At 34.0% G+C, this 72,089-nt stretch overlaps 4 protein-coding genes across 15 annotated transcripts in view; 3 read left to right on the plus strand and 1 right to left on the minus strand.

Annotated features, from left to right (window-relative positions):
* The first annotated feature begins 15,248 nt into the window (after positions 1-15,248).
* LOC108192412 (uncharacterized) lies at positions 15,249-41,302 on the plus strand. 6 transcript variants are annotated; one of them, XM_064079218.1, is made up of 25 exons: positions 15,249-15,603; positions 15,689-15,856; positions 16,757-16,831; positions 18,309-18,387; positions 19,990-20,054; positions 20,410-20,499; positions 22,195-22,284; positions 22,408-22,494; positions 22,676-22,759; positions 23,721-23,840; positions 24,710-24,741; positions 24,823-24,955; positions 25,298-25,864; positions 26,109-26,644; positions 26,717-26,780; positions 27,137-27,239; positions 27,407-27,585; positions 29,081-29,206; positions 29,573-29,643; positions 30,355-30,417; positions 39,382-39,454; positions 40,459-40,578; positions 40,663-40,740; positions 40,844-40,894; positions 40,977-41,302. In XM_064079218.1, exons 1-25 carry the CDS (start codon positions 15,403-15,405, stop codon positions 41,088-41,090), a joined length of 3,369 nt encoding a protein of 1,122 aa, XP_063935288.1. In that variant the 5' UTR covers positions 15,249-15,402; the 3' UTR covers positions 41,091-41,302. The 6 variants fall into 6 exon arrangements, with proteins under 6 accessions (XP_063935288.1, XP_017227754.1, XP_017227755.1 ...); XM_017372265.2 differs by having other exon boundaries at positions 15,256-15,603; positions 24,817-24,955; positions 25,292-25,864; XM_017372266.2 differs by having other exon boundaries at positions 15,256-15,603; positions 24,817-24,955.
* Positions 41,303-47,226: 5,924 nt separating this feature from the next.
* LOC108192346 (serine carboxypeptidase-like 51) lies at positions 47,227-51,487 on the plus strand. Of its 3 annotated transcripts, XM_064079861.1 has the most exons (14): positions 47,248-47,264; positions 47,332-47,542; positions 47,673-47,767; positions 47,848-47,955; positions 48,048-48,288; positions 48,569-48,612; positions 48,691-48,758; positions 48,857-48,962; positions 49,048-49,250; positions 49,342-49,411; positions 49,784-49,834; positions 50,430-50,482; positions 50,574-50,706; positions 51,069-51,487. In XM_064079861.1, exons 2-14 carry the CDS (start codon positions 47,428-47,430, stop codon positions 51,141-51,143), a joined length of 1,362 nt encoding a protein of 453 aa, XP_063935931.1. In that variant the 5' UTR covers positions 47,248-47,264; positions 47,332-47,427; the 3' UTR covers positions 51,144-51,487. The 3 variants fall into 3 exon arrangements, with proteins under 3 accessions (XP_063935932.1, XP_063935931.1, XP_017227746.1); XM_017372257.2 differs by lacking the exon at positions 47,248-47,264 and having other exon boundaries at positions 47,426-47,566; XM_064079862.1 differs by lacking the exons at positions 50,574-50,706; positions 51,069-51,487 and having other exon boundaries at positions 47,227-47,542; positions 49,784-49,907; positions 50,330-50,471.
* A 14,754-nt stretch (positions 51,488-66,241) lies between these two features.
* Positions 66,242-70,453, plus strand: LOC108225914 (protein FAR1-RELATED SEQUENCE 5-like). The gene is made up of 5 exons (XM_064079279.1): positions 66,242-66,724; positions 67,258-68,101; positions 68,445-68,721; positions 68,810-69,373; positions 69,728-70,453. Exons 1-5 carry the CDS (start codon positions 66,685-66,687, stop codon positions 70,334-70,336), a joined length of 2,334 nt encoding a protein of 777 aa, XP_063935349.1. The 5' UTR covers positions 66,242-66,684; the 3' UTR covers positions 70,337-70,453.
* Positions 70,454-70,737: 284 nt separating this feature from the next.
* The window catches only part of LOC108225913 (uncharacterized), a 9,306-nt gene continuing 7,954 nt past the window's right edge, over positions 70,738-72,089 (minus strand). For all 5 annotated transcript variants that reach the window (XM_064078994.1, XM_064078992.1, XM_064078995.1 and 2 more), the window contains 4 exons: positions 71,963-72,076; positions 71,738-71,875; positions 71,443-71,643; positions 70,738-71,163 (listed from right to left, as the gene is read on the minus strand). In XM_064078994.1, the coding sequence (XP_063935064.1) occupies positions 70,885-71,163; positions 71,443-71,643; positions 71,738-71,875; positions 71,963-72,076 (732 nt within the window). In that variant the 3' untranslated portion in view covers positions 70,738-70,884. The remainder of the gene's footprint in view (positions 71,164-71,442; positions 71,644-71,737; positions 71,876-71,962; positions 72,077-72,089) is intronic.

Genomic DNA, 72,089 nt, shown 5'->3' on the forward strand with positions numbered 1-72,089 from the left:
GGTCTTGCCTTTGTGAGATGCTTACTTTGCTTTTCCCTTCTGACAAGCTTCACAGAGATCTTCAGTTGAGAATTCCAGGGAAGGCAAACCTCTCACTAGATCTCTCTTGACTAGAGAGTTCATGGTTTTGAAGTTGAGGTGTGAGAGTTTCTTATGCCATAACCAACTATCTTCAGCAGACGCTTTGGCGTAGAAATGGTGAACTTCGTTTCCTGGTCCTGAAGACAAATCAGCTACGTATATGTTGCCTTTCCTTACGCCACATAGTGAAGGACGCTTATCCTTGATATGTTTGATGATACATATCTCCTTTTCAAAGTGAACATAATATCCCTTGTCACAAAACTGACTGACACTCAGGAGATTATGTTGTAGTCCTTCAACTAAAGCAACATCCTCTATGATGATCCTTCCAATTTTGTACTTGCCATATCCCACAGTACGACCTTTGCTATTATCAGCAAAACTGACTGTTGGGCCAGCTCCTTCTCTTATGTCTTCTAGCAGGGATCTATTGCCAGTCATGTGCATTGACGCTCCACTGTCAAGCACCCAGGTAACACGAACAATTCCACTGGCACCCTGAAAGCTTCCAGCAGGAGGAGGTGAAGATGATCCAGCATTAGCCATGAGAGCAACATTCCCTATCTGCTCTTCTTCATAACTGTCTGTATCATCCCAGCTTTTCCCTTCTGCCAGATAAGACTTGCTTTTGAAACTTTGATTTCCAGAAGCACCCTGATGCTTTCTCACTAGTTTATCATACTTCTGCTTCAGCTCGTCATACGAATCCTTTCTCTTTCCTTGAACCTTGGGCTATTTGCATTCAGTTGCAAAGTGTCCCGGTTCACCACAATTGAAACATTTAAACTTGCTTCTATCCACCATCCCAGTCTTGTTTCCTCCTTTGCTTGTAGAAGATGAGTAACCTCCTTTTTGAAACCTATTAGCAGTAGGCTTGTACTTGTAGGAGGGGTTCTTTTTGAATCTCATGTTTCCAAATTTCTTGGCAAACAGTGATAGAGATTGATCTTCTAACTGTTCTAACTCTTCCATTGTATAGAACTCTTCATCACCACTGGAAGAAGCAGTCTGACCCATCTCAGGTACAACAAATTCCTGAGTGGTCTTAGAAGGAACAACAACATCCTTCTTTTCTTCTGGTACAGGTGACTCCACAACTAGAGCTCTCGAATGGTTCAGTGTTTTGCCCCAGCCATATCTCTGCTTACTTTGAACTTGCTCGAGTTCATAAGTTTTCAAAACTCCGTAGAGTCTTTCCAGAGAAATCTCATTCAGATCTCTACTTTCCCTGATGGCAGTGATTCTGTGTTCCAGATGTTCGGGAAGGGTTAAGAGAAACTTCATGTTGACCTCTTTCTTGTCATAGTATTTCCCATTCAGATTCAAGTTATTAATCAGATTATTGAGTCTGATAAATACTTCTGAAATCCCTTCTCCGGGATTGGAACCAAACTGTTCATACTGAGCCATCAGTATCTCTTTCTTTTTTTCCCTAACTTCTTCTGAGCCTTCATTTATAATCTCTAGTGTATCCCAGATTTGCTTTGCGTTCGTACAATTTACAACAGCATTGTACATGACTGGATCTAGAGATTCAACCAAAATCAGTTGAAGAGCGTCATCTAAGTTCATCTGTTCATTCTCTTCATCTGTGTACTCAGAAAGTTCTTTCGGAATAGTCTGATGAGGTATTAACACACCATCTTCTTCGTGTGCTAATATGACGTTCATCGGAGTAGAAACACCCTTGTTTAAAATCCCGATATATTTTCTGTTGGCGGTGCGAAGGAACAACAACATATGCCTCTTCCATAGGCCAAAGTGTTCTTTGCTGAACGGTGGGATTTTAATGCTACTAATCTTTTGGGTACTCATGTTTAAGGATTTAAAGTGAATAGTGTTTGGATGAGAAATGGATTTTTGAAAGAAAAATATTTTAAATCAAAATTAATTTTTTTGTTAAAAAATTAATTCGAATTAAAAATATTTAAATTTGAATTGAATAGTGTTTGGAAGAGATTTGGATTTTTGAAAGAAAAATATTTTTAATCAAAATTAATTTTTGGAATAAAATTAATTCGAATAAAAAATATTTGGACGTTACAGAGTGTGTATAGGATCTGATACGGTAAAATGGTATCAACAGCTCTGACACCAATTGTTAGGTCCAGAAACGATTGTAGAAGGGGGGGGTTGAATACAATCGTCACTTAAAAATAATCGCGGCAGAATAATCTGATTGAATATAAAATTGTTAATCAGATTTTAATTAATTAATATAACAATGTTTTAAGTCGTTATATAATTAATATGGTTCGTTTTAATGTCCACTAGTTCGTAGAATAAATTTGACAGAAAGTATTCTAACTCATCGGAACAAAACAACCGAATGATCAAAGCACAGTAAACTGCGGATTTAACGAATAGCAAGTTTAGCACAACTTGAAAGCTTTACAATACTTTGAACTAGAATAAATGAAGGGGGGAGAGCCATATTTATAGGCAAAACCCTTGAACTAGTAAGACAATGGTGGCAAAGACAATCCCTAGCTTGCTAAGACAATTTGGCACTTTGTCTTGCTATTTTAGACCTTGTAAGACAATTAAATTAATTGTCTACAACTAGTAAGACAATGAAATCCGTGGGCAAGACAATCTAGGGGTCGGTAAGACAATTGAGAAGTGCGGTAGATTGTCTTGCTGTTCTACAATCGGCAAGACAATCATAAAGATTGTCTTGCAAGCTACCATGGCAAGACAAACACAACAGGCGGTAAGACAATCTGAGAGATTGTCTTGCCGTGTAAAGGAAGAGGGGAAAAGCGGTAAGACAATCTTAAAAACAGCAAGACAATCCATTGGATTGTCTTACCTTGCTTGTTTTAGCAAGACAATGCCTTGGATTGTCTTTCCTTCTTGTTTTTCAACTAGACAATCAAATAGATTGTCTTTCCTTGTGTATTTCAAGTAGACAATCCATTTTCCCTTTAATTAATTAACCAATTAATATTCACTTAATTATTTTAAATGCATAAATTCATAAATTAAATTAATTCGAGATAGAATTAATTTAATAAATAAATTGCACATCCAATATAATTATTTTAAGAAGTGAAATAATTAATTAGATAATTAATTATCCTTTTTCTTTCTTCAGCAGAGTCTTCAGTCTTCTTTAAACAATTAGGATATTCGACTTGATTGAACGACCACCTTCTCTTGACTCTGAATATTTAACCGGATGAGCTGATACACAAATGTACTGTCTGGTTCATCTGTAACTAGCTGAATTAAATATTCCTTGTCAATTAAACAATTAGGTGGTGGCTTGTTCGTCGATTCTTCGTCTTCTTAGTTCTTCTTCATTTGTTGACACAATATGGAATCTTCTGAATAAATAAAGTATTTAAACTTGGGAATTTATCAAATATACTACTTTTTAGGATCTTATTTGCAAAAATACCATCTTCCTAAATTAATTGCATATTTACTAAACTAAGTTTCTAAATTGCAAAAATACTACCCCTCCTCCTCCAACTAAATGCAACCTCATATGCAACTGAATGCCTGATTTCAAGTTCCACTTTTCAAATGTCATTTTCGACCTCATCCTTGGAATCCATATATATATATATATATATATATATATATATATATATATATATATATATATATATATATATATATATGCTGAAAATCTGGTCGAAAATGACATTTGGAGACTGGAACTTGAAATCAGGCATTTAGTTGCATTCAGTGGCATTTGGTTGCATTCAGTTGATTCTATTTTGATCTAATGGCCCCGCCAGGGGCACCCATACATCAGTTGTAATTTACAGTTTTCAGTTGCATTTAGTTGCTTATGAGATTGCATATTCAGTTGAATATTGCCCCTGCGGGGCCTGCAACCCAAATCCACCACAATATCACCCCACCCTAAAAAAATTCAGTTGCTTATGAGGTTGCATTCAGTTGATTCTATTCTGATCTAATGGTCCCGCCAGGAGCACCCATACATCAATTGTAACTTACAGTTTTCAGTTGCATATGAGATTGCATTCGACCATATGCAACTGAATGCAACCTCATATGCAACTGAATGCCTGATTTCAGGTTTTAGTTCTCAAATGTCATTTTCAACCTCATCCTTGGAATCCATATATATATATATATATATATATGGATTTCAAGGATGAGGTCGAAAATGAAATTTGAGAACTGGAACCTGAAATCAGGAGTTGCAGTTGCATGTGGTTGCATTCAGTTGCAGAAGGGAGGGGTAGTATTTTTGCAATTTAGAAACTTAGTGTAGTAAAACTGCAAATAGCTATTCTTGAGAAAAGTAAATTTGCAAAAATTTACTTTTTCTCATATATTTATGAAAAAACCCCTTTAAACTTTATACCTTCTGATCTTCTGGACGTGCTACAAAAGATTATTTGTACACTGAGGCTTGATCATATTAATGAACTTCTTCCAGTGGTTTGCAGCAGCATCTTGAAATTCTTCTGACATAAAATCTTCAATAAATCATTTGACGTTCTTCGTACGGATTCCGGATAACAGTACTTGCTATTTACTTGCTTTCTTATCAGAGTTGAGTTGATTCCTCTTAAATACAAATAGGCTTAACATATGCCTTTCCGTAAGTAAGACATCGATGACGACGTTTCAAGATGATCGGGACTTTTCATGACATCAAGGTGGGCTGGGTTATCCAGACAATCGACGATATGCTGCGTGTTTTTGCTATTGACTTCACAAACAACTGGGATGAAGTGGAGGCCAAGACTTATTACGAACGATAACGTCTAGAATGAATTTTACAAGGCTGCTACGAATGAACGTCAATCGACTATCGAGAACGTTGAAAAGATGACATAAATTGAATAACGATTTCGTGAAGCAGAGTGGGAATTTGAGAAGACCTTGGCAATACCTCTCTTTAACTAAAGATTCTTTTTATTGTTGTCCTCATCAGTGAGATATTATTATGGTATCTTTTCTTCAAAAGTTTCGATAAATGAGATCTTCAATTTCTCAAATTTTAAGATGACATTGATATTGATTATTGGTGTGAGTTGGTAACGATTCTAAGTTTGAGATAAAGGTTTGTTGTGAAGAGACAGTGATGTTCCTGGATATTGTTTGATATTTATTGACATTCCTTGATATTCTTTCATTTTCTTGATGTTCTTTGATATTCCTGATATTCCTTGACATTCTTTGATATTCCTTGATGTTCCTTAACATCTTTTCAATCTGATTGGGATGAACAACCCTATTTATAGGGGACACAAGGTATACCTGTCTGTGTGATAGGAGTTGGATGGGACGCCGTCACTTGTGTGTGTTGTGATTACAAGAAGGTTAATAACCTTTAGTAGTGTCTAATATGGACACGCAACACCAAGTTCGTTTGATCTTAGTGATCTCCCAGTCACTCTTTATTTCAGATGTGACCTATTTTGAAAACATCTTGTTCCATTCTAAATTCGCAGAAATTGATCTTGTGAAGTGAATTCTGCATTGTGAAAGTCTTGATACTCTTATTTCTTTAAAGTTGAAGGTATGCCAGGATCGATCAAAGGTGGAGGGTACGATAAGTACGAAGCGTGTAGTACGATTTTATGAATGATACGTTTTAGTTTTCTTCGTGGATTCCGAGGACGAAATCCTTATAAGGGGGTAGAATGTAATATTCCAGATTTTTATTTAGTTTGTGATTATTATAAAGCTAATTTGTTCAAATATTATTGTTGGCTTTAGTTGAAAAATGAATTGATTATGTGAATAGCTTTATATGATTATACTTGTTTTGTGAGTTAATATGGATTTCATAGATTATGCGTTTTCCCTCTTTCTCGGATTCCGAGGACGGAATCCCTATAAGGAGGGTAGATTGTAATGACCCGGATTTAAAAATAATAATTTTTATAAGTATTATAAGTGATTTTTTTAAAAAGAAGGAATAAGATTTATATTTTATTCCAGTTTAATGATTTTTCAAAATTTTATATTAAAACCCGAGTTACTGTGTTATTGTATTTTCAAAAGTGAATTTCTTATATTATTTTTGGAAATTCGATATGAATATTATGGGAATAGATGTGGTATGTGATTAAGTGGTACTTGTGGTATTGTTCTTTTGATTAGTTATGATTATTTGTGAATATTATATGAATTTTTGTGAATTATGTGTTAACTGGTTAGTTAATTGAATGCTCATATGTGTTCGTATTTTCGAGGTTTCAATTTTCATATGCTCGGGATAAAATATAGTTTATTTGGGTAGTCTCATATTAATTTATGTGATGTTATATGATTTTATAATCGATTTGCAGATTTAATTATGTATATTTATATTTAATTTTTAATTATTTGATTATTCGAAAACCGTCCACTCGTAGCGGTTTAATGTTTTTACTTCCCGGAAGTTTCGAGAAAACTCAGCTTTAGCCTAATTTGAATATTCCGGACATTTTTCGTGTTTTGACCCGCAGACCAATGATTGAGTTAAAAAGCCCCGTTTTGATAATAATCTCGAAAACCGGTACCGATTGGACCCCGCTTTATCAATATAAAGCTAGTAAATATCGTATTTTTATGTCATAAACGATCCAAAGGGGTACCAATTTTCGTAAATATAAATAGACCTTTCTATAGCTTATTTTCACCCGTAAAAATCATTTCATCAGTTTCTTTTCACGAATTTCGAGAGAAAACGAACGGTGTTCTTCGTGTTCTTCGTAATCAAACGAGGATTTGAAGGCGTTATTGGAATCCGATGGAGGCGTATGAATAGTCGAATTGAAGCTCTTGACGAGTACAACGTAATCGTATAATCAAACCAAGTGCAGGTAGAATAGATTATTTGTTTGAATTTTTCGAATTTAATATGATTTAAACTATGAATTTTTGTAAACATGATTGTTTGATTGATTTGATGATTCTATGATGTAGAGCGTGTTTTTCTCGTCATTTTGGTATATTATATGTTGTATTTGGAGTCCGAAAACATATAGAAAAGGGTGTTTGATTCTCGAAAGGATGTTCTTGGTGTTCTTGAGCTTTTTGCCGGAAAAGCTTGATTTTTCGCCGGGGTTTTAGTTACAGAGTACCTGGGTGAAAACTGAGTGTACCAACAGTTAGAGGATGTGATGGGGGATCGGTTGCTGGGCTTTAGAAGGACGGTGGGTGAGCGATAGGCCGGCATCGGCGACGGGAGGCCGACGGTTTCGGCCTGATTTTCAGGCGAACCCGGTTGGTTCCCGACAATATTAATCACATAAATGGATTTATGGGTGTGTATAGGATGTATCTGCACTTTTACAGCAAGTTCTGGTGTGCGTGTGTGCTTTTCCGACGAAACCAGTGGTGGCCGGCGGCAAATTGCGGTTTGGTCACCGAACTTGTGAAGATGGTGAAGTTATGGTACCGGGGTTTCTATTTTGAAAGATTAGCCCCCGTAACTTTTAAAAGTTACAGTTTTGACCTTGCGGCCAAGTTTTCAAAGTTTACACTTTAAACCTTTTGATTTTAATTTAAAAAAAAATAAAAAAATGTTTTAAATTATTTATTTTAATTTCAAAAATAGTTTTAATTATTTCTTTATTCAAAAATAAATCTAAATTAGTTTATTAATTAATTTTTTTTATCCGTTTTAATTCCGAAAAATGTTTAAAAATTACAGAAAATTCCCGAAAAATCATTTTAACCCGAGACTTGATTTGATATCAATTAGGGTGGGAAAACCTTATGTGCAATGTGTTGTCTGCTATTGGTTGGATGTGTAGTGTGTTGATAGGAGAGTAAGAAAACGGTTTTGATCATATCTTTTGATCCGTAGGGCGGAATCGAGTGAAACGAAAGAGAGATGAAAGCTCATGGAGTCTATTTTAATATTGCAAGATAATATGATCGAATCTAGAATGTGATTATATGTTATGTAATATGCAATATGTGTCAATATGTGACTTGTTTGTTGTGAATTGATGATTACGTGATATACGTGGTTACTCCTAATATGGTGCATATGTGATAAATGACTTATATGACATGGTGTCGTGAGTTGATTGATATTGGATAAGAATATATGGATTATAGTGATTGGATTTTGTTGGTTGATTGTTGATGGAGATAGGATAACAGGTGGATATAGTCTTATACATAGACTAGACGATGTCGGATTTTCGATAAGGATTTATATGATAATTGATTTGTGATAGGTTATGTGGAATATGATTGACTATATGTTAGAGTCAAAGCATGCTTATGTGTTACGTGGTATCTGATAGGTTTAAAGGGATATATAAGTGGGTATCGATATACGTGATATGTATATGCGATATGTTGTTTAGTGACTATAGTATTATCTTATTCTTGTAAAGGATTCGGACAAGACGTGTACGCTCGAAGACGTCAGAAAGTCGGAATGGTATTGCAAAGCGAATAAGGGATGAATCGAGTAAGCGAAGCGATGTGGCGAATAGAGTATGACTAGAGATGGTCTAGAAATTATGATATGGATAGATTGTGAAAATGGAAAGATGAGGTTGAGATATGAGATTGGAGTCAGATTTAAGGCAAGTATCCTATACCCTGCTTTTGGATATCTTGCAATTATTCTGATCCATTCTTTTCGTATGTGTTGCAAATATTCGTCCCTCTCTATTTCATATTTGAAAGTGCAAATATTTTATCCATCCTTTTCTAATCCTCAAAAATTCAGATAATTCCAGTTTTACAAATTAATTCGAAGTTCAGATTGTCATTGAAGCATGTGTTGCTCAGTGTTGGTTAGAACCTAGAATGACTTGGGATCTTCTTGATTATTCAACCCGCCATTGTCATGCTGGTTTAGCAGGCTAAATTCAGTTGCTTAGCCGATAATGGAGGATACTGAATAGTTAAGGATTTCCTGAACTATGATTTATGAACGGATGGATCGTGGCTTATGAAAAGATGAATTGAAAGTTGATTTGAAATTATTCGGTTATTGATGTTGATTGTGATACTGTTCTATTGATTTATTGACATGTTGAATTGAATTATAGAATTGGATTGTTGTTTTCATAAAAATATGTGGACCAAATGAGTGGTCATGGTAGGCCAATGAGTGCCTTGGATCCAGTGATAGAGCATGGCGGGGCCTGCTCGGGGTTAGGTATGACTGATCAGCATCTTAACCTTGGTTTTAATTAAAATGTGATAGTCCAATTCAATAATTCTTTTGGAAAGATTGAATTCCTCAGTATTCAATTGCTGCAAGGTATTGTGATCTTCTTATACAATACCTAAACTTGTGAACTCATGTTGAATCTTTTTATATTTTGAACTCGTGAATTTCTGTTGCATCATTTCAGAATTTCATTGTTATTATTACTTGCTGAGCATTGTTGCTCACACTTGCTATTCCTTTCTTAACCATTTCAGAATGACTTAAAGATGAATGGTTAGACTGTGATTGCGAATAAGGCTAATGCTAGGCGAGGAGTCAGGGTTGAGGATCCAGTGGTCGAGGAGTGTGCAGAAAGATTGATAAGGTTGGTGCTAGCTAGAGTTGAGCTATTGAGATTCAGATGTAAGTCATAGCTGGAATAGATTGGCAGTGATTCTTCTATTCGAAGATGATCTGATGTTGTAAGGTATTTATTGATAGTGGTTGATTCTAATTTTAATACTATAACCTAGATGCGATCCTGTTGTTTTTAGGGGGTTTAAAATGTTCTCTTTCGAATCTTTTATTATGGCTTTCAAGTTTTAAATATAAATAGACCTTTCTATAGCTTATTTTCACCCGTAAAAATCATTTCATCAGTTTCTTTTCACGAATTTCGAGAGAAAACGAACGGTGTTCTTCGTGTTCTTCGTAATCAAACGAGGATTTGAAGGCGTTATTGGAATCCGATGGAGGCGTATGAATAGTCGAATCGAAGCTCTTGACGAGTACAACGTAATCGTATAATCAAAACAAGTGCAGGTAGAATAGATTATTTGTTTGAATTTTTCGAATTTAATATGATTTAAACTATGAATTTTTGTAAACATGATTGTTTGATTGATTTGATGATTCTATGATGTAGAGCGTGTTTTTCTCGTCATTTTGGTATATTATATGTTGTATTTGGAGTCCGAAAACATATAGAAAAGGGTGTTTGATTCTCGAAAGGATGTTCTTGGTGTTCTTGAGCTTTTTGCCGGAAAAGCTTGATTTTTCGCCGGGGTTTTAGTTATAGAGTACCTGGGTGAAAACTGAGTGTACCAACAGTTAGAGGATGTGATGGGGGATCGGTTGCTGGGCTTTAGAAGGACGGTGGGTGAGCGATAGGCCGGCATCGGCGACGGGAGGCCGACGGTTTCGGCCTGATTTTCAGGCGAACCCGGTTGGTTCCCGACAATATTAATCACATAAATGGATTTATGGGTGTGTATAGGATGTATCTGCACTTTTACAGCAAGTTCTGGTGTGCGTGTGTGCTTTTCCGACGAAACCAGTGGTGGCCGGCGTCAAATTGCGGTTTGGTCACCGAACTTGTGAAGATGGTGAAGTTATGGTACCGGGGTTTCTATTTTGAAAGATTAGCCCCCGTAACTTTTAAAAGTTACAGTTTTGACCTTGCGGCCAAGTTTTCAAAGTTTACACTTTAAACCTTTTGATTTTAATTTAAAAAAAATAAAAAAATGTTTTAAATTATTTATTTTAATTTCAAAAATAGTTTTAATTATTTCTTTATTCAAAAATAAATCTAAATTAGTTTATTAATTAATTTTTTTTATCCGTTTTAATTCCGAAAAATGTTTAAAAATTACAGAAAATTCCCGAAAAATCATTTTAACCCGAGACTTGATTTGATATCAATTAGGGTGGGAAAACCTTATGTGCAATGTGTTGTCTGCTATTGGTTGGATGTGTAGTGTGTTGATAGGAGAGTAAGAAAACGGTTTTGATCATATCTTTTGATCCGTAGGGCGGAATCGAGTGAAACGAAAGAGAGATGAAAGCTCATGGAGTCTATTTTAATATTGCAAGATAATATGATCGAATCTAGAATGTGATTATATGTTATGTAATATGCAATATGTGTCAATATGTGACTTGTTTGTTGTGAATTGATGATTACGTGATATACGTGGTTACTCCTAATATGGTGCATATGTGATAAATGACTTATATGACATGGTGTCGTGAGTTGATTGATATTGGATAAGAATATATGGATTATAGTGATTGGATTTTGTTGGTTGATTGTTGATGGAGATAGGATAACAGGTGGATATAGTCTTATACATAGACTAGACGATGTCGGATTTTCGATAAGGATTTATATGATAATTGATTTGTGATAGGTTATGTGGAATATGATTGACTATATGTTAGAGTCAAAGCATGCTTATGTGTTACGTGGTATCTGATAGGTTTAAAGGGATATATAAGTGGGTATCGATATACGTGATATGTATATGCGATATGTTGTTTAGTGACTATAGTATTATCTTATTCTTGTAAAGGATTCGGACAAGACGTGTACGCTCGAAGACGTCAGAAAGTCGGAATGGTATTGCAAAGCGAATAAGGGATGAATCGAGTAAGCGAAGCGATGTGGCGAATAGAGTATGACTAGAGATGGTCTAGAAATTATGATATGGATAGATTGTGAAAATGGAAAGACGAGGTTGAGATATGAGATTGGAGTCAGATTTAAGGCAAGTATCCTATACCCTGCTTTTGGATATCTTGCAATTATTCTGATCCATTCTTTTCGTATGTGTTGCAAATATTCGTCCCTCTCTATTTCATATTTGAAAGTGCAAATATTTTATCCATCCTTTTCTAATCCTCAAAAATTCAGATAATTCCAGTTTTACAAATTAATTCGAAGTTCAGATTGTCATTGAAGCATGTGTTGCTCAGTGTTGGTTAGAACCTAGAATGACTTGGGATCTTCTTGATTATTCAACCCGCCATTGTCATGCTGGTTTAGCAGGCTAAATTCAGTTGCTTAGCCGATAATGGAGGATACTGAATAGTTAAGGATTTCCTGAACTATGATTTATGAACGGATGGATCGTGGCTTATGAAAAGATGAATTGAAAGTTGATTTGAAATTATTCGGTTATTGATGTTGATTGTGATACTGTTCTATTGATTTATTGACATGTTGAATTGAATTATAGAATTGGATTGTTGTTTTCATAAAAATATGTGGACCAAATGAGTGGTCATGGTAGGCCAATGAGTGCCTTGGATCCAGTGATAGAGCATGGCGGGGCCTGCTCGGGGTTAGGTATGACTGATCAGCATCTTAACCTTGGTTTTAATTAAAATGTGATAGTCCAATTCAATAATTCTTTTGGAAAGATTGAATTCCTCAGTATTCAATTGCTGCAAGGTATTGTGATCTTCTTATACAATACCTAAACTTGTGAACTCATGTTGAATCTTTTTATATTTTGAACTCGTGAATTTCTGTTGCATCATTTCAGAATTTCATTGTTATTATTACTTGCTGAGCATTGTTGCTCACACTTGCTATTCCTTTCTTAACCATTTCAGAATGACTTAAAGATGAATGGTTAGACTGTGATTGCGAATAAGGCTAATGCTAGGCGAGGAGTCAGGGTTGAGGATCCAGTGGTCGAGGAGTGTGCAGAAAGATTGATAAGGTTGGTGCTAGCTAGAGTTGAGCTATTGAGATTCAGATGTAAGTCATAGCTGGAATAGATTGGCAGTGATTCTTCTATTCGAAGATGATCTGATGTTGTAAGGTATTTATTGATAGTGGTTGATTCTAATTTTAATACTATAACCTAGATGCGATCCTGTTGTTTTTAGGGGGTTTAAAATGTTCTCTTTCGAATCTTTTATTATGGCTTTCAAGTTTTAAATTTCAAGTTTTAAATTCTTTGATTTTCATTATCTCAAAAAAAAAAATACAGGTTTTCAAAAGTGTTTTATAAATGGTTTTTATGTGGTGACGTCAGAATCCAGGCTCCCGGATTCATGGACCGTCACAAGGGACGAAGAAAATCAACTAGATATAGAAATGAGATGGATTTTTAAGGTTCAACTCGTGGAAAGCAAGTAGGCACTTCTTCGTCAAGAGATAGTTGATTTATAGACTATTATTGTTGTCGTATTTTAGGAAAAATTTTGTGATTTTTATTATTTGGCACGTATTTTATGAAGATTTAAGATATCTTGGCGATTGTAATTTTATAAGACGATTTTTATTTTGTTATTCGTTTGTTGACTAGGTTTCTATATTTTTTTGGTTTTTTAGCCGGTGGTGATTCATTTTTGCCGGTATTAGGCATTTTTGGTTTTTTAGTCTTTGGTAAATCATTTTTTTTTGTTAGTTGGGCACTTCTTTTTCTTCGGTCGTGGAAGTGAGCTACTCTGAGCTGTGGTTAAAATGAAACTTTTAACAAATTTTTAACAGTTAAAATGAAGGTTTATCTTGTATTTTTGGGACAAAGCCAAAGTTCCTATAACATTTTGGTTAAATAGCGTTACATCATTCAACATTACCAATATTTGGGGAATATTTACATTTAATATTTTGAACGAAACATCGTGTTGCGTTTTAAAGCAAAGCATTGCACATTGTTTTGTTTAACCTTAAACGAAGCATGATGCAGTGTTTGGGGAAATCTATACTATATTATAATAAGCCAACATGGATATAATTTGTAATCCAAAATTTAATTATATTTTTCGGCTTGGTACTCTCCTTTTGGTACTACAAGTCTACAAATGTGGAGTCTATTAGTATTATAAACAGTTTCAAATATTAAAAACATTCGTAACAATACATTATCATATAATATTTCATTAAAAATGTTATAATGATGCTATAATATAACTATTACATAACCCTTTCTAACTCTAATCTTAAAAGTTATTGTTGTCAAAAAAACCAAAATTACAAAATTACGTTGATATTTGATTGATTAGAGTACTGAATCTTTTAAAGGCATTACACGATCGCCTATGTTTGGAAAAGATTAGAATTTTCTGATTTTTTTTATTTTTAAATCTACGTGTACTAAATTCGGATTAAATGTACTAAATATATTAGGGTTTGTCCATTTTTAAGTAATCGGGAGAAAATATAGTCAGTTGAATAATATAATTTAATTAAAATTCAATCCATTAATATTAAAATACTAATAAAATGATGTTAAAATTTAAATTATAAATAATAAATTACGAAGTATATACCCAAAGCACGGGTTAAAGGCTAGTTTTAAAAAAAAAATCAAAACATCTGTGGGTTAATAGGCAAAAAAATCACCGAACTCATGACCAACTTGCAGTTGGGTCACTAAACTCAAAAAATTTGCAAACGGATCACATAATTAGATTTAACTTGCAGTCAACTCACTAAACTAATAAAAGGTTGCATTTAAGTCACTGTGCCGTTAAGTATCAGGTGACTTTAATGGAATCTGTTAAAAAATTAAAAAGAATAATAAAAACTTTGAAAATAATTAAAAAAATTTGATTTTTTAAAAAAAAAACTGAAAACTTAAAAATATTGAAAATTTGAAAAAGCTATTAAAAAATCCGATTTTTTATTAAAAAACTGAAAACTTAAAAAAATTTGAAAATTTTGAAAAAGCTATAAAAAAAATATGGAATTTTTTAAAAATATGAAAAAATGTAAAAACTTCGATTTTTTTTTTAAAACAATCGAAAAAATCTGGAATTCAAAAAATATACCTAAAATTTTCAAATTAAAAAGACTTTTTAAAAAAATCAATTTTTATATTTTTTTTCAAAGTTTTTTTTTATTTTTCTTGACGGATTCCGTTAAAGTCAACTGATATTTAACGGTGCAGTGACCTAAATGCAAGTTTTATTAGTTCAATGAGTTGACTGCAAGTTAAATCTAGTTCTGTGATCCGTTTGCAAACTTTTTGAGTTCAGTGACTAAACTGCAAGTTGGCCACGAGTTCAGTGATATTTTTGCCTATTAACCCAAACATCTGTAATGCTGAACAATGTTGTATTTTGTGCTATTTTTTAAATAAAATGTCTTAAATGATAGATATGATGCTTTACAAAATAATAAACGATTTGATGTTAATAAATGATACGCATGATTTTATTTGTGAAAGGTGCTATTTGGGACATTAATGCACAAAATTATGATATTTGAGATAATATCCGAGAGAGAAACACAATATAATTGACGTGTTTACTTTACTCTTAACCGGTCAATGGAGTGAGAAGCTCACAGCAACAAAACAACCGGAGCTATAATTTGACACAAGCTTTCTCCTCTCGGATCTACACACATATAATCTCTCCCTCTCTCTGATCACCAAAAGATGAAAAATCTAGGGTTCGATTCAAACAATTCCTAACCTGAAATGCTCCCTACCTCTCCACTACCATTCACATTCAATCCATTACTTTCACTCACTAACGAATCAACCGACGCTTTTGAATTTGAATTCTCCAAGTATTTTCCATTCAATTCATCTCTCTTCTCTCGCGGAATGGATCTTTCCAGATTCGGAGAGAAGATTTTGAGCTCTGTTCGCTCCGCTAGATCTCTCAATCGCCCGGAGGTTAACATTTACTTTCTGTTGTCTGTGTAAACATGAGTATGTTTTCATTGTCTTGTGTTTATATAGATTGATTGCCGTGCTGCAGGTTCCGGCCAGAGCGGTTGCTGCGGCAGCTATTGCGCGTGCTCTTGCTAGTTTACCTCCACACCAGAGGTATAATATTTCCTCCAGTTCCGAAGAGCTCACCTCGATTTATGGTAGTGCTACTCATGGCGAAGTTGTCGCGGAGCTCGAGGAAGAGTTTTATCAGGAAGTGAGTTTTTGTCTGTTTCGATATTTTGGTTTCTTCTGTTTAGTTAGTGATTGTAACACAACAGTAATGCTTCTGTTCTGATTATATGTATATACTTGGTGGAATATGATCTTTGTAATGCCTTGGTTTTGTACGGATTGCTGGATAGGACCATGTTATTCAGTTATCTCTTTGGAAATTTTATCCACTCATGTCATTCTAGGGTGTCTAAATTCATAATCAAGTTTGTTTAAATTTATTTGTCATATGGTATTTTACTAAAATATGCAGTATGGCTGTTGTTCTCAGCTGCCATAGGAGGGATTTCTAATTTCGTCATTCTGTATATTTGCTCAACTGAAATTTGTTATGCATGAGAGTTGCATAAATATTTGTTGGTTGAAATTTTACTTTTTATACATATTGTTATTATCTTTTTAGGTCTAGATAAGATTCTAAACAGCTGATGCATGACAGCATGGGATGATTTGGGAACAATCAGAAGCTTTGAAAATTAGTATCAGGATAGTATATTACGTTAGATGATTAGGACATAATTTGTAAAAGTTGTAGGTAGGTTTAGCCATTTGAATAGTGGTTCAAGATTTATAATACACATAAAATTATTATTGTTGTTTACAATGTTGTATGAAAATCTATTGCTGTAAAGATATGTTAGGATTGCCCAGGCCCCTGTCTCCCCCTTTGTTCCCCATCGAAGCAGTATCAGAGCTATTGCTCCAATAGTTCACCTTTGCTTTCGTACTTGTGATATTCAGATATTTTCTGCCTAATTTATATTTCACGCGAAGTATCATTTTTTTACCCAAGTCATAATGTTCAGATAGTTTTGCTTAATATTTTTTTCATGCGAAGTATACATTTTTTTTTTACTCAAGTCTGATCCAAGGTGTTTTGCAGGAATTTGATCCTGTGAGACATGTCCTGGAGAACATTCCATCTGAGGAAATTGAGGTGGCGTACTTTGAGGAAAAGGTATATATATTACTTAATTCCTGAATATAATATATATGTTTGTTAGCATTAATTTTTCTCTTTTAAAGTACTGTGAAGGCTCCAGTTATATCATTTATGGCCTCTCTTTTAAAGTACTGTGAAGGCTCCAATCATTTTATCATAAATAGTTCCTTAGATAAAAGAATTTGTGATATACCCTCTAGTTGATTTGTTTATTCTAGTAACATATTTAAATTCTAGAAAATAACTACCAGCAACTGTTTAGTTGGTGTGTGGTGGTGTTTAGGCTAGCTGCTACATAGATATGCCTTCTCCACCTGATAGAAATTCAGAATTTTTACTTCAACTAAATGAATTCCCATTCCCTATATAACTCATATTATTAAAACTGAATGTACTTGTAAATGGGTGTATTTGTAACACTTAAGTAATTTTGAGTTTGTCATTCAGAAGAGAGCTTGTATGTGCTCCTATAATGTGTTTTATAAATCAAATTAGATGCAATATTATATAACTAATAAAATGTGATGAATCTGTATTAAATGATAAACATATCATCACAATTATTCTTTGGCTGCGTCAGAACCAGCATAAAATTGTCACATTTGATGACATGAACCATATATTATATTTTAGAGCTGGGGAGTTGCATGACACTGCCACCTTCCGTGATATGCATGCGTGTTTTAAGTGAGTCTACCCGGAATTTTTTGGGGAAAGGCTTTGACTATTATGAACAAATTCCAAACAAATTTCTAAAACCATCATATACATCAAAAAGAATTGTAGTATAATTAATAGATCAGTTATTCATATATATGAGAATATACATATATGTGTCGTGATCAGTTATTATTATGGTTATTCATGGAAAAAGATTAGTACAATCTCCACTTGCTTAACTCATATATATGAGAATTGCGATATATGAAGTGGTACCCTTGTGTGATCATATATATCTTTTGTTCTTGGTTAATAGTATGAGAGTCAAATCTCAAAGTAGCATTAGAGATTCTGAAGATATCCTAAAATCTAGGGAACTTGGTTGATTCCTTTGCAGGCTCAGAAGTCACAGCAGTAAATGTTTTTGAGTGTGACAACAGTAAAAGGAGTACAATTTTTAACTGGACAAGGATTTTTTGGCCAAATATATCCCTTAACAGCCACAACCATAACTTGTATACTTGCCATCCAAAGACAAATAGATACGAATAAAATCACTCGGAGGTTTGTTAAAAATTTATCAAAAATATCCATATCTTTGACTAATAGTGAGATGAAATTTGGGAGGGGCTTTCAGAGCCATTCGAACGAAACATTAGTCTTTAATATTTGTTAGAGTTCATGCCTGCATAGATTTCTTTTCAATTGGCCTACAATAAGTTTTGGTAATTGAGTTCTTGACTCCGTGTGCATGAACTATTACTTTTTCATTAAAATCTTAGTATTTTATATCAATTATTTACAGATGCACCTGCATTCCGTTGTTTCATAGGCTGCACTTAGGTTGGCACAACTGGATAAAATATCAGAGCACTTGTCTCGCCATGTTATGGAGCACTATGAACAGATGGGTATGATTTTTGCTGAATACACATTTTTCTGATTGCTGAAAATATGCTAAAACTGTTTTAAATATTGGCGTGTATCTCTAAAAGCTAGCAGAAGTATTTCTAGTAACAATAATTTCACATTCATTACTTAAGTATGCTATCAGCATACTGCATAAGCTGGTTAACTGCGACCTTATGTAATTTAAAATTTGTTCAGTTCCTTGTGATAATGTGAATATGCTTGCTTTGTTAACTTGTTAATTTTTGATAGGCTAATGTAGAGTTGGCAATTATTTTGTAATTTATTTGAATTATCTTTCAGTATTATATATCCATTTCTCACTCTTTAGATATGATTATCATAAACCTCATGAACAGTTTTAATTTTCTGTGGTAACTACATATTATTTCCGTGGTATAAACGCGGCCTGTCGGGGTTATTAATGTAACCTATGTTAATCTAACTCGGGTATGAATTGTTGTACACGACACACATCCGAGTGTCGGACTCGAAATATTTGAAAATCGGGGAGGGGCACTGTCCTATTTTTGGACATGGGTTCGGGGACATGACATAATACATTAATAGACGAGCATGGTAGGTGTATACCTTAACAAAAAGTAACCATCAAATTCAGCTATAAAACAACTTTATATAGAATATTGTAAATTAAGGATCTTCTTTGCTGATTTTTTAATTTTGCTTCTTTCTTTTTGCTCATTTTTTTGGTTTGCTTTGTATATACTCAATTTATATATGGTCTTGAAGTTGGTCAAAGTGTCCACATTTTAGTCAAATGTTCTGACACATAACGTGTGTTGTGTTCGAGTGCCCAAGTGTTGGACATGGGTACGACTACCTAGACAGAAGAGGCATAGTAACATAGAGTGTAACTATATTTATATCAACATCCATGATATAACTAAATTTTCAGTTATATAATATTGTCGTTTTAATATTGTTTTATAAAATAATATAACAAAAACCTTGATATAAATTCGTATAATTTTATGAGTATAACTAATACAATAAAAAATATATAAATAAATATTCTGGATTTGTCATTTTTAATATGCGCTTGTAATTTATTATTTATATATAATAACATAATAGTTTATGTATATTTTAATCCAAGTCAGTTTCATATTTTTCTGAATAAACAATTAAAATAGAATGTAACTGGATGGGTTAACAGTAGAGCACTAGTATTACTTTAGGCGGAGGCATTAAAGAGCATTTTTAATGCTTACACAGCGTGATTACAGACGAATCATTTAATTAAGTGTTAATCAGTGTAAACAATATTAAAATTTGCAAAACATACTTTCTTAACTTGTGCCCATGGGCACACATTGGAAAAACCGTTTTAACTTTTACTATGGTTTTCCATATGAAATTTAGTGCTTTATATTGCTTCACTGATTAATTACTAAAAAGAAATAATGTGAAGAAAAAGTGAAAGAATGACTTCTTGCTATGCATGAGTTCTGTTCTACTTTCATAAAATACAGGGTACATTTGCTGGCCCGTTTGTTATAACTTTAAAGTTACAAATTCATACAGGGCCCTATATTTTTAACTATAGACTTACATGTAAATCTGATAAGGCATCATTTTTTCAGTGAATGGGATGCATTTAGTGAGGGAGTTGGAAAAAGATTTGAAGGTTGCAAATGTCATCTGCATGGTAAGTCTGGGTATTAAGCTCTCATGAAATGTGTTTAATGGCCTTTTTTGCAGCACACGAGTAGTACATCGATATCATAGTATAAATAATTTATTTATTAGGGGCCATCTAGTACTGTTGTTATACTTATTGTTTTTAATAACAAATCAGGATTGCCATCAAAAATAGTTATTGGTGGTGCCATTGATCATAAGATTTTTTTTATCAATTGGTGTGTGAACAATGTTTGAAGACCTGTGACTTTTTAATATTGACTTGCTGAGTTATCATTAACAAATTAGAATTATCATTCGACAAGATTATTTGGTGGAGCTGTAGATGATTAAAAAAAATAATTTTTATATGATGTGTTCAGAATGGTCGAAGACATTTAAACTCGTCGAGGACTGAAGTATCGAGGGATCTCATTGTCACCACGAATTCTAAAAGAAAACAAGCTCTTCTGGTAATACATCTTCTTTTCGAGTTCAGCAATATATTGTTTGTTATCAAATAAAAGAATGCTGCATACAGTTCTGTACCAAGCCAATTATTTGACATATTTCAAGCCTGCTATTATCCAGTTAGAATAAATGAGGGTGGGATTATTAGAATAGGATATATGTTAAGGTTGATGCATGTTGCATGATATCAATCTTTCACATGTTCTAATTAGCAAATTACAACCGAGCTTAATATTATCCAGTCTACTGTTGGATTCTCTTTTCTTCTCAACACAAATATCTGTTTGTTTAAATTATCATCTCTAATTAAATTATATATAATAAACTTATAAGTAGAAACTTAATTGTGTTATCAACATAATAGAAGATACCCTTTTATATAGGCATACACAGAGGTTGTTGATATTCTGATTTAATTCTAATATCTTAAAATTTGGTATTTTAATTCTGATTTCTAAGAATCTGGTATGTTAATTCTAATCCCTAAGAATCAGGTAGCATAATCTCTAGATTAGGAACACATTCCAGCTGTTGTTGCCTTACTCCACATATTTTCTACACTCCCCCTCAAGCCGGACTGAAGATATTCTTCATGAACAGCTTGCCAATTAAGTTTTCAAATTACTTTGGTGACATAATCTGCAATTAGGTTTTCAAATTACTTTGATAAATGATTAAGTAAAGAGGTATGAATAGTGATGTGGGTAAAATGATATATATTTGATTTATAGTGGCTTGAACGAGTCCCCGATGAGATGGGTGGGTCAAGTGAGATATTTTGACACAATCGGTGGCCAGTTTGATATAAAACCCTTTATTTTAGTGGCTGAGGTTGGTTGAGGGGCTGTGCGAACATCCGTTTGGCCTTACTGGTTTCAGAATTTATGGACCTTACTTAGAGGTGCTAAGAGGGTGACTTACCAAAGTCATATTATATTCTAACATCCCCACTCGAAAGCTTGTTGGGTCAAGAGTGGATCACTAGCACCCATCTTTGCAACATAAATTTGTCTTTCGTGTCCATAATATAATATTGGGGGGTCCCGGGGAGTCAAACCCGAGTCTCCCGCGAGACTAAGCTCTGATACCATATTTAGTGACTCCTAAAATCTCAAGGTGTTAGGAGGAGGACTTACAATAATCAAATTGTATTCTAACGATATACACTTTCATCTGCTGTCGTTGTCCTTTGTCATTATCTTTCACCCTTAATTTTGTCAGTGATCAGCTATGTAGGCTTAAATACAGCACATGTTATGTAGGTATATTTTGGTTTCTTTATTAATGATTATAAGTTTGTAATTGTAGTTTCTATAATTTAATCAAATAAATTTATTATTAGCTTTTGTATTGTTAATTTTGAGACTTTTATGAATAAGATTATTGGTACAGAGTTAAAATTGTTACCAATCAAAGATACAGTGTAATGAAAATAAGCAGAATCGGATTACGTATCGGAAAATAGTAAATGTATGTTGTTGAACGCTTAATTCATACCACGTTATAATCAAAGCAGTCTGGATGCCTTCAGGCCTAGGCTACGCCTTGACAGCAACGGACGTATTTCGAAGTACTTTTGGATTTTGATAGTGCTGTTCATGTGGTTCACTGACATAGTACAGAATTCCTTTGCCATACATTAAAGTTGTGTATTTGTGCACTACAATGGTTGTTTTATACTTTTTATATATTAACAGGATATGCTTCCCGTGTTAACTGAATTACGTTATGCACTTGACATACAAGTGGCACTTGAAACTCATGTGGAGCAAGGAAACTTTTGTAAGGTTGGATTTCACATACCAAGTTTTGCATCTATATAATGTGGTATTCGAATTCTGTGTGGCTTGTTGGTCTTGGTATAATCTTCAGTGCGCATTAGTCTAATTCTCAGCTCCTGATTTTTGCAGGCATTTCAAGTACTCTCTGAGTATCTGCAACTTTTGGACAGTTTCTCTGAGCTTTCAGCGGTACAAGAGATGAGCCGCGGAGTTGAGGTTTGTTTTGAAAACTGCTAAGAATGTATTCATGGATTACCTTTATATAAAAGCTGTGGAATATTTAATATTACTTATTCATGTTAGTTGTACATAGTGTTCATGTTTACTTGATCCATTCATCTTCTCGTTTTCCAGTTTGAACCTTTGTGACTATTCTGTCCTTGGAAATAAATTTCAGGTTTGGTTGGGTAAAACTCTTCAAAAGCTGGACTCACTTTTGCTAGGGGTGTGCAAAGATTTCAAAGAGGAGAGCTATATAACTGTTAGTGCATTAGCTTCTTGATATTAAACTCTGTTGTGCGGTTGATCATGAAACAAGAACAAAAATACAATACGTTGATCCTTAAGCCTTTTTCATGTGTACTATAACTTGGCATAGTGATCCAAAGTTGCGACTTATATGTGGCAATGCTTGGCAAGTGTTGACATATGAAGCGGTCCTAGTATTAAGGTTGTTTATAACTTATAATATGTTATTATGTGCTTGGTCAGGTGCTAATGTGTAATTGCTATCCATTGCCTTCTGACGGGTTCAAACTTGAAAACCTAAAAACAAACTTTTTATGAAAAAAAGGGAAGGCTGCTGACTTGGGATTTGGCACCTTACCCAGACCCTGCTTCTACAGGGGTCTTCTGCACCCGGTGCAATCTTATTTATAAAATATTAATTGCTATCAAATTCAGGACCTTTGATCAAGATCAGGAATTTGGAGATGATTACATAAAGATTACACATTATTATTTAGTGATTGATTCATGCACTAAACTATTTATGGTAGTACATAATTTTTTTAAATAAGAAGTATTTGTCTACTATTCAAGTTGATGCACATATATTGGACTATCTTTTGGGTCATGTGATACAGAGGCTGCAGTGTTCAATAGCAATTAGTGCATACCAATTTAAAACTTACAATGTCAATGGATTATATAGGAGACAATTAGAGCATTGACTTTGTAAATGAATGAGTACTGACAGCTAAAAAATTTTCCGCCCCATTTTTCACAAATCGGAATTGTGAGAATACTATGCAATGTTTAAAGGAGTATTAAGTATTTAAATGTGGTAGATTTGCTATCAATAGAGAATGTTAATGTCTTAAACATATAACACATGTGCAGACATATATGAAATCTCATTACTCTTTCAGCTCCCATAGGATCCATCTGAAACTTTCACTTCACAAGTAGAATTACCCACATTCTAAGGCAGTGCTTTACAGGTGGTTGATGCATATGCAATAATTGGGGATGTTTCTGGTCTTGCTGAGAAAGTGCAAAGCTTCTTTATGCAGGAGGTTCTTTCTGAGACCCACTCTGTTCTGAAAAACATCATAAGAGAGGTATGTTTGTAAAGTCATATCTTATTATTTTGTCTACTAATGTGGTCCACTGTGCTAAAATAAAGACAATGCACTGTCTTCTCTATGTCAATTCCTCATGTATGCCTTCATTATGATTCTTTGATTTTGTATCAAGTGAAAAGGCATATATTTTGCCTTGATTACCATCTCAGTCATAGGTTTTAATTGAACAGTAGTTATTTGGCATTGCACTGCTTTTATTTGAAGGTCATACTTGGTGTGATTGTTAAGCGTTTACTTGCTATCCGCTAGGTCATGGGCTCCAATCCGAGAAAGCAGCCTATAAGTTATTCAAAAGAGAGTCACACAGCTTTTTTGTTTTTTATTATTTTGTAATAAATTACTCTATTTTGTAAGTTTTCAATCTCCTCATTTCTTTCTGCCTCTTTAAAGATCAATCACTTAAGTTTGTATTGTGTTGACGTTGTTTATTTCTTTTCACATAACTTTCTTGCAATTTAAAGCCTGCCCTCATTGTTGCTAGAGAACACTATATGCTGTACATGCTCTATCTTGCTCCGAAATTAGCATAGTATATCAATACCCAGTGTTTATAGGTTTATCTTGTTCTAGATCTGTCAAAACGTGTAGGCTATTCATGGTCATAAAAGCATGTTCTGTCATCTGTGTCCTTTATAAAATGTTCCAGATTATGAATTGCTTATGTTATATGCAGAGGAACCACAGAGACCATGAGTTCTACTTGATCTCAATGTAAAAATTTGAATGATTTGATGTTAATGTTACAAATGTTAAGAGTGTAAATCTTCTGTAGCATTGAAGCATACTCTTCAAGTAAACCGTACATTCTTATTGATTTGATTCTTTATGCAATTGAGTTTTTGCAGGATGCAGAATCTCCTAACAGGATAAGTACAAGGTACTCATCGATCTTCAAATTTTTTTTACCTTACTGTTGTGTGTTCTATTGAACCTTATTGCTTATTGTTTTTAGTTGCAGACTTACGTACAGCGACCTATGCCTGCAAATTCCTGAATTAAAGTTTAGGCAGTGTTTGCTGGAAACTTTGGCTGTTCTTTTTGATTTGATGTGTTCATATTATGCTATAATGAGTTTTCAGCCAGAGAATCAGGTATTGAATAATGGTTAAACTGCTCCCCTCATCTCCCTCTCCCTTCCTCTTAGAATATATTAGTATTTAATTGCTCCCTCTCGTTCTCTCCTGTTAACTTGCAGTTCTTGTTATCAGTTGAATACACAGTATTAAGTTATTTTATTTCATTATTATTTACGTTGTTTCTTATTATTGCCTTTTGCTCCATGTTAATTATTACCGTTACCATATTATATTTTGTCTTGTGATATTATGTGCTTGGGCTGGATCATAATGACTTTTTGTTTATCTGATAAAGCTATAGCACCTGAGTGGGTTGACAAGAAATAATTAGGGTAATATATATTCAATAAGCTGCAGGATTCAACATGCCGCCCTCTGATCTTGAAGCAGAAGCAAGACAATGATAGCAATTCTTTGGGTGATAATCAGCACGTTTCTTTAGTAACGGATTCTAACACTTCCCATAAAAATGATAGACCTCCCTCTGGATCTGCCGAAAGGAGTCCCATTTCAAATGTAATGGAGGAACCTGCAACCGACGCGTTGTGTGATGACACCTTAATCAATGGCTCTGATTATCCATTATCTCCTGAATCTGAGGCAAGGGATGGTGGTAAAGAAGCATCAAGCAGTGGCTCTCCATGGCTTCTGTTGCGAAATGATGCTACTGTGTATGTATCACAAACTTTACAGAGAGGTCGTAAAAATCTGTTGCAACTCGCTACAAGCCGTGTGGCAGTACTTCTTTCATCTTCTGCCGTTTGTTCTACCAGTATACATGAATTTTTAAAGAATTATGAAGATCTAAATGTCTTCATCTTACTTGGGGAATCTTTTTCTGCGGTTGAAGCAGTTGAGTTTAGGCATAAAGTAAAAGATATTTGTGAAAATTATTTTGCAGCATTTCATCGGCAAAATGTATATGTAAGTTTCTTTTTGTATTCTACTATGATCTCTTTCATTAAGCCTCTGCATAAGTTTATTTTGTTCAATAAACTAGTACTGGACATTGCCATTCTGTTGATCTTGTTTAGCTTCTTGATATGCCGGTTACATACATGATCCATGATTTTGCCCTTATAGTTTATTTGTTATTGCTAGAAATTATATAATGTCTGTAGGCTATATCTTGGTCTGAAGGCATTCTTATACATCAATTAATCTTCAGGCACTGAAAATGGTTATGGAGAGGGAGAATTGGATGATAATGCCGTCTGACACAACTCAAGCTATAAGTTTTGCGGGCCTTGTGGGTGATGGAGCAGCATTAATTGTTCCATCGAATAGTTCTTCTACTGGGCGAGGGAGTCACTCTAGTAAATCAGCAAATTCAGCTGAAATTGCATTTAAAAAGAGCGGTTTCTCCGATTGGCTGGAAAAAGGAAACCCATTTTCTATGAAATTGGCTACCAAGGAACCTAGTGATTCCTTGTCACAGAATGGGTTACTTTCCCCAAGTGAATCTGAGGGCAAGAATTTACTGCTTAGTTCCAAAACATCTCCCAAAAATAGGGGGAGCACTCATATTAATGGCTATATAGAACTTTTGGAAGATGAAAATGAAGATCTTCTTGCTGACTTCATTGATGAAGACAGCCAACTTCCAAGTCGGATTTCTATAACTAAGCACACAAGAAATCGATCTTCACATTCATATGACACAGAGGCAATAGCGCACACAGGATCTTCACTTTGTCTTTTGAGGTGAACTTCTACTTCATATGTAGTAATAATTTTTTCATATGATTTGAGCTAAAGATGTTTGTATGCTCTTAGGCTGATGGACAAATATGCAAGGCTGATGCAGAAATTAGAGATAATCAACATTGACTTCTTTAAGGTATTACCTACTTGGTGATTTTTCTCTTTTTCTCAATTTTTCTTGTCAATATAACCTGTTTTATATCTCTATTGATCCCCAAATTTGTCACCATTTACTTCTGTGTTTTTTGTAGAAAAAAGTTTTGCTCCACGAAGCATGTGTTAGTTATGTTGTCTTTTCTGTCCTCTAGTATGTGATAAAATTTGTGAAAAAAATCCAGAGTAGCAAACAATATACAACTAATGAAGTTATTTACGGTTGACACACAAGGAACATATTCAGTCGATTGTAAAATAATAATTTGAGGAGAGTAACTCAGATATTCGTGGTTTTTTACTACCAAAATTGTAATGTTGATTCACTCTTTTTGGCAGGGAATATGCCAATTATTCGGGTTGTACTTCAGTTTTGTGTTTGAGAGCTTTGGTCAGCAAAATACTCATCCTAGCGGGCAAGGCTCAAACCACCATCTGACTTGTACGTAATATTTTGCCCTGTTCGCGCACAACAGATGAACGAGGAGAAATAATTGTTTGCTTGATTGCCCTTCCATTTCGATAATTATACTTGATCCAAACCTAGAAGGTTCTGTTCATATTATGTGGTAAATTATAAATTATTGACATTATAATGTTGGTTTTCAGATCGGCTGAAAACAGCTTTATCTAGGATTTCCCAAGATTCTGATCCTTGGATAAAATCCCAGTCAGTATCATCTTCTTTAGCATCTAAGAATGTGCCATCGTCTTATATGGACATCACACCTGCTAGTCCACCCAGTGCAAATTTTAGTAATGTGCAGGGAACTTCATTTGGTCTCCAGGTACTGTACTACAACAGAAAGATAAGGCCATACATTTTGAATACTTCCGTATAGGAATTGTAACAATCTATATTATCTTAAAACTGTAGTATATTGTTATCCCTCCCATGAAATTTTGGTCATGATATGTTAGTACAACAAAAAAAGATTCTGCATGAGGCATTGTTAGCTGTGCTATAGTGAGGTAAGAGGTGCTTAGGAAGAATGCATCCCAACCTCTTGTGGTAAAAAAAATTTAATGGTGGTGTTAGCAAAGGATTAAAGGGATTGCTTAGTAGGTTAATTCTTGTAAATTTGAAGGAAAATATCAGGACAGCAGTAAGCCAGTGTGATGCATTTTGTAGTTTCTTGAACAAGTAACCTTCTTGTGAAATTGAGATGCTTAGATTATGTGCCTTGTGTTGAGTTAAGAATATGTGCCTTGTCTTGACATGCTAAGAATATATGCCTTGTGTTGAGGACCTTCTAGTGTTGGCAGAATTCTGGAATTTGAAATGAAGATATCCATAGGATTGCAGATATAGCACTGGTTAGAAGATGTTAAGAGTACAATGTGAGATAATTAAGAAACATAATTGACTGATTACGCATAAATGTTTAACTTAGAATCTGGATCTGCAATGATCTAATACCGGATTGAGCTCCTATTTAAGTTGTAGCTCCTGGAATTGTGAGTTTAATCGAGATCCTCATGATTGCCATCATTTAGGGACCTTATGAAGGATCCTACTTGGATCACATACATACTTGCATCACTGTCATGTCTGGTTGACATGCGTATGAGGGCTAAATCAAAGAGTCCTGGCGAAGAGGGTACTCTAATTAACTCGTGTCCATCAATACTTACTAGGAAAGCAACATGAACTCATTTCATAGCACCAAACTAATATTTCTAGTCAAATAATCTCAATTAGGAACAACAGTGGAACATACTGAACATATGACCATCTATAATACTATTTTGAAAATGATGATTATTTTAGTGGATAAGGCTGCAAGTCAAACCACTGGTTATTATGTAGCTGCGATTCTTTTGGTTAATCCTTTACCCTCCAGCCACGCAAAAACTAACCTGGAAAATTTACTCTTGGACACATTAGCCGGATTTAAATTAATTAATATTCTTATTTAATTCACTATATTTCTTACAACCTATTGTCTATTAATCCTTTCTTCTCTTTGGTGCTGTTTCCACTTTGCAATTATCTTCTTTCACCTCTGTACTCTGAGATTTTTCTGTTAAAAGGATTAAGAGCATAAAAGCTATTTAGCGTGCATTAATAAAGTCAGAGAAATTTTCAAGTGTGCCAAATACTTATAGTATTAGTATTGACCTGTAAGAACATGGACAATGATTTCCATCACCAAAATGAACCTTAGGAAATTTTTGCATTAGTTGCTTCATCAAGAGTAATGCAGGACAATTTTGCTAATCTTTCTGGGTAAGATACTGCACATTCGTTGATTCCTTTTACTAATTTACAACATACTGCAGGAAAGGTGTGCAGGTGCTGACACTATATCTGTTGTTGCTCAATTACTGCATAGATCTAAGGCTCATCTCCAGTCCATGGTCCTGCAGAACAGTGCTGCAAAAGTTGAAGAGTTCTATGTGCACATGGTATGTTCTGCCACTTTATTCACATAGGTCTAAGTTTAATTGATAGTCATAATTGCTACTCAAATCTTAGCTTATTTAGATTTCAAACTGGGCTTTGAAATAGTTTTTGTTGAGGAGACAAAGGTTCTGATGTAGCCTATTCGAGTCGTTAGACAACTCCAACATAATGTACTAATTATGACATTTTTAACAAATTTGTATATTCACATATGTAATAATTTAAATGGATTAATAATTTATTATAGAGAGTAATTTCCCAATGAGATTGTATCAGCAACTTATGGATTAGTAAGGCCTTCTGCTGGATTCTGGAATGTCCTATGTATACACGAGTCTGATATAAGATGTATATTCGGTTTTTATCAGGTAGATGCTGTACCAGATCTCATTGAACATATTCATCGAACAACTGCAAAATCACTTCTTCACATTAGTGGGTGAGACATTCTTACTTGTAGCTCTTTCCTGTATCTTTGTTCTATTTGTAAATAGTCTTATTAATTTTTGATTAGCACTGGTTTCTTTTATGGTAAAATACATCTAGTTGATATGTACTCTACTTGTTAAACTAAAACACTCTTCCTATAAAACCTTGCTATAGTAATAGTTTTTTTTTTTTTTTTGAGAAAATGCTATAGTAATAGTTGTTTGGTTTTCATGAAAAATACATTAATTATCTCAAGATATTCAAATTTTGCTTATAATTATGAAATATATGAAAGTATTGAATGATTTCATTTTTTGATCTTGTTAGGATGTAGACTTGTATTTCACCACCTTAATATATACTAACAGGGTTTTTGTTAATAAATAAATACGGTTTGACTGTCCGGCAACCAGTTGAATCATCGGACCAGTATATCAGGGCCTCCTCTGGTTTGGATATTATTCTCTTTTTTACTCAGATGGTACATAATATGAAGTTTATGTGGTGATTATTGATCACAGCTTGTGACTTCTTTTGTTTATTGTTTTCTTTTGGTTCGATGATATATAAATTTGTGCTACTTTGTACATGTCAAATCTGTTTATTTGAACTTGCTAACAGCCATAAGATCCGTTAGAATGTGAATGCATGTTACGAGAAGAAACGTTATATATCTTCGCATGGAAAATCTAGTTGATTTGACTTGTAGACTTTTCGGCAGGTATGTTGATCGAATTGCTAACGCGAAATGGGAAGTCAAAGAGCTTGGTTTAGAGCACAACGGGTATCCATTTTCTGAACTTTATTCTTATTCAAGATTTACGGGGGTGTATTTAATTCAATTTTATGTGATTACAATTGATCTTAAGTAATATATGTGGATTTTGGCTGATTTCATGTCTACACAGAGTCCATATGGATTTAGAAAGTGTCTATGCAGAGTTCATACCTATTTACATAGAGTCTATTCAGGATTTTTTGGACTTGTCAAGAGAGAGAGCGCGCACACACACATATACATACATACATACATATACATACATACATACATACATACATACATACATACATACATACATACATACATACATACATACATACATACATATATAGGGGGAAGATCCTAAGAAAACCCAGCTTATCAAGAAAACTGAGGAACCCGTCTATCTACCGTCGATTAGTCATTTAATCCAAAGGCAACTATAATTAAGAGATTTAGTAAATATTTATTAATAATTCAGTAAAGGGCATAAGCGGACATCTATAATAAAAAAAGCTTTTGGGCAAGGATTCATTTTATGACCATATATACAGATTATTTGGTTAACATAAATACTAAGATATGTAATCAATTGTTTTTCTTTTTTATATTCTCCATATCTTAATCAATCAACCACAACATTTAATGTATATTAAATTTTGAATTTCAAATTTTCAAAAGATTCACCGTGATGAAATATTTAATCATCAGGGATTCTTTTAAATATTGTGTAGATATTTAATATAGTATTAACATGAGAAATTTACTATATTTATTATATAGTGATAATTGAATTTTTTTAAAATATTCATTTAAGTCGATTTCTATTCAACGATTCTACATGATATCACTTATATGTTTTTTTATTTGAAGTTCTATAAAGTGGTCTTTAAATATAAATTAAGTTAGTGTTCTATACTTCTATTTCAATAATAGAATTTTGAAATTTTTTACGAAATTAATTAAAGAATCTCAACTTCCTATCCGTAGAATTCACATCAAAAAATCTCAACTCTGAGGGAACATTTTAAAGAATCTCAACTTCCGATCCGTAGAATTCACATAAGAAAATCGAACTCTTAGCGAGCTTGAGCGAGCATTTTAAAGAATCTCAACTTCCTATCCGTAGAATCCACATCAAAATATCGAACTCTTAGCGAGTTGATAACTCAATTATATTTTATATTATATACTAGAATCTATTATTAAATTTTACTTTTATAATTGAAAGAATAATATAAATAAATATAAAATAGTTACAAGAATCTTTAAGTGTAAATATCTTAGAATCTCAGCATATTATAATATGCAGTACTTCAACTAAATATTAAGATGTATTCTACAAAACATCTTTTAGAACATTTTTTAGAATTTCAATTTCTGTTATTATAATAGAATTATTAAATAATTTAATTTTGAGCAACACTTTGTAATATATATGGTGAAAATAATTTTTAAGACTCTAAATACTCATGTTCAAAAAAAAACATTACTTTAATATCCTCTTTTTCGGTAATTATAGACTATTTTTGCGGGAAATATTAATCTCAATATTAAATACATTTTAAAATAAATTATATTAGTTGATTAAATATTAGTTATACCATTAGTTTATAACTTATCAAAATACTAGGATATTTCTCTAATTAAAATCAAAACAATGTGGTTCCTATAACTATTATCGTATATGTTGATGTAGCAAATATTTTTAACTTCAAATTTTAAAAAAATTTCTTATGTAAATTTCTTAAATATTGAATTTCAGCAAAATAGCCCTGTAATTATTATAAAGTATGGATTTTGTTTCTCGCATTTATTTTAAGTATTTTAATAATATATATGTTTTACATAACCACTTTCAATCATTTTTTACAGATTTTTTTAAAATTAAAATATGAAAAACAGAACTTTATTAGAATTATATGCGAATATTCACTAAATACTCGACATATTTATAATAAAATAACAAGAACCTTTTGTTGAATGTCGAATAAAATAATAATTCATATTAAAATATTTAAAAGAATCTAATATGTTGGAATGATTATTGGAATTTAGTATTATAATTTTAATTTATTTAAAACATATTTTTATAAGAAAATCTGGAATAAGTTCTCAATTAAGTTACTAATTCTTTTTCCATTTTAAATTTTTTACTTGATTTATTTGTTTTGTGAGAATCCAATGTCAAACACAAAGTAGAAACTACGAATCTAAGTAAAAATTGATCAATTCATGTTTATTTAAAGCATTTTTTAAATTAATTTAACAGATACATAGATCGATAATGTTTGATTACAAGGACACCCATCATACAATAACAACAAGTAGCAGAATCTTGTAAGAATAGTTATATAAAAAACATGTTCAAATTTGGTAATTGAAATAAGAACACCTATCATATAATAAAAATAAATAATACATTAGTTAGTAGAATCTTAATTTAATCAAAATATGCTAAAGTTTATTAAATGCTCACTTGATAAAAAAATATTAAATTTCAATAAAATATTTAGGAAGAGATTAATAATTTCAATATATATCTACAACTCGAAATATAATTGAATTCAATTACTTTTTCAGTTAAACAACTTATTAACAAGAGATTAATAATTTTTATCATGCCATATGTACATGAGAAGACTTATTTAAATAATTGTATAAATCATGATTTGATAGTTAGTTTGATATATGTAATTGAAATTTAATTATAATAGCATATCTTACTTAAGAACATTTAGTTGAATGTTAAATAAAATAATTACTAAAATACTCGAGAGAACTTGCTATATTGGAATTTATAATTATTAAATTATTTTTAATTTACAAGAATAAAAAATATGTATGAGTTTTCATTAAGTTACTAATTCTTCTTCTGTTTTAAGTTTTTACTTGATTGATTTGTTTTGGAAGAATCCAAGGACAAACACATAGAAGAATCTTAAAATAACACATGTATTGGATTCAGATGATTATAAGCCTCTTTACTATAGTCCCTCTGAACTCATGAATCAAAAATCCAACAATTGGACGCTCAAACTTTGTCCATAAATGCAATGTAGATACTTGAGAAATTTATACCACAAGTTTATGCGATGCTAGGAAGTAAATGTACCCACACTTTAAACTGGAAAGACCATTTCATTTCCTTGCAAATGAGTTCTGCTCATAATTTTTGATATGGCAGAGAGTAAAAAACAATTTATGCACAAAATTTATCAAGATCATATAACTTTTTCTGGATTTGAGAATTTGCCTAAACTCCGAGCAGTGGAAACGGCCTAGCCTCGAATGCCTCTAATATTGCACTGGGATTTAGCCAATCCTCAGATGCATATATTCAACAACAAAATATTAGATGCATAATATTATATATGAGCTGCACAATGCTATCAGCCCAATTTTGTATGTGGTTAATTGCGCCAACTACGATGTTATTTAGCACACTTTTAGTTTACAGATGACTAAAGCATCAAACTGCACTTTAGGCATTGCAGATCTACCTTTTTTAACATCAGAATGGCATTACATTAGATGTTCAGCTCTTCCTATATAGGTAGTTGTCCCGACCGGCTGTATTCCAGATCCCAACTGAGATTCTGTCTTCACAAGATACCTCGCAACCTACAAAAGGAGCTTCTTGAGTATAAGTAATAATATGGAACATCAGGGTTATAAGATAGTATTAAAACTTAAACCGAAAGTAGTATGGTGTTTGACAATTTCATCGACAAATAAATCAATTAATTTATTGATGTCTAGTACCCGTAAAAGCAACACCACATTGTCTCCTTCATATGTACAGGCAGGTATATATACTGCAAACAGCTCAGGAAGGCCACTTCTACAGAGGTAGCCATGCCCCCCACATAATTTCCAGCATTCTTCAATAGCATCCTAAACAAAAATCTAATAAGTATATGAGATAAATTACCTATAAAATGGAACTCTACATATTGCAAACCTTTCAAGTTACATGCCACCACCCAGAATAGAATTGTCAGATATGAAAGATGGTAGTAGAATTGGGAACTAGTGACTTACAACAGTAGCGGAGGTGGTCAAAAGACTTGAGCCCTGCAGTACATGCATGAGCCTCAAGCAATGTGGAGAAGTCATTGAATTTCAATCTCTCTGTCACATTGCCATACAACCATTTTAACCATTCAGCAACGAATCTGAAGGCATACGCAGAAGCCAGCAAATGAAAAATCCTGTTTTGCTGAGTTTTGTAATCAATCCCCTGACAAAGGGAGAATGGAAAAGCATTTTGTGGTAATTTGCTAACGAATCAGGAAATTAAATACTGCCGATCAATCATTTGGAATTACCATCAAAGTAGGCGAGTAGTTGACACCGTCAACCAATGCGCAATTTCAAAAGCTGATAACTACTTTATGACTTGATTTGGGGTATACATTTATCCGAGTCTCTGGTCCACCATTCTGGGAACCAAATTGTCTACACACACACCGGATTCCCCACCATATTCTTAAACTTCTACATTAAAGATTCTCGACAACATCTGTATAAAATAAAAAAAACATTATTATTTAATAGGTGTTAGATCACAAAAAATAAAATTTATATTATAACAACAAAAAATTAGACATCAATCCTATACCACAAGTACCGGACTTAGTAGCCCTTAACTACGATCTAAATTATCTACAATTTTAATAACAAACAAAATCAAAAAAATAACTGAACAAAAAACCAATTCTTATATAGACAATACCAAATATTAAGTGTTTCAGCAAAGACTAACCAATTGAATGATTGCTTAAAGTTTAAAGTGTCATGAATCTTTCTATCCCACTCTTTTATTTTCCCGACATGCGACAACCAATTTAAAATCTCAATAGCTACATCCAAAATCCACTGACCAAGATCAATATAAGAACATATTACACAATACATAGCATACTATCTGAAAGAATTGAACGAGTTTGAAACTTATTAATTAACAAACAATAAAAATAAATAGCATGATTACTTGGGATTCCACACAACCACAGAAATTAACATAGGCCTCTGAGTTCTGAAACATACCAAGCGAGAAGATGAAGGCATGATCTTCTAATTGAGTAAGTTTTCAACTGAGATTCTATAAAGAGAAAGGGGAAGATTGGGGAAGATTGATGTTCCGTGATTTTCTCTCAGAATCTTCATCGTGTAAACTGAAGTGATATAATCGTATGTATCAGGATTGTATATGTCTGTACAATTATAGTTATCGACCAAAATTGCCCCTGCTAGATAATTGATTAAATGGATTATAAAATAAAATTTTGAACGGTCTTAGATGGGTTTCCTCAGTTTTCTTGATAAGAAGTGGTCTCTGGAACCTCACTCTCTATATATATACATAGGGTCGCGCTCAAGAGAGAACCAATGCTTAAAATAGAACCATAGAACCACTAAGGTTCTGCGGCAGAACCCAATATTTCATATAGATTTTCAAGATCTAAATCTAAATACATGTTTTTTCATCGTTGTGTGTGTTCAAAAATAATTTTAAAATATAATACATAGATATTGTCATTTTTTGTATGTGAAGTTCTGCTGTTGAACCCTAACTAATACTAGAAATAAGGTAAGGGTTCTATGGGTTCTCTGATGGTTCTCTCTTGAACATGACCCACACACACACACACACACAGATATATATATACATATACCTATACATACATACATACATACATACATATATATATATATATATCTATATATATAGACAATTGCTCAAATAGAAACCACTAAAATAAAAACTAAAATGAAAACCAAGAGAAACTATACCTAAATGACCTCACCCACCCCCTATATGTCATCACCCACCTAGGGCCCACCCCCACTCAATCCATCCCGAGCCCGCTAGGGCCTCGCCAAGGCTCCTCACAAGCCGTAGACAGGCTCCAGACAGTCTTAAAGAGCCAAACTTTGGCCCCACCATGATCCCGCTAGGCCCCGACCCGACCCTAATAGGCCTCACTTAGACCCCGTCTAGACCCATCTCGGGGTCCATCCCCAGTCCCAAAACCCGCATCATTCTACTTAATCGCATTGGTTTCTATTTAGTTTCTACTCTAATAGTTTATATTGGAGTAGGACCCTATATCTATCTTATACTATTAAAACCGAAACATTAAAAGTTTGGTCAGTCGGTCGGTACTTGGACCAAATTATGGGCCTACTTATATAATCAACTATCTTTTTAACTAAATCTATTATCTTTTTTAAATTTTCTAACTAAAAAAACTCAATTTTCTAAAAAAAATACTGGACAACATTGTAATTACCCTTTTTAAGTAAAACACAATATCTTTTTCAGAATCCCAACTAAAAAACTGATTTTCCAAAAATAAACCATGCATCATTCATATAAAAAAGATATTATATATCTATATACTATACTATTAAAGCTGAAAACATCGAAAGTTTGGCCAGTGGATACTTGGGCCAAAATACGGGCCTATCTATATAACCAATTATTCTTTTTAACTAAAATGTGTTATCTTTTTTATATTTTCTAACTAAAAAAACGACATCATTTAAAGTAACATGGAGCAACATAATTACCTTTTTAACTTAAACACATTATCTTTTTTAGATTTTTAACTAAAAAAACAGATTTTCTACAATTAACACGGGTTACATATATATATATATATATATATATATATATATATATATATATATAATATTATTATATATAATTATTAATAAATAACCTGTGATATTTTTCAACCAAAATACATTAACATTATTTTTAAATACACTAATGGACTCACTTTAAAAGTAATATTATAAATCTATTATATACTATTATACTGTTAAAGCCGAAACATGAAAAGTTCACTTAGTCGGTCAATCAGTTGAGTTCAGTGAGCCGGTTGGTATTCGACCCACGAACCCCCTTAATTTATAACAAGTTATAATACATTTTTTTATTATCTATTAAACCAAAACATTAAGAATTAGGTTAGTATGATGGGTTTGGTATTTGGTTTTACGCGTCTCTTTTAACTTATAATATGTTCTATACTATATTATTAATTATTAATAACGAAATATTAAAAGATTGATTGGTTGATTTATATCTAATTTTATAGATCTCCTTAAATGATAACATGAAAAAAAAACATATATTAACAATCCCAGTAAAATATATATGTTCGACTTAATTTTTAATTAGCCATTTGACGGACTTAGCTATCATAATTTTATTTTCATAATAATATTAGTTTAGGTTAAAATATATACGATAAAATAACAAATATTATAATCGCTCGTGCATTGCACGGGTTATAAGCTAGTATAGGGTAAAGGCCCTATATAACTAATTTTAAAGGGAAAGTGCCCAAAATAACAACGGGGCAGAAGTGGTGCCCAAAATATCCAACTAAACTCGCATCGTGGACATGCGCATACAATAATGAACGTGAGATTACACATTTGAAACATGCGTGTGTTGAAACTTACCTCCAACTATATAACAATTTCACATGGTTCTACCTATCTTGTTCCTCACACGCATCTAGTGGATGCGTGAATAAACCTTATGCGCATACTCTAAATGCGAGTACTACTGCACATTATAATTCTAGTTGTACACGCAGGTAACACAACTGCTCTGCAAACTCAACCTCCACCAGCCCCTAACTCAACCCCATCAATCATGCCCACCAGCCACCTCACCATCATACACACGTCAGATACACACATGCTCACGTTACATACATCTTGATTCTGCCATATAGAATGAGTATACATTATACAGGGAGGAGGAATAAGTTATTCATTAGTTAAAGTTGGAAAATGTGCTAAATTCATATGCGCATTCACAACATGCGATTGTCAGTGGGTAAAAAGGGAGTGCTTACCGACTTTGGGTATTTTGGCCATGCAGCACTAAAATTTTAGTTATTTAGGTCGTTTTCTCGCTAGTATATATATATAAAAGAATATTCAGAATTATATATTAATTTATATATCAGCCCGTGCTTCGCATAGGTTAAAAGCTAATACTACTAAAGCCGAATCATTATAACTTTTGGTCGCTTTTGGTCGGTCGATATTTGGGTTTATTTATTTTAAAACCTAATTTAACGGACCAACTCCATTTCAATTAGACACCTCTAACTATCTCATAACATCTCTTGTCTATATTAATTTTTAATATATTTTGGCTTAAAAATAAGCGAACACATTCTTTGTTATAACATCTTTAAATATTATTATTTAAACACATATTTAGGCCATTTATTTTTAAATATATTTTGACGAACTAATTACAAAAATTGATATTAACGGGGCTAATAACATATTTATCCAAATACATCCACAAGTCTATCAATAAATCTAAAACCTACAGTTTTGACACAAATCTATAGTATATTATTCAAACCAAAGCATTACAATTTATGATAGGTCGAGTGGTATTTAGGCCTATTTAGGGGCTTATTCAATTATAAAATTTTAACTATTTAAACACATGCCTAGTTATTTGAATATGATTTTATTTTTAACATCTTTAAATATTATATTTTAAACACTTCTGTTAGACCTATTTATTTTTATATTTGTTTTGACGTCCTAAATCCTAATTACCAAAAATTTGTATTAACAATTCTAATAAAAACATATCAATCCAAATACATCCATAAGTCTATTAATAATTCAAAACATACGATTTTAACATGAATACATCTCTTAAAAAATATTAAATATTAAAGTATAAACAGTAAATGATAAATATTAAAAATCATTTGTGCAGCCCAGTAATACTTTTTGGAGCTAGTATTAGAAAACCTTGATTATGCAGATTTAAAGCAGTTTTTTGAATTTTAGTTGAATATCCTTGGACGTTCAAAATTCAAAACAATCTCTCTACAAAATTTATTCATTGTACCTTCTTGAGTGTATTCATGAATCCCAGTAACAATTTGATATAATTCTGACATTGTAAATTACAAAACTATGTGGCAGGTATGTTGATTTGCTGTTAGGAGAATTTAAACACTATAAAACCAGGCTAGCTCACGGAGGTCTTCGGAAAGAGGTGTAGTTCTTAACTTTTAATGATGCATGCAAGTGCCAAGTTTGGGTATATAACAAGCCCATTTTTCTCCGTAAATCTAGTATTTTTCTCTATCTACATCATGGTTGGGAAAGTATAATGCACAACCATTTGATTTTGAGTCCTAGTTTAGTACATCACTGCTATTTTTGGCCTTTTCCTTTCTATTTTGTTTTTGTATCAGTAGTAAATTGCGTATAAGCTCTCTGCATTATTGTGCATATATTGTTTTTTGGGTGCATCTACCTTCATGCCTTGCCTTTACAGGCGTTGACTGTAATATGTTGATGTTTTGGGGAGGTGAATCTTTATTAAATTCCAGAACCTTGTTTATTTTCTGCTTCTGTTTAGCTATTGTTGGCCCTTTCTTTACACGCCTGTGAACTGTAAGTAGCTGCGGTGACTGTTTTCTTCTGAAGTGTAGAACCTTTCCTATTATTTTAGGTATCCCTTGAGATTCTGAGAGAGAACTGCAATAATTCACCTAATGATATTATGGATTAAGTTCTTATAAAGTTTCTTATCCATCTTAAGCCAACTATTGTTTCTTGAAGGTTTGTCTTTCTGCTAAAGGAGTAAGGACCCAGTTAAACCTCAATAAATGAATATCCTTAATCCTTAAATATAGGTGGATATTATTCATTCATTGAAGCTATTGATTTGATGAGATCAAAGATGCACCATTTCTATGGTGCAACTGGAAAAATTATTTATTTGAATATTGTCGAATATTCGTTTATCAATGTTCTACTGTATTGGCTTCTATTTATGTATACTTGAGAATTGAGATGCTTCTATGTACATGGACATCATATGTTCGTCCGAACTCCCTGGAGTTATGTATGCTTTGCGAGATTTAGCAAACAAGTTCCAAAAAGTATTGATGGCTTCAACTTTGATGAAATTGTTGATTGGCAATGTATTCGACCTTTCGCTCGGCAGAAAGAAATCTAAGATGTGTGTAACTATTTTATCCTGCAACCCAGGTGCAAGATATCTTATTGGAGTATGGACTTGAAAATGTTGCCGAAATTCTTATTGAAGGCTTATCTAGAGTGAAAAGGTGTACTGATGAGGGTCGAGCTCTTATGTCGTTGGATCTTCAGGTAGGTGGTGTGAATGAGGATGCCAGTGTGTTTTTTTGGCTTTCATATGTCGTCATTCTGATTGTTTTTTTCAATTCTTTTTAGGTTTTGATTAATGGCCTTCATCACTTTGTCTCCGTAAATGTAAAATCCAAACTACAAATAGTTGAAACATTTATCAAGGTGATGTAAGCATAAACCTTTATTTTCATTGAAAAATTAGCTTTCAGGGCCTTCTTTTGGCATCCCCGCCTCAACAACACCATCATTGTTTCTTTTTGAACAGGCCTATTATCTTCCAGAAACTGAATATGTGCATTGGACTCGTGCTCATCCAGTAAGATAATTTAATTCTAGTTTTGCATAATTTCGAATGCTTAGTCAAATTATGTCAATGATTAGAAGGCAATCATTTATAGGAGTACAACAAAAGTCATATCATCGGGCTGATAAACCTCGTTGCCACAATGAAGGGCTGGAAAAGGAAAACCAGATTGGAGGTGTTAGAAAAGATCGAGTCGGCCATTTTGTAGCATGTGTAAATTGTGAAAGATTCGAAGTACATGAAGTGATTTTGTTACAAATATATGTTTCACCAATGATTTTCATTTCGATTTTATGTAAATCGAATGAGCATGTGAATTGCTGTGACTACTATAGTGAAAGCCTGTACATCTTATATTTGATGTTGTATGTAATATTGCTTTAAATATCATCAGACATTCAAGCAACAAATCATTTTACATGTGCCTGACACAGGGATTTTTCTTTGTTGGTGCTTTTTCTTACGAGTTCAATTTAGCTAATGGGATTATAGCCAACCCCATTGGAGATAATAAAGACATTATGTAAAATTTGTTGAACCTGTAAGACACTGTGCTTCGATGGTATTAGTTATATTGATTGAATATAATTTATAAATAGTATGTTAATAATATTTAAATTGTTATAAATAGAATATATCAGTCTAATATGGTAATAAATGATGATTACAGATTTTTTACATGCATGTAGAGGTTCGACAAATATAGTCATTCATAGGAGGTTGGGTAAAATTATAGACTAGAGGTGAGTATGGTTCGAGTGATTTTTCGAAGAAATCGGTTATATTTTTTATATTTGATATGCGAACTCGGTTTTTAGCTAAGGATGTTCATGGTTGGAGATATTCTTAACGGTGGAGATGCTCTTAATGGGTAATCATTTGAATTCTTAAAATTAAAATTACGATAAATATCAAACACGTAACTCTAATATTGCGAGTAAAAAATATTTATATAATTTTCCACATTTTTTATGAATGTTACCTTAACAAATAAAAAATTGTGAATTCTAGTATTTTAGATGATATATTTAAATTTTAAATTCTTTTTATGACTATTTTCTTTAATTTTATTTAAAGATAAATAAACTTTTTAAAATAATAAAATTCATGGTTTTTTATTTGATTGGAGTAATATTCAAGAAAAGCATGTAAAACTCAATAAATATTAATTTTATTTTTAAAAACACATATTTAGAGATATATGTTCAATATTTATTACCATCAAAGTCTGTAAATAGAGTGAGATTAATATGATATGTGATTTCAAGAGGGGGTCCATGACAACTGATTGTCACGGAGCTCTTATCTAACACACAGCTCTGTATTTGAAAGGCGGGGATTGAAACCAGTTTTTTTAAGTATTCGCTATAATTTTCCGCGGACATGGACTTTCCCTTTCCACGGAAAGGAAAAGTCCCTATCCGCCGAAAATTATAACGGATACTTAAAAAAATGAAGTTTTAATCTGGACCTTTGAAATATAGATCTGACGGCTCCGGAAGTGTGTGTTAAATAACCTGTCCTTGACAGTTGTCAGGACCAGGACCCTTTAAGAGGATCATTTTCATATTTCATCCCAGTAATTGTGATGAGAAATATTTGCTCATATTGATGTGTGTTGAGGGCCATTGAGATAACGGAGGCCTCGTGAATCTTTCGTCCTGAACTCAGTTCACTAGCTGGAGTGAATATTATCTGGGCCAGGATACAGCAATCAATCATCAACACCTTACTAAACTAAATTTAAACACGCAGTACATGGATGTGAGCTTCCGGTCACCACTTGACGGTGGTCATTCATAAGTACAGCTAATTTATTGATAACATGATTTTTTTTTTTTTTTATTGTGGGGCATGTTATAAATACAAATTGATTGTTGGTTGGTTCCCTTCTGCTATTTGTATTTTTTTGGTATTTTTCATGTAACTTGTTGAGATATTACAATGGAGGCTCTTTTCTCTTAATTTCCAACCCCTTTCTTGGGGATACATGTTCTATATTTATACTACTTGTCTAATACTTGTGTGTGTTTTGGACCACATGTCCTTGGACCCGTAAATGGGCTTCTAGTCTAGTGGGCTGAGGCCCAACATTAGTCCCCCTCCAAAGTAGTTCCAGATCTTTAGATGTGGATTAGATTGTTTTAGAAAGCATTTTTACCGCATGTAATTTTTGTTGCTTGACAAGTTCATCGTGGCGTGGAGGCTGTGAGCCATTTTTGTAAGGAGGTACATGAGGTGATGAGGTTGATTGTGACCGTTGTGGCGAGGACTGTTGATTTGCAGAAAAACATGTACTGAACTTGGGAGGCAATAGAAGCTGTGAAGTTGAGGAGCTGGAAGCAAGTATTGGTGAACTATTGCATACTGATAATGAAGTTAATGTAGATGCCTTGATTCACATTCTAGTTTGCACGCAAAGCGGGCTTATCTCGAAGGTGATGTGCTTGGGCAGATGAAGCCTTAGGGCGTGATACCTGAGACCCGTTGTAAGGCTTTGCCTGCCATTTGAAGGACGCTCGCTGAGCTAGTGAAGCGACGATGTAGTGAAGAGGTGTGATACCCGAGACCCGTTGTAGGGCTTTGCATGCCATTCGAAGGATGCTCACTGAGCTAGTGAAGCGATGTAGTGAGGAAGCGTGATACTGGAGACCCGTTGTAGGGCTTTGCATGCCATTCGAAGGACGCTCGCTGAGCTAGTGAAGCGATGTAGTGAGGAAGCGTGATACTGGAGACCCGTTGTAGGGCTTCGAAGGACGCTCTTTGAGTTAGTGAAGCGATGTAGTGAAGAGGCGTGATACCTGAGATCCGTTGTAGGGCTTTGCCTGCCATTTGAAGGATGCTCGCTGAGCTAGTGAAGCGATGTAGTGAGGAGGCGTAATGCCTGAGACCCGTTGTAGGGCTTTGTCTACCATTTGAAGGACGCTCGCTGAGCTAGACGCTTTAAGAGCTGTATTAAGATGCTTCATGAATTGGACGCTCAATGAGCAATTGAGAATGCTTCATAAATTGGACAATCAAAGAGCCATTAAGAACGCTCCAAGAGCTGTATTTAAGGACACCTCATAAGCGAGACGCCTCACAGGCGGGGCGCCTCATAGGCAGGACCCCTCACAAATGAGACGCCACACAGGGGGGCGCTTCAAAAATTGGACGCTCGAAGAGCTGTTGGAGCAAAGAGCCGAATTATGGAGTCATTTTGAGGCTATGCCTTTACTTTTAAGGATGCTCCGAGAGCTGATGGAGGGAAGAGGCGAAATATAGAGTCATTTTTAGGCTATGCCTTTTACTTTCAAGGATGCTCCAAGAGCTGATGGAGCGAAGAGGCGAAATATAGAGTCATTTTGAGGCTATGCCTTTTACTTTCAAGGATGTTCCAAAAGCTGATGGAGCGAAGAGGCGAAATATGGAGTCATTTTGAGGCAATGCCTTTTACTTTCAAAGATGCTCCGAGAGCTGATGGAGCAAAGAGACGAATTCTAGATTCATGTTGTTGTTTTTGTTTTGTTTTGTTTTTGTTTTGGATTCCCATAGGGACGTATGTTTGTTTCCTTTGGATCCCGTTGGGATTTAAATTTCTGTATGCTCGAAGAGCTGATGGAGCGAAGAGGCGAATTCTAGATTCTTTTTTTTTTTTTTTTTTTTTTTTGGATTCCCATAGGGATGTATGTTTGTTTCCTTTGGATCCCGTTGGGATTTAAATTTCTGTATGCTCGAAGAGCTGATGGAGCGAAGAGGCGAATTCTAGATTCTTTTTTTTTCTTTTTTTTTTTGGATTCCCATAGGGATGTATGTTTGTTTCCTTTGGATCCCGTTGGGATTTAAATTTCTGTATGCTCCAAGAGCTGATGGAGCGAAGAGGCGAAATATGGAGTCATTTTGAGGCTATGCCTTTTACTTTCAAGGATGCTCTGAGAGCTGATCGAGCAAAGAGGCGAATTCTAGATTCATTTTTTTTGGATTCCCATAGGGATTCAAATTTTTGTATGCTCCTAGAGCTGATGGAGCGAAGAGGCGATGAGCTGGTGAGCCGATGAGCTGATGAGCCGATGAACTACGGGAAACGATAGAGCATGGAGGCCAATCGTTGAACCACTTGAGGGTTGTGCTAGATGCTTTTCTGAAAATTTCAATACTATCTCGGTACAATGGCTCCACGCCTTCTTTTTCGATCAGATCTGAGAACATTCACTCCAAGCAGCCTTCACTCCATATTAGTTCCTCTTTTAGATCTAATTTTCCTCATGTAGTCTCTATCAAACTTGGTGGCGTCGGATCTCTTAGGTTGGCAGCTCGTATATCATCCACCGTGGTAGCGCATAGATCAGCCATCGTAGTGGCGCCTAGCTCAACAACAATGACAAAAGTATCTGAAAACAGATCGCCAAGCAACGTAGAGCATACAGGAACAGAGCTTCTTCATTGGAGATCTCAAATGTCTTCGTTGAGGTCTCGTTGGTGCTCTCTCCGGCGGCAGATTTCTTCATCCTTTCTCCGGTCATGGCATCGTCGTGATCAGCGGCATTTTATTCAGCCAGCGGGGTCAGAAGCCGTCGGGCCTTCTTCCTCACTGACATGCATCTCGTCGTTTTCATCAAACAAACGCCTGGAGAAGAAATTTGAAGGAGAAGTTTTGTTTGCAAGACATGGCTTCTCGGGAACAGGGAGCATCTCTCTCGTCGCCGGATCTGGCGGCGATTTGTGGAGCTCATCCTCGTTTCCGGTAGTAGCGTTCCGATCGGAGATATGAGTTTTTGTATGCTCCAAGAGCTGATGGAGTGAAGAGGCGAGACGCCTCATAAGCGAGACGCAACATAAGCGAAATGCCTCACAAGCGGGGCGCCTCACAGGCGAGACGCCTCACAGAGGGGCACTTCAAAAATTGGACGCTCCAAGAGCTGTTAGAGCGAAGAGCTGAAGAGCTGGTGAGCCGATGAGACGATGAAATAGGAGAGGCGATAGAGCATGGAAGCAAATCGTTGAACCACTTGAGGGCTGTGCTAGATACTTTTCAAATTTTTGTATGCTCCAAGAGCTGATGGAGTGAAGAGGCGAGACGCCTCATAAGCGAGACGCAACATAAGCGAAATGCCTCACAAGCGGGGCGCCTCACAGGGGAGACGCCTCACAGAGGGGCACTTCAAAAATTGGACGCTCGAGGAGCTGTTGGAGTGAAGAGCCGATGAGCTGGTGAGCCGATGAACCATGAGAGGCGATAGAGCATTTGGGCAAATCGTTGAACCACCTAAGGCCTGTGCTAGATATTTTTCTGAAAATTTTAATGCTATCTCGGTTCAATGGCTCCACGCCTCCATTGTCGATCAGATCTAAAGAGATCAATTCTCTGCTCAAACTCGGTTGTGGATCCTCATTGAAGATTGCTTATGCTTTTATTCGTACCGGAGATTTCATTGCTACTACCAATATCATCATCAAAATCGAGTCTAACTTGCTTTTACTCCTTCTTTTCCGGTTGTAATAGATTCACTTGATTTGGTTGATCTACTTTGCTCTTTATAAATATTTTCTATGCATACATATAGTTATATCTTCCAACTGAATCTGAATATGCATGCTCGTTGTCCGAACTCGCTTGCGGCTCATCTTCGAAAAGCTCCGTATATTGTAATTCATGTGTGTGATTTGCCTTGAGAGATCTTCATTTTTGTTTCTGAAAATAGCTTTTGTTCACCTTTTCAATCGGAGCTTCCATCCTGGCCATCCTTGGTTGATCCGTATCTATATTTTCTTGTGTGTATTGTTTATGTGTGTGGTTGGATGAAAAGAGCCCCTCCTTCTAGCGCCAAATGTTGAGATATTACAATGGAGGCTCTTTTCTCTTAATTTCCAACCCCTTTCTTGGGGATACATGTTCTATATTTATACTACTTGTCTAATACTTGTGTGTGTTTTGGACCACATGTCCTTGGACCCGTAAATGGGCTTCTAGTCTAGTGGGCTGAGGCCCAACATAACTGATTTAGAATATAGTATCCGAATAACATACATTAAGTAGGAGAAAATGTTAGATGTGAAAAATTTAGAATGAGGTAGTTTCGGGAGATGAAACGATACCACTCCCTTTATATATATATTAAAAAAAATGAGATATAAATTGTTTGACGCTTTTTTTTTTCTCTGAATCTATGCTATTAACATGAGTATTTAATGGATCATGAGTTATTTGCAATTGTCATGGAGGAAGTGTTTTATAAAAATTAAAGTAAGTCAAACTGGAATTTTATGTAGACCGTATTTAATTTTAGCTGTTACAGTAATCTAAAGAATAGTCAATGATTTCCCTGCTATGCTTAATTACATGATTAAAGTCATACTTGTACACTCCTTTCAACATCCATGTGTACATATGAATACTCCTACTTGTTTGTGTTGAGGACAGAAAAGGGTTCAGTATAGATTAAGCAAGTTCACATTCATGCTATAATAAATACTCTTCTTTCTGACTCTACCATATATTCTGGATAGAGCTAGCACAAAGTTATTCTTTGAGGTGGGCTTGTGTTGTTGTATTTACATATTGGAAGATGGGAAAGTCTCATTTTGTCTTGCTTTTTGTTCTGCTTATCAATAATGGAGCCATGTCTGCCAGAACAACTCCAGATGGATCAGAGCAGTGGGGTTATGTTGAAGTGAGACCTAGTAAGAAACATGTGTATATCCTATGTATGTTTTTGATTATTTTTCATTAATGTGGTGTTTGGTTGTAGAGTTGTCTCTAGTGATAATGTTCTCATCTTGGATTGTTGATTTTAAAATGTGTGCAAACCAGAAGCTCACATGTTCTGGTGGTATTATAGAAGTCCACAGAGGACCCAAGATCCAAATAAACCATGGCCTGTTATTCTGTGGTTGCAGGGTGGACCTGTAAGTAATACATCTTTCATATAAAGTTCAAATTTTTAAGATGGTATAATCTGTCTATTTACATTACTGTATGCAAATAGGGTGCCTCAGGAGTTGGAATAGGAAACTTTGAGGAGGTTGGGCCATTGGATACTTTTTTGAAGCCAAGAAACTCAACATGGTTGCAAAAGGCTGATCTTTTGTTTGTGGTATGCAATGCCATCGAATTATAAGAGTTTTATGATATTGGTCTCGTTTATATGGTTTATGTGTTAGTTCTTGGCTATGTGATTGAATGTAGGATAATCCGGTTGGGACTGGATATAGTTTTGTGGAGGACAAGAGTTTGTTTGTGAAAACTGATGAAGAGGCTGCTGCAGATTTAACTGCATTGCTAATTTCAGTTTTCAATCGCGATCAAGTCCTCCAGAAGAGCCCTTTATATATAGTAGCAGAATCTTATGGAGGTAAATATGCTGTCACTCTTGGATTATCAGCTCTAAAGGCTATTGAAGCTGGCAAATTAAAGCTCAGACTTGGAGGTATTCTCAATATTAGTTTAACTATTAATCATAAGAAATAAGATTACAATTTGTTTATCGGTCTTTCTAATGTGTGCCCAAGAGCACACAATAAACACTAAATTCCATAAAAATGGGCTGTTTTGATTGGTGGAGTTGATGTGAATGCAGGGGGGCCATTCACATTTATTATTCACCCACCAATCAAAAGGAGCTATTTTTATTGGAGTTAGAGACTATTGTGTGCTCTTGGGCACACCATAGAAAATCCCTTTGTTTATTAGACATTTGTGATGTGTAGGAATTGCACTGGGAGATAGTTGGATCTCACCCGAAGATTTCGTGGTTGGTTCATTTACTTAAATTGCCTGTTTTCTTCTTTTATTGCATTGAATTCTCATTTTGTCAATTTGGTAAATGCAGTTTTCATGGGCTCCTCTTCTTAAAGATGTTTCGAGGCTTGATACAAGTGGTGTAGATAAATCAAACAGGTAAAAATAAATCACTTCCTAATTTTATTGATTTCTATTTACGTCTGTATAGTTTCTGTCCAACATTGTACGTTTGTGATGAAAGATTTCAAAAACAGGCTTACGCAGAAAATCAAGCAGCAGATTAGTGAAGGACAATATGAAGCTGCAACTAATTCATGGAGTGAACTTGAGAATGTTATTATATCCTACAGTAATTCTGTGGTACATGCTAATTTCCTCTACCCTACACATTTTTGTACTCCTGCATTTTTCTTGTCTGTGAAATTACATTTAATTGCATATCTAGGACTTCTACAATTTTCTCTTGGACTCGGGAATGGACCCTGTGTCTGCAACAGCAGCCGAGTTATCTCAGAAAAAGATCTTTTTGAAGCGATACTCAAGATATCTCGATTCCTCAAGGGCTTTGCCGGGTGGTGATGGTGATTTAGACACTTTAATGAATGATATTCTTCGGAAAAAACTCAAGATAATACCGAAAAATGTGCAGTAAGTTCATTTTCCCTTGCTTAAAAACAGGTAGAAGATTTTAATATATTCAGGCTTATGAACTCCCCCTCCCCTTTTTTCTTGTCTTCAGATGGGGAGGACAATCCGATCTTGTTTTTTCAGCTCTTGCTGGAGATTTCATGAAGCCAAGGATTAGTGAGGTATATTTTTTCACATGTATTTCATCCATAAGGTACCGCAAACTTTTAATTTTTAAAAATCACATGCTCACACACTGGGGCAGATATAGGATTATTTTCTTAGGAGGGCACCGAGCACATTTTCAAAAATTACATATATTTTTTCAAATATTGTGGGGGCACTTTTATAATTTTATAAAATTTAGAATGTTGAAAACAATCTAAAAATTTTTTAGGGGGACATGTGTCCCTGTGCCACTTTTTAGATCCGCCCCTACTCACACATACGAAGAAGCAATAGCCTGTGATTATACAATGGAAGTGTTGATAGGAAAGTAAGAGTAAAGGTTGCTTGCTGGAAATAAATAATGTGTTTGAGTGAAATTGATGCAGGTTGATGAGCTTTTGGCAAAAGGAGTAAATGTGACCATTTATAATGGACAAGTAAGGATTCTTATTCTCCAACCATCCAAGCATTCCCCACCATTAACGTAAAAGTTAAGTCTAGCATTAGTGAGATGGTTTCGGAGGCGTATTCGGAGAGTCTCCCTAGTTATTTGCCTAGGGCTTCCATCGATACAAGGGCCTTCAATATATATATACATGTAGTATTAATATTTATAATTATTATTTATTAATTATATTCAATAAAATTATTAAAATAATATCTATTCTTCTCCCCTATACACGACGGTCCTTTAACTTTAGGCCCATGTAATAGAATAAAAAATAGATAAAAGCCCAATAAATTATAATATTTTTCAATATTTTAAATCATTTTAATTTTTTAATATATCCAAAAAGGTAGAAAACCTAATATGCTTTGTTTCTTAGTTAAGAATTATTTTTATTACTACAAATTTTTCATGTGATTTTAGTTCATCAAATTTTAGATTTTGGTTAAAAAATACTAGGACGTCCGAAATCCTGGAGACCCCGGATGGTTTGATGATGATTGTTTGCCCACATTCAAAACCGCCCATGTGACTTATTTTCTTGTGCACTTATCATTGATATTTTTATTGTTTGGATATTGTAGCTTGATGTGATTTGTTCAACCAAAGGAACTCAAGCATGGGTAGAAAAGCTAAAGTGAGTTGCACCCATCTATCACTCTCACAGGCTGTACAAATAAAAATTTCTTTTTCTATAATATGTTCAAACTGTGCAATAATAAATACAGGTGGGAAGGCATACAAAGTTTCTTGAGCATGGAGAGAAGTCCATTGTACTGTGGGGATGGATCAGCTACAAAAGCTTTCACCAAGTCCTACAGAAATTTACGCTTTTACTGGATTCTTAAAGCCGGACACTTTGTAAGTCAAAAATCATAAAGTGGCAGCAAGCAATAGTAAAACTATAAATGTGTGTGTATTTATGATATTAACTTTGTTCCATTTAATTCAAGTACGTTCATTATGTGGCATGTATTTTGGAAGTCTGTTTAATTCTATACGTTTACTATTTGGCACGCACTTTAATATTTTTATAAAATATTATTCTATAATTTATTTTTTAAATTTTTTTTCTGAATAAAAATCAGAAAAAAATTTAAAAATAAATTATAGAACTATGCTCTAGAGAAGCATTAAAGTGCGTGCCGCTCCCCTTCGTATACAACTCAGGGGACGGAGGGAGTATACTGTAGGACTTATGTGTATGGTGGAACTGGTTGCAGGTACCTGTAGATGAGCCCTGTGTGTCACTTAACATGGTGGGTAACATTACACAGTCTCCGGCTGAAACTATGTAGACTGTAGGAGCAGTAGCATAAACAAACAAACAAAAAACAAGATGAGATACACACGAACAAAGGATATATACATGTAAGTATATGACACTATTTGTGTATGTTTGGCATTCAAGTCTGGAGTTGGAGAGAGGACTCAAGATACAAGTCAATGGACGTGTCAATCGGCAGTATAGTCCTCACAAATTATTTTACTCATGTCTTAAGAGCATCTCCAATAGCCTCCTTGTTGATTCCTATATATAATGTAAAAAATGTGGTTCTTAGTAATTTAAGACAAAGTTAAGAGTGTAAACTCCAACAATACTCTCTACATCTCTTCTCTATTTCATATTTTATTTTAATCATATATTGGGCTCCACTATAACAAAAGAAAGAGAAATATGGAGGTGAATTGGAGGGAAGGATTTTTTTATTGTGAAAAAAAAAAGTTAGAAGCCATGTGGTGGCTCTTGACTTTGAGGAGAGAGGAGAGAGAAACAAGAGGCTCTTAGTGATTTAAGAGCCACTTAAGAGTCTCTTGGAGCAACATTTTTCCACTCCCTCCTCAAATCTCAAGTTAGGAGCTTAAATGAAGAGGTTCTTGGAGATGCGCTTGTACTGGCACCAAACCTATTAATTGGGAAGATGACGGGTTATCCAAAAATTATTAACAAATTGTTCTTAAAAATCCCCGTTAGAAATGTTTAATTAGCTCTAATCTCATTAATAATAATGTGATCCGGTTTTTTTTTTTTTAAGGTCTACATACATGTAGATGAATTGTATCGAAATACAATAAACCGCATCTGAGATATCTTTCTTTCAAGAAAGTTTATCATCTAACCGAAAGTCATGCAAGCACAACTCCGCACGTTTAGACAATAAAGCTTAAGTGAATGAGAAAAGAATACCTGTGAACCTCGCTTTCAAAGTATCCTGAAAAAAACAAACCAAACAAAATATAAATCAATATACAAGAAAATAATATATATATATATATAATTAATGTAAAAAAGATGATAAATCTAATAAAAAAACGAAAGAATATATATATATATATATAATAGAGAGGAAATAAAATAAAGTAGAAATATTAATTACACTCTAATGAAAGGAAAATCCTTTGGTTAGACACATAATAATTTAATAATTTAACAAAGGAATTAAAATAGAGTTTAAAACATAATTAAGAATATTATATATAATGACCATAAAATGGTGACACAAGTCATAAAAATGGCACTGAAAGCCCGCCACAGTCTCCCAAAAGATCATGATTTGTTTGTGCAATTGGTAGTTGTACTTATGCTTATAAACTAAACTAAAGTCTCCACACTTCTCGATGTGGAACTGGGGTGTTACAGTATTGCTTTCACGTGTTAAAAATAAATTTTGAATCAATATAATGAGAACTGAAATTTAAATCAGAGAAATTAGAAAATGAAGAAGTTTTGTATATTTAAATTCTGAACAATATATATGTATATGACCGCGCTTAAGAGAGAACTAATCCTTAAAATAGAATTTTGTACCCACTAAGATTCTGCTAAACACTAAATTTTAAACTAAATTTTAAATGGACTTTTAGGATCTAAATCTAAACATAACATATTTTACATATGCAATTCTGTTGCAGGACCCTAATTAATATTAGAAATAAGCATATATATATATATATATATATATATATATATGTATACATACATATTTATATATGTATATATATATAGGGTCAGGTTCGAGATAGAACCAAGTTATTGTTAGAACTTAAAACTTGCTAAGTATCATTAGATCTAAGTATATTATATGGTTGAGATTGAAATTACATTTAATTACGAAATACTATATGCATTAAATATGTACATATTTATGACCATTAACTAATCACTTTAAATAAAATGACTTACTTACCCTAACTAGTTTTAGTTTTAATTATAATTATTATATATTGCTGCAGTATACTCTATTTTGTAAATTGTAAGTCTAAATGTAAAGACAACCCTATCTGTTACATAGGGATGATAACTCAACAATAGAACAGGACAAGTAAATAACACTACGCCTGCACCGGAATCGGAAGATACGAAGACAAAGGTTGAAGAAGCCATCTACAGTCTTGAAGGAATAAGTTCACTGGAAGAAGTTCATTAATATGCTCATGCCTCAGTGAAGAATAAAGATTGAAGTATTCAAGATTGTGGAAGCAATGAAGATGTTGTCCAAGTACTCGAAAGATTTCAGTGCAACCCCTGAAGCAAGATATTTTTATATATCTTGGTTGGTTATTTATAATCAACAAACTGAAGCATAAACTAACCCGGAATGACTGATCAAGAATATTATCAAGCAAAGGATTCAAAGAATTATTTCAGTTCGAGTCGCTCGTGAACCAGACCAGTGCACAGGACGTCAGGACATACGAAAGTATTCAGTGGATTCGATCAACGAATATTTGACCAAGTCAAAAGAACTACTCCTAAAAGTGACAAAGGAATTTCAAGTTAATATATATATTTATATATTTATATTTATGTGATATTAATTGATTATTACTTGAATAAGAAATTAATTCAAGTAATTATCAAATCAATTAATAAATCATAAATATACATATACAAATATATATATTATGAAAAGTCTCCCCGGTCAACCCTCAGTCTTATGAGAGATAACAGGGAAGGAATTTGGTGAATGGCGCAAGGTTGTCTCGTTACTTAGATTTATTCTAAGTAACAAACCTCACCCTTCCACTGTACAGGCGCAAGGTTTGACTTTAAGTCAACACTTGCGCCACATACAGTAAAACCTTCATTACTCACAAATCGATTAAGTCATATATGCTATTACACTGTGGGACTATCTCCTTAGAGGAGCGCAAGTTTTGACCGTGTCAAAGCGCAAGGTTTGACTTAGTCAAAACTTGCGCTTGACACTTAATCAACTCTGTGGCCTTGTATAAATTCTATCTCAAGCCACAGGGGTGTACGGTTAAGCGCCATGTTTGACTCTGGAGGGCGCCATCTTTGACTTTCACAAGTAAAACCACTGGAATATACATATAAGTATATTTGGGGCGCAACTTAGCTATACATATATGTATATATATGTGTATATGAAAGTGGCGCCAATCTCTTGTGATTTGGTGGAGTTAGTTTTATTTTTAGAAAACGAATCCGTCCAGGACGAACTCAAGTCGTCCAGGACGAACTCGTTAACCATGGTTAGTTGTTGGAAAGTCTATAAATAGGGCTTTGTGTTTTCATTTGAAAACAACTACACACTTTGTAAAGTGCACACACTACACACATACGAGAGCTTAGATAGAAGATCTGTTTTGATAGGCGTTTGTGTGTAGAGTGTATTGTAGTCTCTGCAGCCAACCTTCGGGTTTGGATTTATAGCACCTTCGAGGTATTTATCAATATACAGATATACCTTGGAAAATATTGTGTGTTGGTTTAATATTTTCATATCCTCAGAAATCGACCCAATAAATATCCGGAACACGAAACCCATTACAGGACTGCAATTTATTTATCCGCAAGATTCGAAAGAATTTTAAATTGTAGTGAGTATCGTATTCAACCCCCCCTTCTACGATACTTTGGACCTAACAATTGGTATCAGAGCCAGGCTGATTGATATACAAATCAAGATCCTTATCGTACGGATAATCAAGAACCTAGCTTTTGATATTTGATTAGGGGAAATGTTCTTCCGGTTTGTGTTGCTGAATTTGTCCGTAGCCTAAGCAAGGATTATCTGTCGGATACTGAACTTCGGACTGGGACTTATAAATTTATATTTTAAATTTTAATAAGTTTATTTTATAAATTTGATTTAATTTATTTTAAACTTATTAATTGAGTTTATTATGAATTAATTAAATTTATCTTATAAACTTAATTAAATTTACTTTATAAACTTTACTAAATTCATTTAATAAATTTGAATAAATTTATTTTAGGCTTGTAAAGTTTACTCTTAGACTTTATTAAGTTTATCATAAATTTTATAAATTTATTATTTAAATTTTTATAGTTTGTGATTTAAATTTAAGTTAAAATATAAAATATAAATTTAAGAGGATTTAACTGATTATGGATATAAGTTCAAGTTCAAGGGTTCAATTTAGTTTGTTCTGGAAGCTATGATTTAACTGGAGACGAGACACTTGAATATTTTCAAAAATTAAATTTATACAATAAATTTTAATATATTTACTAAATGAATTTGAAATAAATTTATTCTAAACTTATTCAGTTTATTATGAATTTATTTGAATTTATTTTTTAAATATAATTAAATTTATTTTATAGATTTGACTAAGTTTATTTTATACTTTATTTTCTTTCATCTTTTGTAACTTATTTTTAAATTTATTTTCTTTATAATTTAAACTTAGTTTAAATAATCAAGTGTCCCGTAACCTTTTTAATTATTCTACTTCAAGACAAATCAGATTGACATTTAGTTGAGACAGATCAGGCTGACAGATTACAAGACAAACATCGGGCTTTCAAATACCAGATTCTCAGAACCGGTAATGGAAGTACATTGATGACCCAATCCAATTGATTTCTCAAAGGATTATTAGAAGCAGTTTTCTATGTTCGGCAAAGATGATTGTGATTCAAAGAAGGTTCTATTGAAGACTAATTTGGTACTACTGACAGTGGATTTTGAAGAAGGTACTTCAGGCCTTGATCTGAGTAATTACTCCTACTTGATTATCAGATCACCAGATCAGGATGGGAACTTGCTTTATGTGTTGAGTGCATCTTCCCAGGGCTCGGAATATCAACTTTGAATGGTACCACTGGTAGTAGGAAAAGAGAAGTTTTTACGAACGAATCTTCAAGGGATTTCAATCTAACTCAGTGATTCAGGGAAATACAATTACACAGTGAATTGTATCAATGCTAAATCCATCCAGAATCAACTGAACCAAAGACAGAGAACTGTGGAGGTTTAAGGATATAATTATCGAGTTACTACCGCACCAAATCAGTTTCGTGCATTTATGTCAGAACCTTAGAATTGAACAGAAGAGTTTGTAACTGCTGAATTTGAGGAAGCTCAAGTCGACGAAAGTTAACACTTTTGAAGAATGTGAGGAAAGAACTTCAAGGATTAGCATAACACTGTCTGAGAAGTTTAGTCATGTCAGATTCAGACGGAATCCATTGGTTTCAAGTGGAGACTCTTCAGGGTTCAGTTCGACAGGTTGTTTGAAAACTGAGTTGGTCAGTACACACAATATTGATTGGTATCTTTAGCAAAGAATGGTTGCTATATATATTTGAAGCCACGACAAACAAGGATGATAGGGCTTGTCTGAAATTCAAGTGGATGTTTTGAAAGAAACATCACAACAAGTTCTTATGCTATTTTAGGAAAGGTGTGAGCTGGATCAGTTGCTGATGAGAAGGATGATTATGGTTATCTGGCTATCCTAGCATTCTCTGAAGATGACTCAACTCGCACATCTCAGGTACGAATTCTTTCTAACTATGCAATACATATTTCTTTATATTCAAAGCATGTTATAAATCTCTGAGTAGAATTGTTTAACACACAAGCACAAGCATGATAGCATCACAATAGATAATGTTGAACTAGTATGCTAGGTCATTGTTCTGGTAACTAGGATTGATGATAATCTTGTGCATGTGTCTTTAGCAGATTCTTAACATGTGTATGAATATTTAGGATTTGATTATTTGCTATGGTGAGATTAGAAGCTTTCCTTTGGAAAACAACTCTTAGTTTTAGGGGTTATGATCCTAGCATATATAACTTTGTTAAAACATTTACTTTCAGATTCCCTAGTACAATTAGATTTGCTTATTTATCTGAATTGTTTGTTAAGGAATTTATTTGTTCTATGATGGAATGTCTACCTTCTGTCAGTAGAACTTTTAGAACTTCATGTTAGATCTAAAACTGACTTAGGTAATAGAGATAGTATAATGCCATATAACAACAGATTGGGATTAATATAAATTGATAATGTGATTATTAATTTCTTGTGTCTAATCCATATGCTTTTCGAAGATTATTGAATATATGTAATTCTACTTGCTACCTGTTGCACTTGTGTTAATTGGTTTAAGTAGAGAGTACTGAATCTTCTGAATTGCATAACTGCCTACCTTGCTCTTGTCTTATCTTTGATTGTTTGCCATGTGTATTCAACATCATGTCTGCTTATTTTCATGAATGCATGTCTTTGCACTCGCATTGATTTTAGAAAAGCATGTTTGAGAATTACATTAGGGCAATGTCTAAATAAGAATTAGCATGTTAAGGTTACTTCTGTTGTTACCGCTGTTAAAGAAAAATCTCTAATCCATCCGGACCCAGTTATGATTGGGGACCATAGAACTCTTTCCATTTGTGATTGCAGGTTACATATGTTCCATATGATTTTTGGTGCACTCTGTTTGCTGAGTAGCTGAAATCATATGATTCACAAAAGTACCATGTTAGCAAATGTGATCGTGTGAGCAGTTCCGTCAATAATCTTTGAAAGATGACAACAAAGATTCTCTTACGGGACATGCCTGTTTTCCTGGAATGTCATCATGGAAGAATATCTTTCTTGGAAGAGTCAAAGCACAAAAATTCTTAGTATCAGACGGTTCTCTGACAAAGGACATTATGTCAGTTCATGGAATAGTGTTTTATCTCAAATCAGGAAGAATGTGAATTTTGCTCGTAGCTAATATGGAACTTCAACTGAAGATGGAGTGAGCTGTTTCGATAGTAAAGCTTCACGAGATAAGTGTTAGCTATGGCATCTGAAGCTCTCGCACTTGTATGTCAAAACAAGGAGCTCTTTCTATTCGTAAGAAGAGAATTGGTGAGAGGACTACCTCATCTGGAATTCAATATGGATGAAGATTATGAGGTATGTCAATAGGGAAGTCGAAGGAGCATCGCACAGAAGCAAAGATATGACTAACATTACTGAGCCGCTTCAGATGATACGTATGGATTTCTACGGATCAGCTAATGTCATGTCTGCAAACAAAGCTAGATATCTTTTTGCGATGATCATTGACTGCTCTAGATTCTTTCGTGTTGTTCATATGTGTTCGAAGGACAAGACGTCACAAATGAAGGTTGATCAAGATGAACCCTGATCATTGATAAATCCAGAAAGACACCATTCTTGGCAGTGGCCAATCAGAAGCAAACACTAACTCTTGGTATGTGTTTGGAGGAAAATGCCTATTTGCAAGTCTTGCATTTGAAGCTCAAAGAATATTTTCCTCAGCTACTCAATGGAGTCTACAGTCTACAGGGTGATTGTGATTAATCAACAGAAGGTGATTGTAAGTCTGGACAGGACATTGAACGACACTTTGCTCCAAGCTGTTAAAGGTGATATTATTGGTTTAATAATGATTCAGATCCAAGCAGAATCTCTTTGCAAGGATAAGGATTATTAAAGAAATCCCAGCAACAGCTTAGGGGGAGCATTTGGTGGATCTACTAGTCAAACTCAACACCACACAAGATGAACAGGACATATAAAGAACGTATCTGCTTAGACAAAGGGTTTGGAGTCAATATCATTCCCGGGTTCTAGTTCTTAAATGTTCCTAACGGTGAAGTGAAGACTGGGAGAGCTATTGTGAAAGGATGTTATTTCTTTGAGTTTCAATCTGAAGTGAAACTTGAGGAAGATTCAGAAGCTCTTAAATGGATCCAGATTGAGTGATTGCACAGCAAGATGATCTCAGTCAGTTTGAAAGCAGATTATGCGGAGTCTGATACCCTGACCTAATAACAATTCAGTACTTAGTATTTGTCGGGTATTTAGATTCCAACTGGATGTTTTTGGCTCTGTTACGAGGGACAAGCCAATTTGGTTGCTTAGAGTTATTACAAAGGAGAAGGTTATGAAGATTATGGAAACAGAATCTTCAAGTTCAGAACTCTACATCTTAGGGAACTCAACGACCTTCATGATTGAACTAAAGCACCATTGACGAGACTCGGGTTCAGGATATTACAGTGAGCTAGAAGATGAAGCTTCATGCAACATTTCAAGACTTTGCAGTTGCAGATCCAACGGAATTTGTATGCTCTTTCTTCATCAGCTCTCATTGAGTTGTTATCCAAGACCTAACGATCGTCACGGACATGGTATGTCTTCTGACTAGCATATTATTTTTAAATATCTGCTTGCTAGAGTCATATTTGGTATCCAAATTATTACCTCTCATGATACAAGGCACACACAATACAACTATATGTGCTGTGATACCATGATTATATTATATGTGGACTAACGTCACTTGTGCAAGATAATTGCTAAGTGAATGCAGATTAGTGATATGATGAGTTTGTTGGAAAGTTGCAATTCTTTATGGTCTACTAGCTAGTCTAAAGAATGATGGCAATAAAAGGAAGTCAAGGATCTTTTGAATATGCGCAATTTGGAAGATTCTAGACCTGCCAAGACTTGTGCCAACAACCACTGGACTTGATCAGTACAAGAAAGGTACATCAACTGAAATGTCAAGTCTCAGAGGCATTCAACTCATCACTTTACTCAACTGCAAGTGGATCACATACTATATTTTCTATAAGGTACTACTTCTTTCATGAGCATGTCTATCGTATTTCTTAAATGAATTCATGAGTATTAAATTGTCTATACGTAGGAATTGTGAATTTATTTAAAATCCAGTACCTCGTGCTTTTTGTTATTCTATGTGATTGCCATGTTTATTGCTTTGCATGCTTAGATGGTGATTATATGTTTTAGCATGAGTGTTTGTTATTTCAATTATTTAAATTGTGTTGCATGACAATTAAGTGACTTATTTGTTCATGATTTAAATGATTAGATATGACATGAAGCATGACTTAATTATGTTATTTTTCTTGATCTATACCTCTTTAACAATTGGTATCTAGTAGAGAACTTTGTCATAATCTGGTCGTGATATATCTGTATTTGTGAACATACTTAGGATTATTTTCTAGGTTGAATTCATTTTTATAGGTATAAAATCTGAAGCATGACTTATTTGTTTCTAGACTTGTGACTTGTATCAGTAATTGGTATGTGGTTAGAATCTAGTTAGAATTTAGTCATGATATACTAGTATTTGTGGAGTTACTTAGATTCTCACTAGGCTGAATCCATTTATATTAGTGTATATACTTGAAGCATAACTTTTTGTGTTGGATATTTGATGATTTATTAATTGATATTTTGTTTCATGTCTAACTACATTAGTTGTGATACTTATAGTGTTAGTGATATTTTTGCATGCTTATATGTAGATCACTAATATTAAGTATTAATATTTTCTGCGAGGAGTTGTGTGAGTTCACTGGTGTTTAATGATTATCTGTGTAAGACTCGTGAACTTTTCTTCAACTTTCCCTCGGGCTTGTGAATATCTTTGTATGATTGTCATGATTTTTGTTGTTATATGCTGATCTGATAATTATATGATATTGCGTAGGTAATTATTATTTTATCTTAGTTAAATTGTGATCCATGACAATTATATGCTTATTTGTTTCATGATTGACCTTGATATAATAATAGAAGCATGATTAATTCATTTTTAAAATATTTAATTGGTATCTATTTCTGATGCTTTATTGATGTTTTATTTGTGAATTGATTGTGATGTATTGGCACTGGTGAAATATTGTTGCCTATTTCTTAAAACCACTGGTGCTAATATATTTTAGGTGTTTAATATTCTGAGTACAAGGGAGACAACATAATCTTTATTCTGTCTCATATTTACGTTCTGGAGTGGTGAGTTTCTTCAAAGAAATTTTCTTATCAATTGATTTCAACAATTGGTATCCACTACTCTATTTCATAAATATCTCTTAGAATATTTTGCATCTATACATGTAGCGTCATAGGACGAGACATTGATTATCTTGTATTTGTGTACTTGGTGATCTTTGTCACTTACAGCGTCTGTTTTGACGATGTGCTAGTATGATGCCTTTTCACTAATTATTGTGGCGAGTTCTTTATACACTGTAGCGCATAAATTTTCTTGTTTCCTTTTTAAATTGTAGTGAGAAACAAGAGTCTGTGTCTTTTTCAAAGACAAGTTCATTTAAAACTTTTATGCATAGATTCAGACTCTCGTACTCAAACAAGTTTTTAATGGAAAACTTTGATTCTTTCATCAGTTGTGATTGTCATTCTTTATGAAAATCATTTTACGCTCACAACTGGTTCATTTTTCTCAAAAGATTAAATGCAATTGCTTTCATTCAAAATCATAGATTTTCTAAAGTGCATTTATATCTCTTTCTGTTCTTTGGAACTTAATCAGCCTCTTGGCTTTCCTAGATAGTCATAAGGTTGAAAACCAACAATCTTTATCCCAGACTATAAAACCAAATTCAGAACACATCCCAACTTTCCTCCTGGAGTGATAAGGAATAACTTATTAGACTAGAGGTCAATAAGGGAGAAACTGTACTTGTTGCAGCAAATAAGGATGTGAGGGATAGTGTACCCACAGCTCTACCTCTCAAGAAGAAAAGGTGTTTTTGAACTTGAGGTAACTGTTGCTCATCTGTATTCTCTCAAAAGAATATAGAGCTGAAAAGGCAATAAAACAGTCTCTGGAATCATTCTCTCAACAGGATGAGTCCATTGAAATTCGCTCGTCAGCCAGAGCATCTTGTATTGAGTCACGCACATCATCAGTAATCACTCTGATGAAGAGCCTAAACAAAAAATCTTATGGACACAATACAAGAGAGTGCACAGTGAAGTTAAAGGTTTTGTTCCAGAAGCAACTTCTTCATTTACCATTTTACGGTAGATAAGATGGTTGATGCCTTTACAGGTGTAAGGAGGAAACGAGGATCTCAATTGCCAAATCTTCAGGATTCTCGTCTCCCTCCCCAGATAAGAACAGATCTGGATCCAATCGGAATGGATTTCCTATTTATAGGAGATTGGCAACTCTCTGACTATGAGTCAATTTATTGATGAGTCAGTTGAGGATCGGGGATTTACGAAACCCCATTGCACCGCCAGTGACCTCTCTTGAAGGGGCTATGGTGATTTTCTCATGCAGGTACAGAAGACCATACTTTGAGTGCTGAGAGAAACACTGTGAGCCAAACACTGAGAGTTAAACACTTGGTGAGATTCTGAGAAGAACCAGTGAGATATCAGATTGAGAAATATGTGAGCATGAGTGAGTGCAAACACATAGGAAATTGAGAGGAGTGAAACACTTGTGAGGTACTTATAATAATAATTGGTATCGTAAACTCACAAGTTGTTGAAAGAATTGACGGAAGCAACTACGGTTCATTCCATTTCACGGTGTGAATTTATGGTTGATGATTCTCTTGAATCAAGTGTCTTCACAGACATTGAGGAGGACTTAGGCCTTTGCCATAATTAAGCCTTTGTCTAACCTCCCAGAGCAAACAACTCTGGATCCTTAATTGGATAAGCCACTTAGTGGCTGGCAACTTGTGGACTATGATTCAGATTTATCTGATGAGTCTGCAGGGACTGGGAATTACGAACTCCCATTGCACCACCGGTGACCCCCTACAAGGGCGGCTAAGGTGATTTTCTTGCAGGTACTCAGCATTTTTGAAGCTCAGTATTTGTGTGGAGGGATACACTTACAGAACTCGTGAGTGACACCCTTACCCAAAAACCGAGAGAAATTTGAGTGTTGAGTGATAAACCTGCAGAACATTTTTGTGAGACACCCACTGAATACCAAATTCATACCTAAACGCAAAGTGGATACTTTCACTGGAATGTTCGACTGACTGCCGTTGGAGCCATGTTAAAGATGTTATCGAAACCTTATCAGGGATCTAACAATTGGTATTGCAACCTAAAAATATAGGGAAGCTTTATCATTTGGTAACAACAAAGGGACACGGTTGTCAGATTTTACTCATTACTTTTCCGTTTGGAACCTATTCTTTCAGCATAGGGACCAACCCAAGCAAAGTAAACCCTTCTTCTGAACTCTTTCTTCGACCCCAGCTTTAGCGTTGTTTAGTTCTCTATGGGGAGATTATCTTTTGGTACAGGAAGTATTGTACACGTTCCTTGACCTATTTGATACCACATATCCTCGGAGGATTCCACAACTAAGGGGGAGAATATATTTAGGGGGAGAATATATGAAAGGGGGAAGAAAAAGTAAGTTAGCTTTCTTCTATTGTCTACGACTAAGGGGGATTAAACTACTCTTTAGCTGTGTACTACTGAGGGGGAGATTCTTCTTTCAACTAAGAGGGAGGATTGATCTTTCATCTAAGGGGAGATAGCTACTTATCACAAAGGGGTACCTGATCAAGGTAATGGGAGGAGAAGTAATAACAACTCATGTACACCTCACCACTGTGTTGTATCTTTATTCAGGTGGTACGTGGTATGATTCCTAAGAAACAGTGGTATTGGTTCACCACTATCTCTGACAGAGGGAGAAGCATAAGCAAAGACTTGTTCTTTACTTGTGAGGAATCATGGTGATACATCTATTCTTCAGTAAGTGGTAGACAGGAACTTATTCATTACCACTGGAGAATTCAATGAAGCTGCTGATTATTCTTTGCATAATGGAATGTTTTGAATTCTCTTCAAGACAGACTATGAGGATTATCTGGCAGGTAAGCAAAAACCAGAGAAATGAAGGTGATATGCACATCTGTTATTTCTATTCATGAAATCTGGAAATGTATTATATGATCCAGAAACTTTGTAGCATTATTTACTAGTCCAGGACTTTACTTTTTCTAGTGTTAGTTGAGTTATCCTCCAGAGGATTTGCTTGTTATGATTAACAAACAAATAGGGGGAGATTGTAAGTCTAAATGTAAAGACAACCCTATCTGTTACATAGGGATGATAACTCAACAATAGAACAGGACAAGTAAATAACACTACGCCTGCACCGGAATCGGAAGATACGAAGACAAAGGTTGAAGAAGCCATCTACAGTCTTGAAGGAATAAGTTCACTGGAAGAAGTTCATTAATATGCTCATGCCTCAGTGAAGAATAAAGATTGAAGTATTCAAGATTGTGGAAGCAATGAAGATGTTGTCCAAGTACTCGAAAGATTTCAGTGCAACCCCTGAAGCAAGATATTTTTATATATCTTGGTTGGTTATTTATAATCAACAAACTGAAGCATAAACTAACCCGGAATGACTGATCAAGAATATTATCAAGCAAAGGATTCAAAGAATTATTTCAGTTCGAGTCGCTCGTGAACCAGACCAGTGCACAGGACGTCAGGACATACGAAAGTATTCAGTGGATTCGATCAACGAATATTTGACCAAGTCAAAAGAACTACTCCTAAAAGTGACAAAGGAATTTCAAGTTAATATATATATTTATATATTTATATTTATGTGATATTAATTGATTATTACTTGAATAAGAAATTAATTCAAGTAATTATCAAATCAATTAATAAATCATAAATATACATATACAAATATATATATTATGAAAAGTCTCCCCGGTCAACCCTCAGTCTTATGAGAGATAACAGGGAAGGAATTTGGTGAATGGCGCAAGGTTGTCTCGTTACTTAGATTTATTCTAAGTAACAAACCTCACCCTTCCACTGTACAGGCGCAAGGTTTGACTTTAAGTCAACACTTGCGCCACATACAGTAAAACCTTCATTACTCACAAATCGATTAAGTCATATATGCTATTACACTGTGGGACTATCTCCTTAGAGGAGCGCAAGTTTTGACCGTGTCAAAGCGCAAGGTTTGACTTAGTCAAAACTTGCGCTTGACACTTAATCAACTCTGTGGCCTTGTATAAATTCTATCTCAAGCCACAGGGGTGTACGGTTAAGCGCCATGTTTGACTCTGGAGGGCGCCATCTTTGACTTTCACAAGTAAAACCACTGGAATATACATATAAGTATATTTGGGGCGCAACTTAGCTATACATATATGTATATATATGTGTATATGAAAGTGGCGCCAATCTCTTGTGATTTGGTGGAGTTAGTTTTATTTTTAGAAAACGAATCCGTCCAGGACGAACTCAAGTCGTCCAGGACGAACTCGTTAACCATGGTTAGTTGTTGGAAAGTCTATAAATAGGGCTTTGTGTTTTCATTTGAAAACAACTACACACTTTGTAAAGTGCACACACTACACACATACGAGAGCTTAGATAGAAGATCTGTTTTGATAGGCGTTTGTGTGTAGAGTGTATTGTAGTCTCTGCAGCCAACCTTCGGGTTTGGATTTATAGCACCTTCGAGGTATTTATCAATATACAGATATACCTTGGAAAATATTGTGTGTTGGTTTAATATTTTCATATCCTCAGAAATCGACCCAATAAATATCCGGAACACGAAACCCATTACAGGACTGCAATTTATTTATCCGCAAGATTCGAAAGAATTTTAAATTGTAGTGAGTATCGTATTCAACCCCCCCTTCTACGATACTTTGGACCTAACATAAATAGATTATACTGCAGCAATATATAATTATATATTACTACAGTATACTCTATTTTTATGTTATATATTCATTAAAACAAAAAATACTATTGCAGTATATCATAAATTATACTCTTACACTATTGTCGAACTAATACAAAAATAACATAACCATAGTATATACCATTGCAGTATATGTAAGTATTAGATAGAATAATAGATTCAATTCGAAAACACGATATAAGCCAAAATGAAGTAATTAGTGAATTCATTATTTTATCTGTAACTTAAATATACTGCAATGATATACCATAGTATATTTATGAATTGATTTGATTTTTTTATCTATTACTTAGATATACTGCAATGGTATCATGTGTGATATATTTCCTGAAATAATGAGATATGATATATAATTTATTACCTAATATAATGTAAAATATAATGTGTGCTTTAATGAGGGAAGATATTGAATGATTTAATATAAATGCCCTTTAGATCATAGCCATAGATTTTAAATAAATCTGACGGATGTCTACGGTCCTAAGTTCTAATTCTAGTATAGGTTCTGATTTGAACCTTACCCTATATATATATGTATGTATGTATATATATATATATATAGGCCAAGGATCAAATAGAAACCAATTTTAAAATAAAAACTTAGAACTAATCTTGACCATCTATCTAATATAATTTACTTTCAATCATAGCCATTCAAATAATAAAATATGTAAAATATAAAAAACAAAGATTTTGTTTAATTGAATATCATAACTGATTTCCGTTTCTCTCTCTTCGCTCCATGATTTCAGCGCCTAGCAGCTTTCTCTCTCTAAGTTTAGCGACGCCATTAAAACTGTAGTCTTCGATTACTGTCTTCTCTCTGTCTAACTCGAGCTCTCTGTCTCTATTGCTCGAGCTTCGATATCTCTCTGTCTCTATTGCTCTGTGTCTCTAACTCGAGCTTCGACTCTCTAACTCGAGCTGGCTTTTGTCTGTTATTCTGGAGCTCTCTCTCTTTGTTGCTTTGTGTCTATAATTCGAGCTCGAGAAAGTGTGGTTGAAGTAGATTCGAATTGCTGAAGATGATTATATCAGACTTAACGAAGATTAGTGATAATCAAGGTAAAGTTTGTTGTTCACTGTTTTTGTTTTTTGATATAATTTGATGATTATATCAGATTACAGTGTTTTCATGCTCATATTGCTTTTGTAGTTTAGGCATGCTCATATTCTTGTAGTTTCTATTTAGTGATATGTCTAATATAATTTAGTTGTATTCGAATTGTGTATATTTTAGTGCTTGTGTTTTAGTTAGAGTTTAGACATGTAGTTGCTGGATTGATGATTGTTAGTTATAGTAATTGTGTTTATATATGATTTTTAGTCATATAGCTAATATAATTTAGTTGTATTGGAATTGTGTGTTTTTTAGTGTATGTGTTTTGGATAGATTTTAGATATGTAGTTGCTGTATTGTTGATTTTTAATGTATGATTGCAAGTTTTTGATGACTGAGTTAGTGTGTAGGTGCTGCAGTATATTAGTAGTGTTTGTTTATTATTTTCAATGTGATGCAGTAGGCAGTTATAGTATGATCCTGTTAGAGTATTATAGTATTATTTATATAATTTTTGAGTATGTCTGTTGTATTTCAGGTTCAAGTTGCGGTGATTCGTCTAATGTTAGTGTTAGTATTCCTGTTTCTTCAACAGAAAGCGAAAAATCAGTGACGAATTGCATTGTCTCTCCTGGTGGTATGAAGTATTTTATGCCTACTTCTGTTGATGGAAGTCAAGTACCGTTTCAAAATCAGTCATTTGATAGCTTAGATAAGGCGTACAACTTTTACAGAGAGTATGGGAGGCTAGGGGGTTTTGATGTACGAAAAACAACGGAGAAGAGAGATGCTGATGGTACCATAATTTTGAAACATTTTGTGTGTAGTAAGGAAGGTTTTGTTGATGGAAGTCATTCTGAAGGAATTAGGCAAAGACGTACTGTGTCACGGAGGTGTGGATGTAAAGCAAAAGTGGTCATGAAAATTAGGAGCCAGAACAGATATTATATTTTCAATTTTGTTGAACTTCACAACCATCCGCTTGCTAGTGAAAGTGGTAGACAGTTTCTGAGGTCTAGTAGAGAGATGACAGTTAGTTTGCGAAGTTTTGTTTTTGATGCTGCGAAGGTAAATATCGGCTGCAGCAAGGCATTTAGCTTGGTCAAAGAGATGACAGGTGGATATAGTAATGTTGGGGCAACATTACGTGATTTCAGGAATTTTAATAGGGATTTAAAAGAATTTGTCGGTGAAAGGGATGGACAGATGCTGATTGACAAGTTTAAAGTATTACAGGAGACATCAAAATCATTTTATTTTGCTTATGAGCTTGATGGTGACGGGCATTTGACTATGCTTTTCTGGGCTGATCCAACAGGTAGGAGGAACTTTGAAATATACGGCGATGCTGTGTCATTTGATGCCACTTTTGATACTAACAAGTAAGTTATTTTACATTTCAAATTGTTTTCTTTTAGTAATAGAATTATTAGTTTTCTTTTTATGTAATGTTGTTAGAATGTCGATAATGGTTTATATTATACTACAATACCTTGTCTGGAACTATGAAGTAAAGTATGTATATTTGTAATATTTTTAATTAATCTTTTTAACAAGGCTCAAGGTGCAGTAGACAATGGTATACTGGAGTTATATTTGCAGTACCTTAGTGATAATCTCAGTATATTTTAGTGATAATCTCAATATATTTTAGTGATGCCTGCAGTGTATTTTAGTGGTATATGTTAGTTTATGTGGTTTTTAATCTGTTTTATCTATGTTCAGGTATAATATGATTTTTGCGCCTTTCACTGGTGTTGACAAACATGATAGATGTGTCACATTTGCTGCTTGTTTGTTATCAAAAGAAGATGTTGCTCATTATAATTGGGCCTTTAAACATTTTGTCAAGGCCATGGGACGCAATCCAGTGGTGTTTATAACTGATCAGTGCCCTGCAATGAAGGTATCTGTGCCGGCTTCATTTTGTGGTGATAATGGTTTGGTTGCTAGCAAGCATCGCCTGTGTATGTGGCATATAATGCAGAAATTCCCTATTAAGGTAGTTTTTTAGTTGTTTTTTAGAAATTTGGTTCCTAGCATCTGAAATTTACTGTCATATATTTATGTAATTTTCCATAATATTGCAGCTTGGGAATCGTTTGTGTAAGGAAACAGACTTTATGGAGAAAATGAAAACTTACATATGGTCATCGAATTTGGAAATTGATGAGTTTGAAAGTGGATGGAAAGCGGTTATAGGAGAGTTTAAGTTGGAAGATAACAAATGGTTATCAGATATGTATGACATAAGAAAGTCGTGGATTCCTGCCTATTTCAGGGACAGTCCTATGTTTGGCTTGATGAGGACAACTTCAAGGTCCGAAAGTGAAAATTTTTTCTTTTCACAGTTTCACAAGCAAGGTGATACTTTATGTGAGTTTTGGATACGTTTTGAGAGTGCAATGCATAGGCAGCGGAATGAAACAGAACGTTTAGACCATGAGTCTAACTCAAGCAAACCAAACATTTTATCAAGATGGTTCATTGAAGATGATGCAGCTGAGCTATTTACACGTTCCATTTTTTACAAAGTTCAAGAAGAAATTTTGGCATCTTGCTTGGATATGCAAATCAAGAGAATGAGTGAAGAAGTTGATGGGGTAACTCATTTTGAAATAAAGGATGTCAAAGTTAAAGATAAACTTTTTAAGGTATGTGTTTTCCCCTTTATAGTAGTATTTTATATATTCTAATTTTGATTTATATTTTTTTTACAGTAGTAATTGTTATTGTGGAACAGAAAGTAAATATAAAATATTTGAAAATATGCATAATATAATTTTAGTAATGCATTATTAAAATATTTTGCATTCTGATAAATTGTAGTGGCATTAGTAGTTGTTTTGTATTGCAAGTAGTCATTAGTAGTGATCTGGATTGGAAGTAAATGTACTGGACCACCTGCCGAACTTTGGTTTTTATGTCATTTTATTTTTGAAGCATATCTCATATTGGTAATGGTTCAAAATGGTGATTTCAATGGTGATTTATGATTCATTTTGCAGGTTACTGTTAGCAAATCACATGCCGTATGTTCATGCAAACAATTTGTTATGTGTGGAATTGTTTGTAGGCATGCTTTCTGTGGCTTAAAGCAGATTGGTGTCACAAAATTTCCAAGGAGTCTTGTGCTTAATCGTTGGATGAAAGTTGCAGAAAGTGGCACTTCATTGGAATCTAATGTTGTGTGTTCGGATTATTTTAAAATGGAGCAAGTGTCGTTGAAGTTGACAAACTTATGGTTTGATTTTCGTCAGATTCTTAGCAAAGCTGGAGTTGAAATGGATAAGCTTGACTATGTTCACAAAATCATTAAGCAGATAAGTAGTGATTTTGAAAAGTATGATGGAGATTCTGTTGATTTTACTAAAAAGGATCATATGGCAGCTATGGTAGGTGAACAGCCGGTTGAAGAGATTACCATTCTTGCACCAACTGTTTCCAGGAACAAGGGAAATTATTTCAAGCGTCTTGTGAGTGATAGAGAGAAAGCAATGACAAAAGCAAATAAAAGAGTTCGAAGATGTAAAGAATGTTCGGCAACCACTCATGATTCGAGAACTTGTCCGAAGAAAAAGAAGGATGGAGGAGCTGTAGTTTCGAATATGTTGTGAATATGATTTTAATTTTCAATTTTAAAAGACCTTGTGCACTTGTCTTTATAAATTGTTAAGTACATTTTGATTTTATGTTTTCTGAGTACATTTTGATTGTTTATAAATTGTCTTTATAAAGCATATGAGTACTGATAAATTGTCAGTTTATATTGAATATATAAACTGAATTTGTCAAGTTTTGGAGTGAAAATGAGTTAGTTTTTAGTGATATAGGTAATGTAATTTAGTGGTGTTATCAGTGTAATTTAGTAGTATACATCCCAAGTTTTAGTGATATGTGTGGTTTTTTAGTGATATCCTGCTTTACTGTGTAATGAAAACAATGAAAAATCATAAAACTAAAATGAAACAATAACAAAAGTAAAAAAGCCAAATATTTACCATTGCATTTTGAGCTGGTAAAAACAAAATAACCATATCTTTACAAAAACAAACCACTAAATCATTTTCAGTATCAACAGGGCTGATAATTTTCAGCCATCTAATAATTCTGTTCAATCAGTTTCTAATATTCTATAAAAGTGCAGTAAAACAATGCACTAAATCTAAGAAGGAGTTGGTCCTTCTTGAGACGACCTTTCTGCTTCGTGGAAAGAACTTATTAAGTTCACCGCGAATTTCACTCTCTTGCCGGATTTTTTAGTTGGAAACTTTTCTGCAGCTTTTCCAGCTAGGACGACGTTGATGATATTATGCTTCTCTGCTGTGTTGTACAAGCCTATAGCTTCTGTGGTGATAGGCTCTTTCAGTTCATTCAGGTGCGAAGATAGGATTGCTGTGTTGTACTTGAACCTCAGCCTAGTTATTTGTTTATCCTGTGTTGGCTGCAATATGATAATTTGTTTATTAGTGTTTGTTATCACATAACTTTTTAAGCCTAATAAACAGAGCAATTTGAAAAGAAATTAAGGACATGCTGCATACACATTTGAATTACAAAGCTATATACACTTTAATCAATTTCACTAAAACATATTAACTATATCACTAAAACATATTAACTATATCACTAAACTATATTAAGTATATCACTAAAGTATGTCAACTATATCACTAAAATGTAAAGCAGTATATAAGTATGTAAAATATTAAACTAATCTTACCCCTTCTTCTGTTAAGTCAGTGTTCCAGTTTTTGACATCTCCTTTGAAGGTTTCCATATGGCGCATGAGGAAGATACCACAATCTGTGGAATTGTCAGTAGTCTGCCATGGCATTTTCACAAAACGAGGCTTCATTTTCCGCACTCTTGATCCCAAATTTGGATTTTCATTCCTACTTATATAATTGCAAAAGTGAGAATGCTGTAAAAGAGAAGTAAAATATTAGTATAGTGGACTTAAAACAGTGCATGTTTATATACATAATAGTGGAATGAAGGATAAAAAAATATATTACCAAAACCTCCAAAACTCTGCTATAGTACATCTTAGGCTGTGCTTCACGTTTAATATTGTCAATTATAAAGTATCCCATGGTTTTGATACCATAGCATACCAAATAATAATGCTCATATTTATTAATAGGAAAGCACACCTGTAATCATATTAAGAGATATTTTAGTTAAAGATATTTGAGAAATGTTGAGATCTATGTCAAAATTAGTTAAGAAATGACATTTACCATTTCCACGTCTTCCACTTTTTTGATGGAAAAAGTTTGAAGAATCTTGTCCATCCCACTGGCAAACGAATCATAAGTTTCGGTGACTTTCTTTTCTGGATCAATGCTGAAAATCTGGTTGATATAA

This window comes from Daucus carota, chromosome 6, assembly GCF_001625215.2.
Source record: "Daucus carota subsp. sativus chromosome 6, DH1 v3.0, whole genome shotgun sequence".
In the NCBI taxonomy this organism is placed as follows: domain Eukaryota; kingdom Viridiplantae; phylum Streptophyta; class Magnoliopsida; order Apiales; family Apiaceae; genus Daucus; species Daucus carota.

Coding starts and splice junctions, on each gene's coding strand:
- LOC108225914 (XM_064079279.1), top strand. CDS start 66,685: ATGATTATATCAGACTTAACGAAGATTAGTGATAATCAAG. Junction 66,725..67,257: donor GAAGATTAGTGATAATCAAG/GTAAAGTTTGTT, acceptor GTTGTATTTCAG/GTTCAAGTTGCGGTGATTCG. Junction 69,374..69,727: donor TTAAAGATAAACTTTTTAAG/GTATGTGTTTTC, acceptor TTCATTTTGCAG/GTTACTGTTAGCAAATCACA.
- LOC108192346 (XM_064079861.1), top strand. CDS start 47,428: ATGGGAAAGTCTCATTTTGTCTTGCTTTTTGTTCTGCTTATCAATAAT. Junction 48,289..48,568: donor ATTAAAGCTCAGACTTGGAG/GTATTCTCAATA, acceptor TGTGATGTGTAG/GAATTGCACTGGGAGATAGT. Junction 48,963..49,047: donor TATCCTACAGTAATTCTGTG/GTACATGCTAAT, acceptor TTGCATATCTAG/GACTTCTACAATTTTCTCTT.
- LOC108192412 (XM_017372265.2), top strand. CDS start 15,403: ATGCTCCCTACCTCTCCACTACCATTCACATTCAATCCATTACTTTCA. Junction 29,644..30,354: donor TCACTTCTTCACATTAGTGG/GTGAGACATTCT, acceptor ACTTTTCGGCAG/GTATGTTGATCGAATTGCTA. Junction 40,579..40,662: donor TTATGTCGTTGGATCTTCAG/GTAGGTGGTGTG, acceptor AATTCTTTTTAG/GTTTTGATTAATGGCCTTCA.